A 72089-nucleotide genomic window follows, 5' to 3' on the forward strand; every position below is an offset into this window, starting at 1 on the left:
GAGCAGCCTCCTCCTCGTCGAGCCGAGCTTGCCACAAGTTCTTCCTCGAAAGAGCCTAAGAAGCTGGTATCGAGATCGGCATTACTGGCCCAGATCCTATACATGGCCAGGTTGACCGCCCGATCCTTCTTCTCCTTAAACTCTGCAAGGAGACGAGCCTTTTCGCCCTCCATAATCTCGAAAGTGGTCGCCTTCTCCTCCTCAAGCTTGGCATTAATCTTCTCAAGCTCCGCGAGCTGGGCATTCACCTTCTCGAGCTCGGCTGTCTTGGCCTTTAATTTTTCAGCTTCAGCCTCCATCTTTGCCTTTGTGGCCTTGAGCTCGTCACTAAGCTTGAGTTGGAGATCCTTCGCCTCCTGGGCATAAAACTTGCTCGAATGGACCTCATTATTCAACTTATAATTAAGTTGAGTAGAGACAGCAAGAGTCTAACACACAAAGAAATCAAATTAGAACATGAACTAAGTATAAGTACAACTAATAACAAGATGAGGGAAGTTACCACAGCAGTGAGTTCGATACTCTTCTCATAAAGTGTGTTGCAGTCTCGAGCATTGTTCAAAAACTACCAATGAGGGGCGTCAAAGCCAATAAAGCTCTGGCCCACTCGAGACAGAATGTCTGAGCCAAGTGTAGCCCCGTGGGGTCCGGCAGCATTGTCGATTACATACTCATCGACGTAAGTAGAAACCGACAACATGCGTGTTGTGGAAGCTGAGGGTTTTTTCGGAGGTGGGCTAAGAGTCGAATGAACCATGATCGGAGGAGATTGGAGCTCAACCGTAGTGGACGCTTTGACCTGAGGAGTCAGATCCACAACTGGGCTCATAACAGCTGGATCTGATGGAGGATGTGTCTTCTCAGTCCTCTTGAGGACCTTGGCGGGTGGGTCAGACTTCCACGAGCCCCTCGGGCATTTACTCCTCTGGGCTCCCTCGCCACTAGCGAGCACAGTGTCGAGGTCAGAATCCATATCACCTGCACAGTTACACCACATTATGAGATATTCCATGACAAAAAAAGTTAGCACGATGCAGACAGGCAAAGAATAAAAAGACAAGTAGAGAGAAACCTAACTGGAACTCTCCCCCAAGCTCGTGCTCGGCGACCATGTAATTCCCCCATCTTCAGAGGAGGTGGGGGGAGTACCTTCCCTGTAAGTTGAAGTCAACCTCGAAAGGTCTCTATAGTCATTTGTCCCATATTGAACGGCTATTCCGTTCCATACCTCGTTCAGACTATACATAGTGTCATACTTCCCGAGCCAACTATCAAACCTATGAACCCTCTCATCTACCCAAGACCATACATAAAAATGGTCCCTATCATCCTTACACAACACTAATCTATCGGGCTTATGCTTAAGTAGTGAGGGAGACCACAGATCCGAGCTAAGGATGACCGTACCTCTGTCACTCGAGCTCGAGCTCGAGGCTTCGTCATTGGCCTTGTTCCCCAATTGCGGGCTCCTACGACGTCGAGCTGGGGAAGGCGGCTTAGCATTTCGCCTCGGAGGAAGGCTGCCAGTTGGGAGAGGCACAAACTCCCACTTGGTATATTTTTTGTTGGACCAGTCAAATGTGGACTGATCCTTCTCTAGGAGGCCACAGACTCGGAGTTTGTCTTCATGAAGGAGATAGGAGAGGGACCTCCTGTCGTAGGGAAGCTGGAGTAAAGCCTCCTTGTGCTCTTTCATATCCTTGGTGGGAGTGGGGCGACGGTAGTTGGCTGGAAAAATTAACATATTATGACTAAGAGCGAGCTTAAACAAAACTCGAGCACAAAAAAGAAGAAATTTTTTAGGTACTTACGAATTCGCCTGAACAAATAGTGTTTGGAAGGAACTAAGCCATCCGTCCAAAACATAGCCTTCTTGAAGTCTGGAGGATGGTTGTGTAGATCCTCAAAGATTTTCTTCTCTTTGGGATAGCTCGAGAGGTAATAGAAGTCGTCTCCTCCCCGAGCTCGGGAGGGATTGCTTTTCAAACAAAAAAGATACAAGATCTCCTTTGGTGAAGGTCCTTCCCACTTTAGCTCGTGGTAAAGCGACCTCAGGGCGGACAAAACCCTGTATGAATTGGTGTTGAGCTGGAAAGGGGTGAGCCCAAAAAAGTCTGAGAAGTTCTTGAAAAAGGACTTTAAGGGCAGTAAAGCCCCTGCCCTCATATGTTCCTGGCTCTAGGCCGCATACTGCAGCTTGTTGTCAGGGTTCCCATCTCCCGGGGCTCGGCAACTTTGCTCATGGGATGACGGAGCTCAACACCTCAGCGAGCCTGACAATCTAATGTTGTGAAGGGCCAAGATGTTGGAGATCTGCCCTAATGAAGAGATCGAGCTCCAGTAGTGCTCAGCCTCAAAGAACTCTCTCTTCGAGGTGTGAATGGAGGATGGTTGCGAGGTAGAAGGGGGGTTTGATGGTTCTCCCATTAGTGAAAATTGTAGGTCCCCCGGCGTGAAGGTGATTGTCACTCTAAGAGTGGGATCGATGGGAATTGGCCTGGGCTCGGAGTCTGGATCCGGGTATACGGTGACCCTAAGTCTCTTCCTTTTTCCCTCCTCGACCTCGTCGATTTGGCGCCGAAAGTGATCTCGGGTGTCTTCTTGCTCGCGCCTTAGTTGGTGCTCCTGAATCAAGCGCTGGTTCTGGGTGAAAGGTGATTCCGGGCTCAGAGCCTTCCGCGAATAAGGAATTGCGAGCTTTGACCCCCACCGCTTTTTCGAGTTCTGCAACATCTAGCAAGAGAAAAAAGGGTGAGGGTCAGACGAACAAGCAGTTAAGAATTAAAATTAGAATGACCTAAGCTCAAATAATCGAGGCTACAAGGAAAACTCGGTCCAAAAGACGAGGCCAGTCTCAAAGTGTATATTCCACGAAAAGAAAGGAAGGTGGATTTATTTTTGAAGATCCCGATATTTCAGGGAAAAAAGTTGGCGGTTACTCAAAAAGTGACATTTTTGGGAAATGTTCAATTTATAAAACCCAATTATGTACCCAATATCTTGGTGTGCAAGATATGTCATCCGAAATTCAAAAAACTCAGTAAAGGCACCATTTTTAGGCCTTCTATGCATGATCTGGGTTTGGAACCCGTGATATCAAAACTTAAGACTAATATTTACTAAAACACTCTAATGTGCAAAACTAGTGAAGGGATCAACAGTACAACAATACAAACATGCATGCATGAAAAACATACAGGCATACGAAGCAATGAACAGAGACTTACACAATGCAATCGGCAAAAATAGGGAGATTGATGACCGAATAAGCGGTTGCAAAAACGATCTCACGGAGTTGAAGAGGCCAACGTTGCTCTGTTTTTTGGGCTTGGAGAACATGCAAGAACTAGGGAAAATTTTCTGGTTTCTTCTTCTATTCTCTCTGCGAAAGCTTGAACATGAAAGTAAAATGAGGAAGACGAGTGAAGAAGTATTTATGGACCCATGGGAATGTAAAAAGCCAAATTAATCTGGGCCATTGCCAGATTATTTATTAGATCCAACGGTCAAGGACCTGTGAAATGATAGTACCATAAAGAGTGGCAGGCGAATGAACGTGGGCAGGTTTCCAAGGTACTCAATTACTTTGATTGATCAATACCCAGTTGACGCGTGTCCACACTCGAGTGTTTTTTATGGTACAGTTTCCAAGAGGAGCAGTTCAAAACTTTCTTTCTCATAGGATTCGAACTGATACTTTTGAGGGGGCAAACTGTTACATCCAGATTTCGAGACCAGAGGTTATGACCTCAAAAACTAGACTTGTCAAGTGTGAGCTCAAAATTTATGAAAACATTGTATGGTCCAGCTGTAAAATCTCTGAAGTAAAATAACGACCTCGAAGATGTTTAACCTCAGGATGCTTTCTGGGTTCAAAATGGCACAACCTTGGGATACATCCATTATCGACTGTCTTAGGATTAGACAGTCTGAGCTTGGGAAGTGCAAGCTCGAGTGTGAAAGCCACAAGGTCGATTGCCAGCCGCGTGTCAATCTACTCCGAGCATGTCCTGAAGTAGGGTGGCAAGCTCATAGCAGTACCATAAGTCTTGAAAGCCACAAGGCCGATTGTTGATCTCGAAGACCCGATGAGTCGCCTGGGATAGCCCGTTACGTATGAACACATTTATTGTTGTATAATCCCAATATTTAAGGGATATCATTTAGTCCATTATCCGCTGCCGATTCTTATGGAATGTTTCCATGTATATAGGAGATATTACATTTAATGTCATTATTTAAATTGATATACAGAATATCTTCCCGAAATGTGTGAAAATGAACTCTATAACCTCCCCTATAAATAGAGGAGGAATGACCACTTGTAAGGGATCGATTTCTTTTGACCTGAGAGAAAGTTTTGGGTAATTCATCTCTGAAGAATTTCCAGAAATCTCTAAGTATTAATAACATAGACTCGTGGACTAGGCAGAGTTAAGTGATGAACCACGTAAAAACCCTCTTGTTTTTCTTCTTTATTCATTTGCTTCATAGTTCACGTTGTTTAATTGCTCTACGATTTAAGTTGACAAAAAATGGCGTCAATAATGAGCTTGTCTTTTAAAGTTTGAAAGCTTTTTTCACACTTCTCCATCCATGTGAACTTCTGCTGCTTCCTTGTTAAATTTGTTAAAGGTGTAGCTATTTTGGAGAACCCTTTAGCAAATCGTCTATAGTATCCTGCCTACCCCAGAAAACTTCTCACCTCCGTGGCACTTTTGGGCTTGGGCCAGTCCTTCACTACTTCTATCTTGGCTTGGTATACTTCTACGCCATTTTTAGATACAATGTGTCCTAGAAATGCCACCTTCTCTAGCCAAAATTTGCATTTCTTAAATTTAGCGTATAATTGATGACTTTTGAGTTGTCCCAACGTCAGTCGCAGGAGCTCTTCATGCTCGCCTTTCGTCCTTGAGTAGATCAATATGTCATATATAAACACCACAACGAACTTATCCAGGTAGTTCTTAAATACTCAGATCATAAGATCCATGAACGTGGTTGGTGCATCTGTTAAGCCAAAAGACATTACCAAGAACTAATAGTGTACATATCTGGTCCGAAAAGTCGTCTTTGAGATATCTTCTTCTCATACTCTAAGCTGATGATACCCTGACTGCAAATCTATCTTCGAGAACACCGTAGATCCTTGTAGTTGATCAAAAATATCGTCTATTCAAGGCAAATGGTACCTATTCTTAATCATCACTTTATTTAGTTCTCGATAGTCGATGCACATCCTCATACTTCCGTCCTTCTTTTTGACAAAAAGCACTGGTGCTCCCCAAGGCGAACGGCTTGGTCGAATGAAACCCCTGTCTAATAACTCTTGCAGTTGTACCTTTAACTCCTTTAACTCAGTAGGTGTCATTCTATAGGGATCTTTCGAGATTGGTGTCATCTTAGGTGCCAATTCTATTTCAAACTCGATTTTCCTACCCGGAGGTAATCCTGGTAGATCTTCTGGAAACACCTCAGGAAATTCGCATACAATATGTACGTCTTTTGGTTCAAACTGCGTCTCTTGTGACTTTTCCACCACGCTGGCTAAAAATTCTTTGCAATCGCTATTGATTAACCATTGAGCTTTGAGAGTTGATACTATCGATATGCGAGTTCGGGAAACTTCTCCTTTGAAGGTGAACTGTTCTCCGTCTTTTGTTTGAAAGTTGGTTGTCTTAACTTTACAATCTATCGTTTCCCCATGTTTCACTAACCAGTCCATGCCTAATATTACATCATAATCTTTAAGGTCTAACTCAATCAAATCTACTGGTAATTATCTTCCTCTGATTCTAACTACAACGCTATGCACCCCTCTACTAGATAGCATTCTTTCCCCCGAGGGTAACTCCGTGATAAACTTATCTCTAAAAGGTTTACATGGTTTATCTAAGCTATCAATCATATTCATAGAGACAAAAGAATGTGTAGCTCCTAAATCAAATAAAACATTGCATAGTTTACCACTAATATTGACTTGACCTATTACCACGATATTACTAGTTTCTGCTTCACATCTAGTAAGAGCAAGAACTCTGGCTGGCACAAGCTTGTCGTCTTTCTTTTGGTCCTTCAACTTTGGGCAATCCTTTTTAATGTGCCCTTCTTATCCACAATTGAAACAACCTTTCGTCTTATATCAGCATTCTCCTGAATACTTTCTCTTGTAGGTAAGGCACTGGGGATATTCCACGTAGGGCTTCTTATTCTCGTTACTTTCTGATGTAGTCTTATTCTTCTTGATGGCTTTGTGATTTTAACCACCGTCATGTTTTCATTTGTGGTCGTTCTATTCATTTTTATTCTTTTTGGCGTCCCTTCTGGCCACACTTTTCTTCCAGATCCTTTCTTCCAGCTACTCAGCTTCCAAGGTTACCTCTAATGTTTCTACATAAGTGGTTATTCCCCGAATCAACTTTACGTCATGGGCTATCATAGGTTTCAGTCCCTTCACAAATCTTTCACTTCTTTGCATCTCGGTGGGTACCATGTCCATCCCGAACTTAGCCAACCTATCAAACTTCCTGGCATACTTTGTCACAGTAGAATTCCCTTGAGTAAGCACGATGAATTCGTCCACCATTGTGGCTAGAATCGCAGGATTGTAATACTTCTTGTTGAACACTTGGATAAACTCGTCTCATGTCATAATGTTCACATCTCGAGTCTGCTTCACTATATCCCACTAGATGTGAGCGTATTTCTTTAGGAACCTTGAAGCGCATAGGAATCGATCTTCGTTTCCCAGCCGCAAGTATTCTAAAATGGACTCCACCGATCGAAGCCATTCTTTAGGTTCTATTGGGTCTAATTCACCATCGAAGTTCAGTGGTTGCTACTTTCTGAAGCGTTCATACACTGCCCCATAGCGAGGTTTTGCCAACTGTAGTAATTGTGCTAGAGGAATGACTTGTTGCACCACTTGTTGTTGTTATCCTGGATTTATTTGGAACTTTTCTTCCCTTCTCCTTAGCTCTGTCCTGAGACGAGCATTTTCTCTTTCCAATTTTTCTTGAGTAGCAGCAGCTACCGGTTCTTCTACTACATGGGGTGCTTCTGGAACTCTTGGGGCTGCTAGAAATTCTTCATATATGGGGGTGGCGGCAACTCCTCTCCCTCGCCCTCTTCCCCTTCCTCGGCCTCTGCCTCAGCCATTTATTCTTTAAGATCTTCTTGGTTCCTACTCCATGTGTCTTTTCTGTTCCCCAAAAGAGAAAAAAAATTATAAAAGCTAAGAAAACAAAACAAGTAGAGGTTAGCCTATCGTATAACTGTCTATTTGGTCCATCTATCTATTAAAAAATACCCTATTACAATTAAGTCCAACTCGAGTAAATGGGTCTTAACAATTTAATCTTCCATGGAGGAGGGCTGGGTTCAGTATATCATACCCACTACTAAGGCCCCCTAACTTCCACATGAACCCAAAAGATAAGAATTTTAACCCTTGCTTTATTAATTGTTATTCGTTTAATTTAAACCCAATCTAATAATGCAAAGCAAATGGGTCTTCACAAATGGGCTGACCCATAAGAGAGAAATTTAAACTTTACACTTTCAATTGAATCCAACATTCTTAACACTTACTAAACAATGAAACAAAATAAAAGCAAATAACATGTTTTTATCAAAATAAGAATTTATTACAAACTAATGAAAAAAATTAAAAAAAAATAATCTCGAGGGTCCATGGTTTCGTTCATGCAAAGTCGACTTGTTTTTCCGTAAAAGCATAGGCGATATATCAATATATCAGCTTACGCTAATATACTAAATCACGTTTTTGCACATTTTAAGCACACTTAAAACTACTTTGACTGAGTATTACGAGATCCTAGAATCTGAAGGAAGGTTCTAGACTTCCTAGACTTATCCATGATTATTTTTATTCATCTAAAACCTTAAATCTTTAATTAAAATACATGTGACAAATGTCACATTCTTAATTCTTCTATCTAAACCTTAGGTTATAATAAATAATATTCCTAGTTCTATCTTCATTAATCAAACCCTATGATAAAATTAATATTTCTAAACTATAGGCTATACTTATAAAATCCATATCTAGCTCTATGAGTTTCTAACTAAATCCTGGCTTTGAACCAATATCCACGAAAACTAAAATAATACAGCGTAAGATAGCACTATCTAACTAAGTAAAAATTTGAGGGGCTACAATGGTGTATTTGCCTCTTTGATTTTGAGATTACTAAACTTGTCAAGCACTTTCTCAACATTATGTTCTTGACTTAAGGCATAACCCTCACTATTTCTTCTCACTTTTATACCAAGTATGGTATCAACCTCTCCAAGGTCTTTCATCTTGAAAGTGGAAGATAGAAATCTCTTTGTTTCCATTATGCCTTTCATGTCATTACTCAAAATCAACATATCATCAACATATAGACACACCAAGATGGCATAGTCATCACAAGTCTTACAATATAAGCATTTGTCTGCATTATTGTGTCTAAACCCATCCAAAATTATGGCTTTATCAAATTTCTCATGCTATTTTTTCAGTGCTTGCTTTAAACCATATAATTATTTAACAAGTCTACACACTTTATGTTCATTTCACCTTAGAACGAAACTCTCTAGTTGTTCCATATAAATCTCCTCATCGAGATCTCTATTTAGGAATGTCATTTTGACATCCATTTGATGAACATAAAGGTTATATATTGATGATTAGACAAATAGTACTCTTATAATGGTTGTCCTAGCAACCAGTGCATACGTGTCAAAATAATTGACTCCTTCCTTTTGTTTAAACCCTTTGGCTACTAGTCTTGCCTTGAAGTTTTATAATGTGCCATTGGTGTGATATTTCCTCCGAAATACTCACTTGCACCCAATTGGTTTTGAACCTTGTGGAAGATCTACCAATTCCCATGTGTGGTTTTAAATAATTGAATTCATCTCATCATTTATTACCTCCTTCTAAAAGGCGGAGTCTCTTGAAGACATTGCTTCTTGGAATGTTTTGGGATCATCCTCAACTTGAAGAGCCATAGGAAATTTTCATGTGACTTCTTCAAGGTTTCCCTCTACTAGGTAGAGTGTCTCCACTTGAGAACATGTCTCATTTGATTCCAATTCTTTAAGCCTTAGGCTTCTCCGAGGCAATATAGGGTGCTCATCAACCTTTGGATCTCTCCCTTTAAGAGATTCTCCAACACTTGTGGGTTCTTGAGAATTTCTATCACAATATAGCATATTCTCAAAGAACTCCACTTCTCTTTATTCAATTATTACATTAGACTCCAAGTCTAATAGTCTATAGGTCTTGCTATTTGAGGCATAGCCAACAAATGCACATTTTACAGCCCTTGGACCCAACTTTGTCCTTTTAGGCTTCGTGCTCTTGCAATAAGCAAGGCACCCCCACACTTTAAGATTGCCTAAATTAGGCTTCTTTCCTCTCCATAACTCATATGGAGACACATTGTTCTTTTTCATAGGAATTCGATTCAATATATGGCACGCAACAAGCAAGGCTTCACCCCACAAATTATTACACAATTTAGAATGTAAAAGCATAGAGTTAATCATCTCAAGATAAGTTATATTCTTTCTTTTAGCTATTCCTTTTTTTTTTTTTTTTGTGGAGTGTATGGTGTAGTGCATTCGTGTATAATGACATGTTGTTCACAAAACACATTGAAATCATTTGAAAAATATTCACCACCTCTATCACTTCTAAGAGCCTTTATCTTCCTTTCCAATTGATTTTCTACTTCAGCTTTATAGATTTTAAATGCATTGAATGTCTCATCCTTACTCTTAAGTAAATACACATAAGTATACCTAGAGTAATCATCCATAAAAGTTATGAAGTATTTATTTCCTCCTCTAGTCAACATGCCATTTATTTCACATAAATCACTATGTATTAAATCTAGCAAGTTTGAACATCTATCAACACTTGAAAAAGGTTTCTTTACCATTTTATATTTAACACATAATTCACATTGATCATGCTCATTCACATCACAATTATTCAGGCCGCATTTAACAACTCTTTTAATTGTGCTATATCATATATGAGCAAGTCTATTATGCCACAAAGTAATAAAATTAGAATTAATCACATTGCAAGATTTAGATGTGATATTATTATTGTCACTATCAAGAGCACAAAGTTTGATCATTCCATCACATGTATAACTCTTTCCCACAAAAATGACCAATTTAGTCAAAGTGAGTTTACCGAATTCAAACTCCATTTTGATATCAGATTTACTCAATAGACTTCCACTCATAATGTTTCTAGTCATATCGGGAACATAGAAAACATTAATTAGGATCACTTTGTTTCCATTAGTGAAGAACACATCAATGCAACCCCTTCCAAGTACCTTGGATCTCTTTTCATTTCCCATTTGGACTTCAAGTCACTCCTATGTACGTTCAAAGATTTTGAAAAGAGTTTTCTCATAGGTTGCATGAATGGTGGTACAAGTATCATACCACCATCTTTCCACCTTTCCTTGAGTTGCATTAACTTCACTCCAGGTTGCAATGATCTCAACATCAAATGCATTGGCCTTGGTATCTTTACTTAGGTTTACAATGATCTCAACATCAAATGCATTGACCTTAGTATCTTCACTTTCTTTTGCAATGATCTCATCATCAATTGCATTGACATGTTCACCTTCTCTTAAGGTTGCATTAATCTCATCACTACATGCATGAATCATGTCAATTCTCTTTAGGGTTATCATACGTTTCTCATCGAATGTAATAAATTCAATTAAGGTCACAAAGATCTCATCATCAATTGTATTGACCACAATATCATTATAATTTTATAGTTACCATATCTCACAGTATGATCAATAACTTTACTAACAAAACAAGTACAACAATAACCCTTGAATTGTTTATTAACATTCACCATTGTACTCTTAATATAAACAATGATCTCAAACTCACAAAAATATGGCAGCAAACACATTTCATTAAAATTCTTGAAATCTACACATTTAGAAATAAGGAACTTGATGATACCAATCTCCTTAAGCATGTAATCCCATTGAGTGGTCTCATCCTTTGTTGATGACGACTTTGAATCCATATCCACATTTATGTAGAGCATTTCCAAATAGAACTTTCTTTGATCTTTCATGGTTATGTGTCCAACACAAACCAAATCTTGAAACAAATATTTGAAGGTTGTAGAAGATGAACCAATTTCCCTTAATGTTGATTATGCAAGACACAAAATGAAAGTAATTGGAATAGAGATTTTGATTGTTGGAAATATATGGCTTTACTCTTTGAAAATCAACAATGAATAATGATAATAATGCAAGATTCCAAACCCTAGATGTTGATCAAGAATCAAATTCAAAGTATGAATGCAATTCTTGATAATCAAATAAACATGTTCATGATATGAATGTTAATCTTGAATATAAGAAACTAGATGATTAAATGATGATAAGATGAAATTAGATACATTTAATCATCAATGCCAACAATGAAAAACATAATAGAATGAAACAAATATAAGATTAGGGTTAGAGATATACAACCTGTGTATTGAGCAACTTGAATCTTCAAACTTGGAGAACTTCTAAGGCTTATACACAATATGAATATTGTTGTCCAAAATCTCTATTCCAAGCCTTCCCAATTGCTTGAAGCTTCAACTAAGTAGAATGAGATTTGGGATTGACAAGTCTTAAAACTCATGCAAGTCAAACAAAGCTTGATGAGTTTCTTGGAGAAATCTTTGGTCTTAGAAAGCAAGAGAGAGAATGAGTTTAGAGAGAGAGTTGAAAAAGTGTGATCAATGCTTTTCAACTCTAATAACCCATATATATATATAGTGTCGGCATCATCATTAGTCTAACCAATTAGAACATTTAAAACACATCATTTTGAGCATTTTACGTAAAATGTACTACCATAAAAGATCGCCCAGACGATGTATCGCCTACATGTAGGCGATACGTTGCCTACTAGGGTTTTTGAAGCCCTTCGCATTTTGGCGATGCTACGCCACTTAGGGGAGACGCATTGCCACCCTCTCTGGCATTGGACTCTTCCAATGGTCCTAAAATTTCTCCAAATGCTACCGAACTTTTTGAGAATGTTTGGATACCTCGTTGTATCACTTTAGACCCACAAAATTCACTTTTAGATGCATTCTACACATTCTCATGTTTTCACTTCTCTTTAAGTGAAAGGTGTTAAGTGTTTTGCACCTCAATGTGTAAACATCTTAACCATTATATATAATCAATCTCAACAAGTTCCAAGCAAGAAAAATGGGAAAATGAATGGTCTAGTGGAGGTGCGTGTGGTGTTACTAGTTTTATCATTAAGGTGTACTTGGTTCAATCTTTAAGAAAACAATGACTTCGATAAGGCTTTGTAATACTTTTACTAAGATAAAGTTTAAATCAAAAGATACTTTATTTTATGCACCAAAACTATTAAGCTAAGACGAGAGGATTATATTTAACCAAGTGGGGTAATGTTGAGATTGGTTAATTATAATGGTTAAGATGTTTACACATTGAGGTGCAAAACACTTAACGGTTTTCACTTAAAGAGAAGTGAAAACATGAGATTGTGTAGAGGGCATCTAAAAGTGACTTTTATGGGTCTAAAATGATACAATGAGGTATCCAAACATTCCCAATAAGTTTGGTAGCTGATAAGTACTGAATTTTTCTATTTTTAATTCATTACTCTTCTATGTTTATGCACTTGATTATTTATTTATATATTTTTAATTAGTTTATTTTGTATTTTTAGGATTTTCAAGACATTTGGATGAAAATGAATGTATTTGGGATGTTTTACAAGCAATGGTTAAGCTCGGAATTACAAGTCTGAAACTTCACACTCGATTTTGATAATTTTCTAATACTATTTTGGAAATATACCTACAAATAAAAGTTTTAGATATTCTCCTTAGCTTTCCATGTATTTTTGAATCGCCCAATTCCGAGTTATATCAAGGAAGTTATGATTAATATACTTCCAGTCACTACAGTAGAAGAAAACCGAAAAATGGGAAAAAGTTCTATGGTCGCGGCCAGCCTTATTCCAGGCCACGGCCAGGGGGACAGAATGTAGTGGCCACGGCCGGAGCCTGATTTTTTGGAAAGTACATTTTATAGTGGCCGCAACCACCAAGAAACACTGGTCGCAGCCGGCGATCGATTTTTCCTTAATTTTTGAATTTTAAATGTATTTTTGAAAGGGCTATAAAAGGAGTTAGGGTTAACTTTTAATATAACTTTGGATTGCAAATTTTAGAGGCTAGAGCAGCAGAGGAGGAGAAAAGACATCATTGTAAACATTCTTCAATCTAGTGTTTCTTTCTTCTCAGAACTCTTTTATTTTCATTGAATATTTATGTTTATGAACATGAATATGATTATGGAGTAGTTTTCTTTATAGTTGGGGGTTATTTCAAAACCATAGACATGAGATCTTGAATGCATTATGAATTTTATTCCTTCTATTCCCTTATATTGAATTGCTTCTATTTTCTATTTGAATGTCATGGATTTTGTAAAATCTTGTTTAGATGGCCACTAATTAGGGTTTTACATTGTTTTACTATCATCTTAGGATTTCTATTCACCTAATAGTTTAGGATTCTAAGTAGAGTGATAAATTGCAATTAGAGTATTGTGACAGGTATTTTGATTGTGATGAAAAGTAGAACCTAGGTTAAATGAATTGCATGCTTAATGAATTTTTTGCCTAGATTAACCTGTTTTCATAAAGTATAATATTTTTACTAGGTTAAATAGATCACATGCTTAATGAGTTTATTGTTGGGTAAAAGGGGTTAATTAAGAGCGCTTAGCTTTGATTAAGTATAATAGGGAGACTAGGATAATTGACTGCTTAAGTGCTATCTGCGTGGTTAATAGTTTAATTGGGAATAGGGAATATTATTCGTCATTGTTGATAGATTGATTGTCGAAGGTGGAGAGTAATTCTTGACTATTTCTTTAACAACGTTATATCCTCAGTTATTCAATATTTGATATTTATTTCATTTTATGTTTTCAGCTGTTAAAACTAAAACCCCTTTCTAATTTCAATTAAGTTATTTTTTTGAATAATAATTTAATCATATTCCTCGTGGGTTCGACCCTTATTTACCGCTATACTGAAGTAGTTGGTGTAAGTGAATAAATTTGATACGGCATACGACACCCATCAGTAGCATTTGGAGCAATTTTAAGACAATTGGAGGGGTCCAAAATTAGAGAGGATGGCGATGTGTCGCCCCCCTAAGTGGCGTAGCATCGCCAAAATATGAAGGGCTTCAAAAGCCTTATCAGGCAATGCATCGCCTACCTGTAGGCAACGTATTGCCTGTCAAGTGATACATCGCCTGAGCAGTCTTTTAGGGTCGTACAGTTTACGTAAAATGCTCCAAATGATGTGTTTTAAATGCTCTAATCCTAATTTTTAGACTATTGATGATACCTACACTATATATATGGGTTATTAGAGTTGAAAAGTCTTGATCACACTTTCCAACTCTCTCTCTAACCTCATTCTCTCTCTAGCTTTCTAAGAATAATGTTTTCTCCAAGAAACTCATCAAGCTTTGCTTGACTTGCATGAGTTTTAAGGCTTGTTCAATCCCAAATCTCATTCTACTTAGTTGAAGCTTCAAGCAATTGGGAAGGCTTGGAATAGAGATTTTGGACAACAATATTATTATTGTGTATAGGCCTTAGAAGTTCCCCAAGGTTGAAGATTCAAGTTGCTCAATACAAAGATTGTATCTCTCTAACCCTAATCTTGTATTTTCTAATTCTATTATGTTTTCAGTGTTAGCATTGATGATTAAATGTACTAAATTCATCTTATCATCATTTAATCATTTTCTTTATATTCAGGATTAACATTCATAACATGAACATGTTTCTTCAATTATCAATAATTGCATTCATACTTTGAATTTGAATCTTGATCAACATCTAGGGTTTGGAATATTGCATTATTATCATTATTCATTGTTGATTTTCAAAGAGTAAAGTCATATATTCCCAACAGATAATACCTGAGTTGCCTGTAAAAGTAGTATGTTCAGATGTCCTTATACCAGACTTTTGTGTTGCCAAGATATTAAGAAGTTGTTGGTATTGAGTGGCATTAAGTTGAGGCAAGAAAGTTGTAACGTCCCAATTTCCCTAATAAGGCTTAGTGCCTAGATTAGGGGGCCATGAGGGTAATAATTGATTTAATTGCATTATTATGTGATAATATGCATGATTATATGAATTGTGCGAGTTATATTATAATATGACTGTATTTGCATGTTTAGGTGTATTAAGCATGCATGCGGACCTATTTCTTATTAGAAAGTCATTTTAATAATTTTGGCCCATTTAGGGCATATTTGTATACATATGTGTATATTGATTGAGACCACATTATTATGTGGATATATTTGGGTTATTCGGCACAAGGTGATCCTAGGGAGCAGGATAGCGGTTTAGTCATAACATGGTCAAATGCCCGGCTCAGGACGATCCTAAGGGTATTTTGGTAATTTAGTACATTACTAGGTTTTATCGGGTAATGGGAAATTATTTGGTAATTATTTGAGAATATTGGAAGTAACGGAAATTGTGAGACGTTAATTATGATTAATGAGAAAATGTGACAAAAGACAAATTTTCCCTTGGGGACATAAGGAGGCAAGGCTTAGGGCTTAGTCACTGATTTCTTCAGCTGAAGGAAACCCAAAAAAAAAGTAAATCAAACATTCTTAGCTCTCTCTCTCTCACTCGATTCTCTCTCTCTCTCTTTATCCTTGGGGAATTTTCTTGGATTTTGAGGGTTGAAACTCAGAAATTTGGAGGTTGAAGCTAGAGTTTGGCTAAGGGCCAGCTTAGGCTTGCAAACTTATAGTTTGAGATAAGAATTCTCTGAGTTTTGTTGTAAATTCTTCATGTCTTTATAGTGTTCTTGACCCTTAAAGCTCAAGTTTGATCTTGAGTTTTGGTGGGGTTTTGAGTGAGTTTAGCACTGGGTTTTGATGGTGTTATTGTGCTGATTATGTTTGGGGGATTGAATTATGGCTTTGGGTTGGTTTTGGTAAGAATTGGGTTGATGAAAAACCTAAAAAATATGGGTTCGTGGGGTCGTGCAGTGACCCTATTCTTGGGGCGTCGCGACCCGTTTGAACCTAGGGCACAGGAAGGAATCTGTTTGGTGTAGGTGTGCTGTGACCCTCAGGGTCAAATCGCAATGCATGTCCCTGGGTTTGAGGCAATGAAGTCTCTCAGGTTTGAGGCACGCCACGACCCAGCAGGGGGCGTCACGGCGCGCATAGGCAGTTTTGGCCAAATTGAGTTTTGAGTAATGAGAACTCAAACCTAAGGGCTCAAGAAGGATTCTACTACTCGGTTTAGTAGGATTCGAGGTCGCAAAGGCTAGGACTCGGTCCGGAAGCCTTTATTTACTCGATATTGATGAATATCATTTATTATGGTTGTGGCTAGGATACGTCTAGGGCTCAAGAACAAATTGTTCTCGAGGGTCGTTCAATTTTTAACCTATGCTTGGACCAACAGTAAGAAAACTGCACCCAATACGTGATGTATGTGATTAGGGCATGACCCGGTTGTTGAATACAAATTTTATTAGGGCTCGGGCTCCTGTAAATGCACATGATTATTATTATGCTTGTAATTGTTTGATTAAGCATGTTGAATGCTCTATATCTGGATAATTGTTATATAATGTATGTATGTTTGCATTATCTGATTGATAAAAGCTTGAATTATGATTTAAGAACGACAATTGCGCTGAGCGTTGGTCGAAAGCATTGAATTATAAGTCAAGGGCGGAAATAGCGCGATGAGCGCTGGTCGTTGTGGTTAAGCCTAATCAGGAGCGCATCATACGCTTGAACGACCCAATGGTTGTGGAATATTAAGTGCCAGGTACGCTGGGCCAGCTCCAAGGCTGGTTATACAGAGGATATGGAAATGGGCCCCAGGGTGACTTATTAGTCTCATATCCTAGGGCAGGGCCTCATTATGATTCATTAATCTTTTATTTAGGGCAACGGGCCCAGGTGTGACGCTGCAGTCACTTACTTGAATAAAATGCATGCATGTGTAGGGTTATTACTGCTAGGCATGCTTATTATGATTTTGTAAAATGTTATTAACTGCTTATCAGCACGTTTAAGTTTTCTTGCTGAGCCTTGGCTCACGAGTGCTATATGGTGCAGGTAAAGGGAAAGGGAAGCTGGACCATCCATGAGTTGGAGAGCTTCAGTGGTGATGTGTACATATGTGGTTGCTCAACCACCACGGTCGGGGGTTTCTCAAAGGGACTAGGGTTAAACCCTACTTTGTCGCTTAGGTCAGCTGGTTGTAACTTTTGAACTATATAGCCCCTTTTAAATGTTATGTTGCGATCCCATGTATGAACATAAATATTTTTAATGAAATGGTTATCCCTTTTTGACTAAAAATTTTAACCCTAAATTGTTAATCATGTTCAGTTACACATTTATGGCCAAATGACTCGTTTAGAAAGTCTAATACAACTTAAAACACACAGTGTAATGGTCTTGGCTATCCAGGGCGTTACAAAAGTGGTACTATCATAATTGTGAGAAGCAGGGTCCTCACTAGTATGGAGTTGGTTGGCAGCAACATTGGGAGCATTGGAGGATTTCTTAGGTTTGTTATAACCATGAGGATATCTGTGTATTTTATAACACTTCTTGATAGTGTGTCCAAGAACATTACAATGAGTGCAAAAGGGTCAATTCTTACGAGGGGGAAAAAACCAAGATGTGGCTTGATCAGTCTTTTGCGATGTCAATTTGTCACCTATAATGGAAAAATCCATTGAATTTGTGGAACCAGTTGTAGAAGTAAGAACCCCAATACCTCCCTGATTTTCTTCTTGAGTGACCAGATGAAAGACTCGGCTCAAAGATGTTAGAGGATCCATGATCAGTTTATTGCCTCTTACTTGAGAATAAGAATCCTTGAGCCCTATGAGGAAAGACATAATGTATTCCAAATGGTAGTGGTCTTAAAGCGCCTTGACTCCCCCACATGTACACTTCCTACAAGTGCACAAGGGCCTGTAGTTTGAAAGCTCTTCCCAAAGCGTCTTGAGACAAGTATAGTACATACTGAACGTTTGAACATCAAGTTTGAGATTCATCAAGTCACGCCTAAGATTGAAGATACGGGGTCCATTTTTTTGTTGAAACCGAACCTTGAGGTCTTTCCAAATTTCTACAGCTGACTCCTCATACAGAATGCTAGCAGAAATTTCTTTAGAAACAGAATTTAAGATCCAAGAAATGACAATATTATTGTTACGAATCCAAGCATTGTATAACACTGAATCAGAAGAGGAAGGTTTACAAATTGAACCATCAAGAAAACCCAATTTGTTCATTACGAAATTGAAAGCTTCATAGCTCGTGGATTGTTGGCAAGGTGCAAATAATACGGGTTTGATGGATCTTCAAGTACATTCTTGAATTTGTGGCTGGGGGAATTGGGTTTGTCGCCTTTGTAGCTTGAGATTCGGCTAATGATGAAGACGATGTGGTATCTCCATTATGCGAAGTGGAATACATGTTCGAACAACGAGATGAAGTCGAGCGAAGGAGGATTAGAAATTGATTTCGAAAGAGAACACTACTACAAATATAGGCTTTCTCTGCGATTTTTTTTCAACCTTAAATAAAAATCGTAGAGAAAAGGTTTGAATGACTCTCAAATATCATATTTAATACCCGCCTAAAAAAATATTATGCTATTGAGATTTTAAAAAAAAAAAAGCAGTGTAAAGTAGTAAGCCTGGGGAGGTAGAAACTTTTCTCCGCAGTTTTTATGAAAAAACCGTAGAAAAAATTCCCCTTCCCCATATACTTGACCCCGACCCTTCACTCTCCTCATTTCCCTTATTCCAGTCGCACACAGGAACGAAAAACTCATTGTCCCCAGCCACGGCAATCACCATCTTCACCCTTTTAATGTGTTTATGTTTTAATTTTCTTCCACATTAATGCTTTAAATCATGTATATATCATAAAAATGATTTATTTTGAAGTTTTAGGGAAAAAATGAAGAAATTTTGAGTGGGTTTAATGGGGTTTCAATGTATGTTTATAGGTTTTTTTTTTTGCAATTTTTTTTTTTGCAAATACTCGAGCAGGAGTCAAGCTATCTGGCTCCTTAGGTTCTTCTTTCTTCAGTCTTGGGCAGTCTTTCTTGAGATGCCCCACAAGTCCACATACAAACCAGGCCTTCGCCCGACATTCGCCTAGATGACGTCTCCTGCACCTGGCACATTCCGGATATGTCTTCCAGTTCTCATTGCCGCCTTGGCGGCCAACCTGTACACCCTGTGGTCTTCTATTAGGTCTAGGAACTGAACTAGTATCCGGAGTCTTTCTTTTCTGGTGGCTGGGGCCTCAGCCCCTACCTGATTCTGAGAAGGGAGGTCTCGTCCTCTTCATATCCCTCCTGGCCGCGTCATCACACTAGATCTTATTCTCAGCACCGTCTACAATAAGGGCTCTCTCCACTACCTGAGCATATGTCATCACTCCAGGTACAGTGGTAATTCTGACATCCCGGGCTATCATAGGTTGTAGCCCCTGAAGGAACCTTTCCTTCCTTGTCCCATCAGTGGGCACCAAGTCTGGAGTGAACTTGGCTAATCTGTCAAATTTCAGGGCATATTCGGTCACTGACATATTCCTTTGTAATAGTTTACTGAATTCCTCAACCTTTGCAGCTTTAACAACCTCATTGTAATACTTTTCATTGAAGAGGGTTTTGAACTCTTCCCAACCCATCGTGGTTACATTTCTAGTTTGGGACACCACTTCCCACCAGATTCGGGCATCCTCTCGAAACATGTACGTGGCATAGGCCACTCTTTCATTGCCCACAACTCTCATGAAGTCCAAAATGGATGTAATCATGGCCATCCACTGCTCTGCCTTAAGTGGATCTGTGCCACCCTCGAAAATTGGAGGGTGTTGCTTCCTGAACCGCTCATATACTAACTCCTAGTGGTTTTCCAACTCTGTCTGCTGCTGTACGGCCGGTACTGGAACAGCAGATGAGGCCCCTGACGCAGTGTTCCCAGTCGAAACCTGCTGTTGCCTCAACTGTTGAATTTCTTCATTTTGTCTCTACAGTTGAGCTTGCAAGTCTGCAAGCACCTGTTGCCAGTTCTCAGGGGCTGGCGGGGGGTTCTGACCCTGATCATTACTTTCGGCCTGATTCCTAGCGCTAGCTAGTTCATTAGATTGCCCTGGAAGCATACTTCCAAGTCTATCTGTAGTCAATGACTCGGCTTATCAGGCAATAATAACATTATCTTACATCAACCCACGGTTCAAAACCGATCGAATAAGCATCCACATGCATTGACAATGCTAATAAGCATCCCAATAATTCACATACAATAGTCATGCTAATAAGCAGAGAAATTCATGATATCACCTAAACAAGATGCTAATAAGCATATTCTTGGCATGCATAACCACTTAGCAATAATAATAAACATTTTCTTTTAGCATGTAACGACGCTAATAAGCATCCTCTATCCAGGTACACATACAGCAACGCTAATAAGTGTTTCTGACATTCATCAAGTTCAATGACGCTAATAAGCAATCCTATAGCATTTATAAATACCTATTGTGCTAATAAACATGTTCTCAACCTACATACAATAGTCAAGGGTCGGGCCCTATCAGAATATCTCATGCTTCTTATTTAGACTAGCAAGTAAAGCACACATAATTCATTTAAGCAAATATACACATAACCATATTAATAGTTACCCAACCCTGAGTCGAGCTTGTCTTTAGTAGTGAATGTACATGCCAAGCCCAACATCAAGAACCCTTAAACCTTGGCTGCTCTGATACCAAATTGTAACGCCATGCTAATTAGGATCCGTTACCAAGTGTGTTTAAAACCGTTACTAGGGTCCGTTACCAAGTCCGTTACCAGTGCTGGACTTGCTAAGCAAGCCATTTCGACTAAACATGTGATCAAGCCACTAAGGTTTAGGTATTAAATTTTTTTATTTAAGTCATAAGTATTTCCATTAAATCAAAAGCGAGTTCTTTACACGGGATCCCAAAAACACATCAATTTAAAAACTGGTTACAATACTCAAGTTACATATCAAGCCGGCCTAGGCGGCAAAAGTTGGGTTTAACCCTAAATTCCCTGAGTATCTCGGTCGTGGTGGTCGAGCGGACTGCATATGTACATATCACTGCTATCGCCCTCCGACTCATGGCTGGTTGAGCTTCTCTTTACCTTTACCTGCACCACAAAGCACCTGTGAGCCAAAAGACTCAGGAAGAAAACATATTAAGCAGTTCACAGAGTAATATAACTATCAAACAGTAATAACTGAAACTGGCGTATTCATTATAAAAGTTGGCAACCATGGGGTCACGCAAGCGCATGTCGCACTTCCTTTCAATATGTTGGCATCCAAGCCAATCAAGTGCATGTTTCACTCCCGGGGTGGCCCAGCCATGGTGGCTTGCACTCCACGTGCACAATGCCAATCTCAGCTTATAAACTGAGTCATTTAAGTCCTTGACTTATAAGTCAAGCCTCACATGCCTCCGACTTGTAAGTCGAAGCTTTAGGACCCTCGACCCATAAGACGAGTCTTTCGAGTCCATTATGCCCTCGACTAATAATTCGATTCCCATTTAACATCGTAGTAACCCTCTGGTTTATAAACTGAGCTTTCCAATCACAACAGACAACCACATATCTCATATAGTATGCATATCAACAATTGCAATGCATTATAATACATTCAAACAGCAGTCATAGATATAATCATATTTAGGCACACTCCAGTGTACCTAATTAGATATTCTCAAACATAATTATAATCATGTTCATTAACAGGGCCAAAGCCTTAATCATATCTATATTTAGCATTGACTAAGATCTAATCACACATTCACATAATGGGTACAGTTTTCTTACCTTCAATCCGAATGCAAGTTACTAGCGACGCCCCTTTGAGTACGATCCTCGATTTGAGCCCTTAGCGTAGCCCTAGTCACAACCATAATAAAGAATTCCATCAACAATTGGAGAATAAAAGCTTCCAGACCAAATCCTAGCCTTCGGGACGTCGAATTCTACTCAACAGGGAAGTAGAATCGACCCCGAGCCCAAATGATTAAGTTCTCGATCTAAAAACCTTATTAGGGCCAAAAATCCCCTTAAGGGTTGTGGCCCCATGGACCCATGCCGCGGCCCGCCTTTAATTCCAAAGGCTCGGCCTCCCTGGTCACCAGACACGCACCATGGCCCTGCCCATGTGGCGCCGCGGCGCTCCCTTGCCACCGAGCCCTCCTGGCTCCATTTTTTCTTAGAGGGTCGCGGCTCACCAAGAACAGAGCTGCAGCCTAGCCCCTCGAACCCAAAATTTATGGGTTTTTCTTTAGCCGAACCCAACCAGAAACCACCCAATTATATCCCAATCTTCCAATTAAATCCCCAAAATCAATATACTCCTTCTCACCAACCAAACACAGCTAAATACTAGATTAAAACTCATCAAAAATCTCAAAACTCAACTTCCCAACCATCAAACATGCAAAACACCATAGCTCTTAAAAAAATATCAGAACTAACATAATAACTTCAATTGAAACCCTTACCTCAATAATATGACCCAAGGTTTAATCTGCTCCCAACAAATCCCTGGTTTCAAGCCTCCCTTTCAAGCTAATTCTCTTCCAATTTGACTCAACCCACCAAAGCTCCAAGGGTGAAGAACAGAACGTGAGAGAGAGAATAAGAGTTGCTGAGAATTTCCTTTTTTTCTTTAGGTTCCCAAATCATCTAAGGATTTCCCAGCCAATTGAGTCCAAAAACTTGGACATAAATGACTAAATTAACCTTTGCCCTTAGCCTATTCATCAAATGCTCTCAAGGGCAATTTTGTCCTTCGTTGCTTACCCCGCTATTCACAATTTACGTCCTATAATTCTCATTACTTCCAATATTCTTACATGATTACAAAATAATTTCCCTTTACTCACTAACTCCCGGTAATGTACTAAATTACTAAAATACCCCCAAGCTCACCCCGAGTCAGGTATAAAGCCCCGTTGTGACTTTTCCGCTAACTTGCTCATCGGGATCGCCTCGCGTTGAGTAACCCAAATATATCGACATAGTAATGTGGTCTCAATCACACAAACACATATCTGCATTTATATCCTGAACGGGTCAAATTACTAAATACCCTTCTTATAAGAAACAGGCCCACATACACATATTTAATATTTCTAACATGCTAGCATAATTATATTATAATATAATTCACATAATAACTCAATTATGGCCTCCCGGCCCCCTAATCGAGGCACTAAGCCACATTAGGAAATTTGGGATGTTACAATATTTATTTTTTAATAATGTTAATATTAATTATGTTAATTATTTACAATATATTATTTTTTATATAATTTTTTATATTGTAATATTTTTTTTACATAACTTTTTATATTATTTACATAATGAAATTTTTTTAAGTTAATTTTTGTTAATTATTTTAGGAATCCAAATTTATTATTAATTTATCACTAATTTTGTAATTATGGTTAAGTAAATTTAATTTTAGAGGTTTAACTAATTTATTAGAAAGTTACTAGTTAAAATTTGAGTTTACTTGTTTTAAACTAATAAGTAATTTTGAATACTTTAAATCATACCAATTACAATATTTATTAATCATTGTTTAAACTTTTATTGTAGGAAACACTTGTGTTGAATTTGAAGTGTGTTGAAATCGTTGAAGATTAATTTTGAAGGTGAGTAATAATTACTACTTGGAGTTTGAATATATTAGATATTCATCCATAGTAAAGTAGGTTCTAAGATAAAATTGTGTGCTGCGGAGATAACAAAAGGTTGAGAACATGTGTGTCTTAGTGAAGTAGGTTATGCGAATTATGTGTGCTGCGGTGGTTTATGGATGAAAGTATGCATGTTTATTGTTGTGTTTGTTTGAATTGAATTTATAAGTAGTAATAATTTGAGATATGTTATAGAAACATAGGAAACTCTACCCAATTTTTTTTTAAGATTAAAATATTGATTGAAATTGTGTGCTGTGGAGATAACAAAAGGTGTTGCGGAGATAACAAAAGGTTGAGAACATGTGTGTCTTAGTGAAGTAGGTTATGCGAATTATGTGTGCTACGGTGGTTTATGGATGAAATTATGCATGTTTATTGTTGTGTTTGTTTGAATTGAATTTATAAGTAGTAATAATTTGAGATATGTTATAGAAACATAGGAAACTCTACCCAATTTTTTTTTAAGATTAATATATTGATTGAAATTATGCATGACGGTTTTAAGAAAGACGTCTTTATCTTAAAAGTTGTGTTGTTGTGGACTGTTAATGATTTCTCAGCATATTGTAATCTATTAGGGTTAAGCGCAAAAGGTTACCAGTGATGTTCAATATGTTGCACTAACACATGGGCTCGTCGTCTACCGAATGGGCACAAAATGTGTTATATGGGTCATAGACGATAATTGCTCCTAGATCATCGTTATAGGAAAAAAAAAAAAAAAGGTCATGAATGTAGTTTTTATGTATTAAGATACATCTATGATCTTGTAAATGCATCAAATCCATCAGAAGTTATCAAGAAGAAAGTATGTTATATTTTATATTTTTTTTTAAGAAAAACTATATATAGTATTTAATTATCTAATTTATATTTACTTGTCAATTTTGTATAGTGGTTTGACAAACACGTATTCAGTGTCAAGGACGACCTACTCCCACTACAAACTGACTAATTAGCAAGATTGATGCGATTTATTTATGAAGTCTATTTTTTCTTATGTGTAACTTACTAACTTGATTCATATATTCTTATTATTTTTTCTTATATATATAAATAATATATTTTAATTAGTAATGATATGTGAATTTTTTTCTTAATTTTAATTTATACATTTTTTTATTTAGATAATAATTTATAAAATTAGGTATATAAGAATATGTTATATGTTATATTATTATATAAAATATATGGCATTTTATATTAAATAATTTAAATATAATTTGGTATTGAATATAGTATTATTAATATAATTTTATTGGTATTAAAAAAAATTAATATGAAATCAAATTATATCAGAAAATAAAACAAAAATAATTATAGGTTTTATCGTAAATTTTTCTCTACAGTCGAATACACTGCGATTCTCATTACTCCAAAAAACTACAGTGTATTAAGGAAAAAAACTGCGAAAAAGTCTTATTTTGTAGTAGTGGAAACAGAAATCGATTCCAAGAAAAGATCAAAAAATTGATTTAGGGCAGTGAAATCCAAATTGAATGAAGAAAGAAGAAGAAATCATTAAGAAATAGGGAGAGCACTACTCATCAGAGATGGAGAACGCGACAGAGCAGAGAGGTGGATTGGAGGAGGATCGAAGGGAAATACTTATCGTTCCCCCTCTGATACCATATTACAGAAAAAATTGAAGGAAAACAGAGAACAAAAATATCAAATTGGTTAATGAAAAATACAAAAGGAGCTATCTTAAATAGGCCAAGTCAGTAACCAAAAATTAATAACAACTAACTAACTAAACTTATAAGTTACACATATATATGAATGCTAACTTACAGAAAAATATTCCTAATATATGTAAAATAATTTCATTGTAAAATAATTTCATCATGCTAGAGCAACACATTATCATCATTATAAATATGGGATCATGATAACGACATTATAATTGTCAAATTAGTAACTTTTTAGTAGTAATTTATAAGCTCATATATATATATATATATATATATATATAAAAGGCTAAGTATTGATCAGTTTGACATATGTGGTGAGCGTGAGAATGTACTATCTTAAAATCTTTGCTTGCCAACTTTCTTGACAAAATTCAACTCAAAAACTAGCTATACACATAATAGTGTCTAACACTACAAGAAGATGATATAATGTTATTGGTGCAATCTAATATCAGGTCCTACACATTTGAATTTAATAAGTAGTATGAGGTATCGCTAACAAATTAAGATGTCACATCATATTGTTGGCACCTTAAGGTGTCAAATAGCAATTTTCAATTTACACATGTATTAGTGACAAAAGAGCAGCTCTAATGGAATGCCAAAAAGGTGGTGCATTGTTGTATTTAGCACATTTTAGTAAAATTATGTGTACAAGATATAACATGAGTCAAATTTGGCACAATAATTAATGTTACTTTTTTATTATACAAATTGTCATTAATTTGTTAATTAACAATTAATGGCTATCTTTTTACAATAAAAATGAAAAAAAAATTATTATTTTTTATTTATTATCAATAAATATTATATGAATTGTTATTTTTTTTTTAGTTAGTTTGCCTTGCACCGGAGCACAAATGCTAATATTGAGTAAATTATATCATTAATTGGAAATGGTGTAAAGAGTATAAAAATGGATCTTTCCACGAAATTCTTTCCTCTTAAACAGTACTTTGGAGGGCATATACTGGAACCTCTCGTGCACGAATATATATATATATAAAAGAAAATATTAAATCTAGAGAATCGAACAGCAACCGTTAAAAAAATAAACTAAAAAAAAGGCAGAATTAATTTCTCATGCAAAGCACAGCATATTAATTTAAAAAAATTAATTAATTAGAGAGCGATTGACGTACGGTATTAATAATTAATAACCCCACCAACCTATTACACAGAATATATATCATCACGGAAGATTACAATGTACACATTATGAAGTTTTACATAAGAAAATAAAAGCAATTATCTAAGCTCTATTTCTGTCCCTGGCCCTAGGATGTGTCAAAAATCTAAAAGAGAGACATGTTAAACAACAAAAGAAGAAAATAAAGCAAAGAAGAGACTAGATCGATCGAAGAAGCATTTTATAGAACATGAAAGGGAATTGAATTAATTATTGTTTTTATTTTCTTCATAATTCTTGAAGCTTGAAAATAATCCGTCTATCGACAGATTCAAGAAGACCGATGTCATCAATAGAAGGCTGATCCTCGCCTTCATCATTATCATCAAAGGAAATGTTCAAATCCAGAGACACACAAGGACTAATCATAGTCTCCTCAAGTACCTGGCTATCATTATTGTCAGCATGATCATCTTGGTCTTGGTGATCTTGATCATGGTGATGATCTGATGATGATGATTCCATGTGCATTTTTTGCTTGATTGTAGGAGAACAAGCTCTTGATCTGGAGCTAAAACTTTCACAGCTCAAAATGACGATAGCGTCCCTAAAATCAACCTCTTCGCCACTCGAGTTGGCAACTTTACCTCTTGCAATGGCTCTCTTAAAACCCATTTGAGAACAAAAGTCCGCTTGCTCAACATCTTCTACCAAAAACACCCTATGGGGATTAAACGACACCGCTTCACCGAACCTCTCGATGTAACTGCAGCTTTGTTCGTCTCTTGATCTCTTGTTAACGTTCCGGCCACAATCCTCACTCGAATCGGCTCTCGTCGACGATGAAAAACTGCTCAGAGCGATCGAAACGAAGTCGTTTTGAGAACCAAAGACAAGCCTAGCCAACTCTTTAGCTATCTTCTCTTTGGCGTCCATGTCAACCCCTTGAAAGAACAACCACGTTTCTTCTTTTACGTCCGGAATATTGATACCTGTATTTTTGTTATTACCCTTTCTTCTTACCATGCCTGATCTGCATTTCAAGATGGTGGAGGCTATTTCGGGTATTATGTCTTTCTGCCATGGCACTTTTTTTTCCAAAGCGTTGCATAGGGTTTTGAGGTTCTCGGCGTTAAGTTCTTTGAACCTTTGGGAATATTCCGTCTCCATAACGACGTCGCTTGAAGAAGCCGAGGTAGGAGTAGAGTTGGGATTAGAAGAAAATGGAGGCTTTTGGTTTGGGCCTTCTGGGATAAACATTCTCAAACTCGGCTGTTGATCATTATCAATATTAATAGCCTTGTTACTGCGTTCGGAGTCCCAGACATAATTTTGATGCCTCCATGGATGTTTTGCCACCTCTGATACTGCTGGCCATGAGTCGACATTAGGGTTTTGGTTCTGTTGTTGATGATGATGATAATGATGATCATATGAAAATCCAGAATAAGCAGAGGAAGAAGAAGAGAATGTGATAAGGGTTTTGTCTGAAATGTTAGAGTTTGGTTGCTGATGAGTTGAATAGCAAAATGAGTTCCACTTTCGGCAAAGGTCTGCCACTTGAGCACAGTTCTAGCAAGAAGAAAAAGATACATAAGTTAATATTTTTTAAAAAAAAAAGAAAAGGTGGTTTTCAACTTGTTGGGCCATACATATAAGTAATGCATGTAAGTATATAATTATTATGGAAGAAGGGTTGAGAGATATTAAATAATTAAAACCTGATCTTTAGATTTGAGAAGTCCTTTGGTATCGTTTTTGCAGTGTTGCAGCCATGCTGGTAGGTTGGAAGAAGTAGTGGACTGATGGTCGGTGGTGCTGCGCAAGCTTCGAGCTTCGGCCTCAAACTTGGCTGAGCACTCGGCGCAGCAACTGAGTTGTTTTTCTCCACTTTCAACTATGCTCAAGCTTTTAGACGTCCCGTTTTTTATGCTGGACTCGTCACTTTTTAGTTCACTGGTGAAGAACAAAGAAGTAAAGTTGATCATAAGAATTATACATATATATATATTGATGATGATTTAAGAGTAAAGGCAAAGTACAGATGGAAAAATAAAAAGCTTGAATGCTTCAATTTTTAGAAATATTCCCTCTTTATTAACAAATTACAATTGAAGAAAACAAACTAAAAGAAAAAGAAAAAGAAGAGTGGAAGGCACTGATATTCATGCAGTTCACTTCTACATGAAAAAAACTTAATTAAGTGCATCTATATTTGAAAGTTCAAATACCTTTTGTTTTGCAAATTGTAATAATTTCTATACTTTGATCTCGAAAACAAAAAAGAAGAAAAGATCACTGGCATGGTCTTCGTCACTAAGTTAACTTTTAAATTAATAACAATACATTTTAAGAATTTGCAAAACAAAAAGCATTCGATTTTATTTTAAAACCTTAAGCATTTTACCTGTCAGTAGTGACGAGACTCAAGCGCAAACTGCCTGCTGGAACTGTAAGAGGATGAATACCCCAAATAGTCTCCAACGATGGATGACCTGATTTACATCTCATGTACGTCTGAAAAGTGGCGATCCCCATAAGCCAAAATCTCCCAATATGTTCTCCAATCCCACATACCAATTTCCCGAGCTCCATAATAATATGCTCCACGGGACAATAATACCCCCTCCCTTGGCTATAATCACTGGTATTATTATTAGAACTAGTACTAGCCCTATACTCAGTTGCCCACTTGAGATCCCCCAAGTACAAAATCACCCCTTTGGCCATACAACTCCTCAAAAGGCTCTTGAGCTCTACGAACTTTTGCTCAACTTCAACTCTTGAATAATTCCCAAAAGAGGAGAGAGAAAAGGGTATGAATTTAACATCTCTTAAACCCTCAGGGACATCATCCTTCTCAACTTTCTCCATCACTCCTCTAACCACGCCCTCTATGCTACTAAGGCACTCCCCAACGACTACAATACTTCTTCTCTTATTGCTCACCAAGCTCTCTACAACACTCGCCACGTCCTCGCCCCTGATCGGATCCGATAGGGCCGCGGGTTTGCCCGGCTTCGACCCGTTGATGTGGTTGACCATAGAAGGAGAAGACTGCTGTTGATGAGAGAGGACTAAAAGATTACTCTCCTTAGACGACGATGATGACTTGTTAATATTAGTAGTAGTCGCGGAATTATTATTATTAGGAGTCGTTTGGGAACATATCTCTAAAGAAACAGCTTGTTCAACATTGCTTTTCACTAGGGTACTTGAGAAACCGGCTTCTCTCATGACTCTACTCACACTTGGGTCATCTAAGATGGAGATAATGAGCTGTTCCAACTCAATCTTAACGGCTAAGAGTGGCTGCTGTTGATTCTCAATAGAACCGCGCCTTTGGTGGGCCTGAGCCCGCTTAAAGGCAGCGATCAAAGCGTTGGAGATGGAAGGGTTTTGAGAGTGATGATGATGATGATGGTGATGATGGCCCCCCAACATGGGACTGGAGTTGGACGCTGGGAGACGATTGAGGGCCACATTGAAGCAAAGCTCTAAGGCTTTGCACTGAAGAGGGTGACACTGAGCTTGAGATTGAAGACAAGCTTGCCTCAATAAGCCAGTTGAGGCAGCCAACATGGTATGAGCCACGTGAAGGGGTGTCACTTGCGCGTGGCCGCGGCGGCGAGCCAAGGCTACGGCTTGTTTCACTACCCCAGCAGCCTCGGTGGTGAGACCTTGCTGCAGCGAGCAACCTCCAGCTCTCATAGTTATATAATTTTTCTTTGTTGTTTTCTTTCCTTTTCTTCCAAACAGTTTTGCCTATCTGGTGGAAAAGAACAAGATTTGAAATCCTAAATATGGTGGAGTGGGGGAGATTTAAGTATCATATTGGTGGTTTTTTTGACTGAAAGGAGATTAAGAGGTTGCTAGGAGAGGATAAAGAAATAAAATTGGATAAGATTGAGAGGAGAAGTTATTTTTTGGGGTGGAAGAGAAAGAGAGTGGTGGAACTAGTACTACTAATAGTACTGTTTGGTAATGATAAGTGGTTTCTGTAGGTTTATTTTCAAGGCTTATGGTATATGTATAATCTGTTAGTTTTTGTGTCAAGCCTGTTTGTTATCTAGTCTAGATCTTGGTGATCTAACTGTAGTTGTATAGAGAGAGAAAAAAAATATGGGAGTGGGTCTGAAATTTATGTGAAGGTGGGCTATGCTTTTCTTGTAGGTGAGGTAAAAATTGGGGTCCAAAGTCGATTTTGTAGTGGAAAGTGGACTGCATGTGCTGACAAGCAGGACGAGTTCACCAGTATCAAAGGCAACTCAGCTTTGCTCTCTCTCTCACTCTCTCTTTTCATATTATCAAATTTTCAATTTTTATTTTTATAAAAAAGATAAAAAAATAAAAATAAAAAAAAGATAGGGCGTTTCTAAGTGGGTCTCTCTCTCTCTCTCTCTCTCTCTCTCTCTCTCTCTCTCTCTCTCTCTCTCTCTCTCTCTCTCTCTCTCTTTATGCAAAGTTTTAAACAAATACTTAATACAGTACTAATAACCTAGAAGTAAACATCCCCCACTAACTATACAAACAATATTTGGTATATGCCTTTTTTTGCTTTTGATTTTCACTAATGTAGATATACTATATATCAGTCTCCCAAAACTCCAAAAACACCAAGAGAATCAATTTGTCAATACAATTCAAGCCTAGTTTGATTTGATATCCTCAAGCTAGCTAGCAAAATTGATGATCACTTCACTAACAATGAATCCAATCCCAATTAAGCAATCCAAACTAGTGGACCAGTGTCTATCCTCAAAAAAATTTATTTGGCCATGCCACGTAAGAGAGAGAGGGGTGTTATATCTATATGTGTAAGGATATAGTGTACTACTACTAGGACCTCATTCATGGCCCTGATGGGCTCATCCGCCAAAACCGAGGACCTGAAAAGAGAAAGGGGGACTATATGTCTGTGAAAGGAATCGGGAACTGTGTACGATTTTCTTCCGGACTCAAAGCGACATGGAATAAAGGGTCCCCATTTTGGTTATTATTACAGTTATTGCAAAAGCTTGACACTTTCAATATATATATTTTTTTTTGCATACTTCTATTATTATTGGGAATTATTCTACTACTCCTACTACTTCTACTATCATCATCTACAACAACAACAACAACTGCATGGGAATTTAGAAACCCACAAAACATTCCCTCATCACTCTATTCTGTCCATTATTACATAAAGTTGGAGCTTTTCGGACCCTCCTTGATTGGTTCAAAAATGAACAAACACATCCACCAATTCAATAAATACATTAATATATTATATTATATTCAATCAATTGAACTACAACGACTTTCGGAACTCACTCAGAATTGATGGGTCTTTCTTTTTTTCTTTTCTTTTTTTTTTCTTTTCTATTTATTAATAAAAATTAAATAAATAGAAATTGGGTCCCCTAACTCACCCACTGTGCATATGCCAAGTCATAAAAAGGTCTCTGTGCTTAATCGCGTCATAAAAAATTGTACTGATTATGTTCCAACAATTTTCACATCATTAATAAGTTCCTTTTTTATATATATTAATATATCTATCTATCAAAAACGCGTTTTCTCTCCTTGATGTGCTTTTTTGTTAGATTTTGATAGAAGACGATTCTTGCTACTTGTATGGTAAAAGTTTTTAGAGTGGTTGAAGCGGAAAGTTACTAAAACTTGGTTAATACGTAACCTCACTAATTGGGTTCATATTTTCATGATACCAAAACCAAAAACATAAAGTAATTTTGCTGAGCATATAATTTATTACACAATATGTGAGGTGTCACATTTGTGTGCTTATAGTTTAAATTAAGCTTATCAATAATAATATAGCTTTTTTTTTAATTTAAATCTATTTCTTTTAAATCGTCAATTGATTAAACAATATATCTATCTTTGACTGATATCTATATCTCCAATCAGAAGGAAGGACCACCACTTGAGAATACACAACTCATGCACAATATCTCCTTATTAAGGAAAGGTCATTTTCATACATGATATTGGTGAAATATATATATATATAACTAGCTATATATATAGTTCCAAAATACGACCTCTGATCACTATATGTATATATATATATATTTATAGATGCCATGCGACAAGATCTCTTGTTCAGCTCCAGGCTGAATAATATCTAACAGGGGAGGCTAATCATTAAAATAATTAACAGCTTCAAAAGGATCGTCTTGATCAAACTTTGAAGATAATGGTCATATAATTAAATAATTAATAATAGTTGTTTATCTAAGAGACAGAGTAATAAGATATCAACTAAAATAAGATAATTATTATTATTTTTATTATTGCAGATGTTTATTTAAACAAAATTTTAACCCATATGGCCTCTTAGCTTCATTTTCTTAAGCCAAAAAGATGCGATTGATCAAACCAAGTTAATTAAAATTAATTCTTTTTAACGCTTCTGCCTAATTAGCTTTTTATATTATTTTCTTCCCATATTATTATTTAGCCTCTGACCTTATTCAGGCGTGACTGCATGTACCTAGAAAGCAGAGCTAGCTAAGCCTCTGATCACTACTCACCAGTCACCACCTTAATCTATATAGTGCTTCTCTATATATAAACTCACAAACTAAGCATAATGTTCCCACAAAAAACGAGAGATCTTCCTTTTATTCCTCAATCATCTTCGACTTTCACCTAGTTAATTTAATTTAATGAGAGAAGAAGAATCAATATTTGCTCCCTTTTTTTATAATGTATTATAAGTTGTTCAAAGAGTCTTGACGTGGCCTTTAATGATCGAAGAATATAAAGTAGCTATAGTTTCAAAGGAAAATAAAAAAGGCAGATTTTTTAATATCATCAACACATACAGAAAGTTAATTATAGCGCTTTGAAATTGATGGTGATTAAGAATGGCCAACATGACAATTATTGCATGATTAACATTAAGAATTAATGCTTCTAATCCCATCACTTTTATGGATATGCCCTCCTTATTAGTGTACTCTCCTTATTATTGCAGCTCCTTGATCTATGCATATATGTTTTAAATCATTATAGCTTCTATATAATGATCAGTATATCATTTTTTTTTAAAAAAAAAACTTCTCCATTACAAATGACCTACGAAATACTTTGGATCGATCGTAAAGATATATATATATGTGTGTGTATATATGTATACGCTTATGTGTGTGTATGTACATAAACATGTGTATTATATATGTATGGATATTATTATACGTACTGTTCTAAAGCAAACGGTGCCTGCATAACAACAAAAGCAAAATATATAATCCCAAACTCATCCTTAACTGTTTATTCTTTCTCGGAGAGCATTCTGGGGCCAGTCCCCAGTCAAAAAGCTTCTTCTATCTTTGTTGGCCTAAAAAGACATACAAAGGCACAAAATAATTTGAATGGAAAGCATTTCTGCAATGCTAGAAAAGGAGTGCTTGAATATGGAGGAATATGTACAATTGCTTAGAATACACCCTAGCCCACTATGACTATATTTTCTTGTTCTCTCTCTCTCTATTGTCTCTGACCACCAACATTAACGGTTAACTTTGTCATTAATAAATGAAATCTCTATGAAAAGCCAATCCTTAGACTACTGGTGTTAATGTTTGTGCTTGGTAATTGAAAATCTCTGTGTTTGGACACTACGAGATTTGTGTAGTCAAAGTGAAAGTTATAGAGGGATATTAAATATATAAGTATATATATATATATATATCTTTTCTCTTCTCTCACTGTCGTACTCTTTCATTTTTCATGGAAACACATTGCATTGGACGTCTCTAATTATTTAATTGGTTTATTTTTCTCTTCTTTTGCTTAAAGTAAAGCACTCTCTCATAAAGCAATATTAAAAGTAAAATATGGCATTATCTACTCAAAAGGGCCGCTCATTTTATGCTTTTGAGCTTCAAATAAGCATCTTTGGCTTCTACGTGGCCATGTGGGTGAAAGCAATATCCAAGAGAGGGAACAAAAATACAGAGAGAGAAAGAGAGAAAAAAAAAAAAAGAGTTTAAGTAGTTAATAACCCTTGGCTGGCCGGCCAGACTTAAAGGTTAGAATGGAGAAAAAGTTGCTCTAATTTTGACATGACAGCCTTGTTAATGTAAAGGTGATGGGGAATTACGTACCACACACTCCTTTTCCAAAAAGTTCTCAATATTTTATGCCTTAATATCTAAAACGCTCCAAAACAAACTAGTGAAATTACTTAAAAGTTTATAAAGGCAAGAATCACTATAATAGAAATAGTACTTAGTTTAGCTCGTGTGTAGCTCTGGTCTTCAAAATGAAGCTCCTCATGTCCAGATTCTTAATCATAACATTTGAAAATTAATTTCAGAATATGCTTCCATACCGCCTTCCTATAACAAAGATGTCGTGCATATAGCCTAGAAAAATTTATATGCATGTATAGTTAGGCCCAGCTGGTACAATTAATTCCAACCATTCTGTTTTAAAAACACCAATCCATCAGAGCAAGATTCATTGTATGTTATGTAGCTCCTCCATAAGATCAAGATAGTAATTTGAATCATAAAAGGTTTGTGATTCACATTTCACCTGCATATTAATCAAGGTTTTCTAAAAAATCAATGCAGTGTTTCCCACAATTAATTCATGTTTGGACTTAAAGGTTTCTTGTCTTTCTTTGTTCCCCAATTTTTCTTTCCAAGCATCAAGACCTCACCAATGGGGAGGTTAAAAAAACAGTTGGATGACATGCCAAAATTGTGCATTATGCATAGAAAATTGACAACTATGGTAGCAAAATTCAATAGTACACACACAATTGAAAAGCTACTATCTTATAAGTTAAATTGGAAACCGTAAACAATGAGAAAAATAATGGAAAATGATTTAGAAAACAAAGAGAGTTGGTATCCTACAAGAACTCAATAGCGTAAACTCTTAACAAAGCAAATACAAATTTATGCCTTCCTTATGAGTCAGCCAATGCAAATTCTACCTTCCAAACATTACATGAAAGAATAACACATCAACTTACACCTCTTAAAAACAATCATTACAAGGTAGTACTCGGCTAGTAGCTTACTAGCTTAGCATGTTAGCTTTATGATAAACCAAAATTTAGTATACAAAAAAGAATTAGAAGAGAACAAACTTCTAGTTGCTATAAGTTATATATCTTTACTTATCATGACCATTCCATTCATCTTTAGGCCAGTCATTATGAAGTAATGGAGAAAGTAAGCTCTCAACTTTTGATCTCTGCTTCCTAGTTTCCTTAAGTATCAAGAATCTTGCAGCCTCACAAGCATCTGCATTTTGAAACCCAAGCGTCCATTTTCCATCTGTCCCATGACTGGACATGCTTGAGTGAGAACCTTTGATTATATTAGTAAAAAAAATTGGGTCAAACTCCCTAATCCGAAGATGCAACCATGTAGGATGGATGTCATCAATCTTTGGCTGTTTCATGTTGGAAGAAAACATAACAAAAATAATCATTGTTTATGCAAAAAAAAATATATATATATATATTTAAGTAATCATACCTACATTAAGAAATTTCAATAGTTGACCTTCTTATCACATGGCAACACTTGACTAGCACAAGGTAAATTCACCAATAAAAAGAACTTACACTAAGCCCAGCCAATGGTGCTATTGCAAGTACGACTCCTCGTTGACTACGGAAAGGATGTTTCTCTGTAAGGAGTAATCTGCCAAAAGTTCCTGTGGTCACAGGTATTATATAGATATCTCTAATTCCGGCTTTGGAAAATGCAATTCTGCAAGGGACTCCGGATGCTGAAAGAAAAACAAAACAAAAAAAAAAGAAAAGGAGTTGGCAGGCAATCAAATTGGATAGTCTAAAGTTGTACTCAAACTACGGTACTGACCTAAGGAAACCTCTGAACCAAAAGTCGCAGATGAAACATCTGATGAATGAATTTGACCAGAGCTAGAAGCTGGACTTTCTGTCTGGCACAGCAATGGATTTTCAAGCGAATTTCCTCTGAGCATATATGACTTAAGCTGAAGATGGAGAACAAAAACCTATAGAACAAGATAGCATGAGACATCCTACAAACCCAATGGATTTTAATAAAAATTAACATGAAAAAAAAAGAAGAAAATTCATGTGATAAACAAGATCAATATAAAGAATTACAAATTAAAAAAACAAATATAGTGATATGGATGAACGTTTGGTGTATAACACAACCAATAATTAATTTAAATGATAACTTTCAGTAAATTGCAGCCAAGGGAGGGTGCCATTTACATAAAATAGCACTATGAAAATATTCAGAAGGGACTATAGTAAAAATATACAATTATATGCAAACGTGTACTAAAGCGAATGTGTAAACATGAATGAATTTCTAAACTATTATACATATTTAGCCATGTTGGGCCAACATTTGCATGTGTAGTATATAATTCTCTAACACAACCTTTAATATATCAACAAGAGAACATCTCTACAACAAAGACAGAACACAAACAAAGAAGGAAAATGAGACCTTCACAGAGTCAACCATCCTTTGCCAAGCACTCAATGTAGTTGCATCATCTGCAATATGAACATACTGTTTAATCACTTTAAAAAAAAAAGAATCATATATGCCAGTAAAATTTATTTTATCTCATTTTAATTTGGGAAGGGGAGGACGGCCTTTATTCCTTCAAGAAAAAATCATTAATCAAAATGTATGGTACCATCAGTGGTTATTTGGGAAACAGCAAGCTCCAGAATGTAAAAAGCATCTTTAGAATGAAATGACTCCTCCAGAACTGCATGCAACACCAAAATAGATGAACCAAAATCACAAAACAGTGAAAGAAATAATGTCCTTTCTTCTACTTTATTGTTCTTATTTTGCTATACGAGCAGCTATAAAAACAATATTTGAAATAAAATGGAAAAAGAAAAATATACAACATAATATATATATATATATATACAATATAAATTTTACCTGTTGTACAACTTTTCCATTCATTTCTTAAAGTATCCAGGATGTGATCGAACCAGCACCCATCAAGTTCTTTTTCTAGTTGTTGGCGGGACTGCTCAAATGAAGTCTGTCAAGAGAAACGCATAAACAACAATACTTCTGCTATGCAAACAACAGGACCAACCACATATATTTAAGAGACTCAACTATATCGTTTCTTTTCTATCTTGTTCTACTTTTTTCTTTCTTTCTATTATTTTTTTTACTCAAGCTGAATGGAATTAGTTGAATCATACATTAAATAGGTGTAAGTTGTGATCATGGAAGCACTCCTCTCGACCAATCAGTAGCTTCCGCAAGAACCACCCTGTATGCCATTTTATTACTGCAGAGAATGGTGTCTGGCTGGCTAAAACCTTCAATAATGCATTTAAAATCTGTAAAATGAGAATTTACTTCATCATGATTCTTAAATTCATTTGAAACCAGAAAAAAAATACACAGTATCAGTAAATAGTTTAATAAACATATTAGCGAGCGAAGTTCAAAGAAAAAATTGAAATGAATAGCCCATTTAAAAAAACAAATTAGTAATAATGGTGAGAGAAGTCACTATTACCCATCATGCAGAATCTCTATACCTGATCCAAAAATCTTGAAAATGAATTTTTATCTGCTCCATGCATTCCATTTAATCCAATTTTTGGGAAGAGCGAACAATCAAGATCTACCAAATGCATTAAAAAAATAATAATAAGTGAGAAAAATTGCACAAAAATATACTACATATATTATCACTTCGGGAATCAATACCTTTGATTTCAGCTACAATAAGCAATAAAAACAATGATGCTAATTGCAGAGTCTGATTCTCAGAAAAAAGAAATGCACTTAATCCACTCCTGCACCAAGGAAAATTCGTTCTTAGTGAAATGTACAAAAATGTAATTCTATACTTCCATGTAACAAAAGAAAACACCAACTGCCTAAAAGGTACTCCATGCCAATGTAAAATTCAAGTGTATCCATAAATATTAGAAACATAAGAGCTCAGATCCTGTCACATGACCTCAAAAACTCAATGAAGACTACCATGATAGGTGACATTTTCTTAAAAATGATTTCATTATAGATACTTGTTTGTATAGATACTTGTTTGTACCAACACAACTAAAAGTAAACAAATATCACATTAGAAAAATCAACAACCTTTTATCACAGAAACTATCCTGACAGGGAGGGCAGCTGATGCTTTCTTCTTCACACTCAGAAACAGAATATGTCATTTCTTCCATTTTATTCAGACGCTTAGAAAATGAATCAGTAAAATGATTGGCAGTTGCAGTGTCCTTGATGGCATCTTGAACACTAGAATCAAAGTACAGATATAAAATAGCACCAGCCACAGGATCCATCATGCCTTTTCCATCAATAACTTGAAGAAGACGAGAAACAAGATATAATGAAGTTACTCCAGATAAATTTGAGACCTGAGGTGTAAATGGAATTGATAAATGAATAAAGGTGACAGAAAGAGATAAAGTACAAACAAAACAAATAGAAGAGACAACGTCTTACATTTCTTTTGCTTGAGTGCAGCAATGGTTGCAATATTGGAAGGACTAGTGAGCTGAGAAGATTTTCAGCAACTAATCTACTCAAACGAGACTCTCCAATATTAAGAATGTCCTTGAGATAATACAGATCGTCTGCAATTTTATCAGCCTGCAAAAACATTTGTTTTCTTTTATGCTCAATGCAGACATCCCTGGACAAAGTTGAAAGTTTCAGCTTACAAATTGTGTAATACTATCACAATTAGATTGAAAAAAGAAAAGGAAAGATAAATATTGCATAAAAAATTAACAATAAACAAAGCATACTCTGAGGCTTGGACAAGGAAATCCAGGTGAGAGCATTGCTCTCTTAATCTTATAACCAAGTCCGAGAAGTATTTTGAGACTGGAGGAGTTGTTATGTACTGATATACCATATCATCACAAACTGCATAACCAAAAGGATACTGTTGCAAAAATACATCAAAAATTTAATGCATCTAATAAATATGGAAATAGGAAAGAAAAAAAAAACAAGAAACAAAAGCTAGTCAACACATACCATAGTATATACTGAGGGCTAATGAACGAATGGCTGTTTGAATCATCTTCTCCTCATGGAAAGCAAATTTAAGAGCCTCATCATACAATGGGAATGAAACTACAGAATTCTGCAAAATGATGTAGATATAACCACATAGTTAAAATTCCTAATTCAAAAATTGTTAGGTAGAAAAATCTTCTTTTTTCCCATAGAAGTCACATTTTCTCAAAAGAAAGCAGCCTAATCCAGTGTTGGAAAGAAGAAAAACATGTCTGAGAACACATGTCATTAGTCATGTTTTGGAAAGACAAAATGGCTAAAATACAGCATAGAAATAAAGTAGAGGCATTTAAAGTTCATCAAATGGTTCTATGTCATATTATAGTAAGCTATATTCAGAGCTTTTGCGCTATTACAAACTCTCACATGCTACGGCTATACCAAAGTTCCATTCAAAGTCTTTACACATTGAAAGCCCATTGTAATTATTTATCAAGATTAAACTTACCCCCTGAACCTTAACAAGTAGGCAAAGTGTGGCTCTGTTTACTTTACCGCTTATGGCTCTGAGAGAGAGAGAGAGAGAGACATGAAGACTAGTTAGAAGTGATATTATTTGTCACTTAATAAATAAATTCAGACAAACAAAAAAAAGACCCAAGTTTCCAAGCAGAAATTATTTAAAAAGGCACACGAATAACCTTAGAAAGGATACATAATACTGAGCCAGATCTCCTCGATTGAATTCGTACTGATGTTCTATGATGTTGTTGATATAGTCATTGCTAAAACAATAGTCTGCAAAACAAATTCAATGCCAACATTAAAGAAGTTACCAACAAATCTGCAATTGACTAAGACAAAATTTAAAAAATCCGTGCTCAGCGGATCAAGCACTACATAACATAACTTACAAATTGCATGCTCACTATCCATATTTTGGATCATTATGCTCAGATACTGAAGCAACGGTATATCAATTCTCGAATTCCTGCTAATCTTAAGTACGCGAAGAAACTCGGCTAAAACTTGACATTCCATAAAATATCTGCATAAACCACCAATCCATAATGTGATACCGACTCAACATACACATCCTTAGAAGCCAAAAAAGAAAAGGAAAGTTTCATACTCGAAAATCATCGGGTCTTGTTTGTTCCCATAGGTAACTATCTCCACTACAGACTGCAACAGATCTACCACTAATTCCTGTATTAACAAATGAATATATATAAATATATATATATATATATATTCAATGCGAGAAGAATTAAAAAAAAATCAGATTCATATAAAATTGAGCAGCCATACCTTGTTATGCTTATTCACAACTTTAATTTCCCGGAGTTCCTTCACTACATATCTACAATTATCCCCAAAAAGGACAAATTAGCTCAAACTTTATACGACACCACAATTCCAACCTTCACCAAAGCCATAAATCACCATTAAACCGTAAAAGCACTGAGTTCTAACACTAACAGCAATAAAAACACTGAACAAAGAAAAAAAAATGCATTATTGCAACGGCTGATTAAAGATTTGGAGAAAACTAACTTGAAATTTAGGAGGGAAAATCGGTCGACTGAGCGAAAGAGAGAGAGCCACATGGTGATCGAAGTAGAGGTCTGTAGGAGGAGGAAGAAGAAGAAGAAGAAGATCTGGTTTTGGAGTGAAGAAAATTAGTGGTAAAACTTATCTGCATTTCTGAATAAAAGTTGGAGTCTGTGATGGGACACACTCTCTTACTCTCTTTCTATGCTATGGTTTGGCCGTTGGGTGGTTTACGTGTGTATGATTTACGCAACAACCTTTCAACGTTGAGCAAATTCTTTCACACAAATTTTATTAGAAGAGAAATGTCCGTCCGGAGACGACTGACGATAACGGGATTTTGACGCAACCTATTTTGGGCTTCACTCCCTCAAGCCCGTAATAAGAATTTTGACGGATTGATAGAGTTTTCGGTAGGAAGATTTATACAAACACACTTTATAATATAAATAATTATAAATATAAAACTGATTTTTTTTTTTTTTTGACAAAGAAGAGAAATATCATTAAACTGAAATATCATCCTGAATTACATTCATAAACTCAGTAGGAGCATTATCAGCTCTAAATACACGGCCAGAAACGATGCTATGTGACTTTGCAAGAAAGTGTGCCACGGCATTTGCGGACCGTTTGACAAAAGTTAAGGAAATTTTCCTATACTTGAGGTCTTCCAACAGCTGCTTACATTGTTGAACAACTCGGCCAAAATAAGAGTGCATAGTAGTAGGACAACGAATTGCTTGGACAGCAACTAGGCAATCCGACTCTAGCATGACCTATTGCCAAGTATTGTCTTTGATCCAGGAAAGGGCCTCACGAATGCTGATTGCTTCAGCACATCTGGGGAAATTTGACCACGCTTGCAGGCTACTTTACATTCAAGCAAGGATCCAGTATGGTCTCGGGCAACACAGGAGTAACTAAAGCAATGTAAGGAATCAAAAAGTGCTGCATCGGTATTTACCTTTATCATATTAACAGGTGGAGGTAGCCAACGCTCAAAGCCATCAGTTGGATTAATAAGGCCAAGAGATAAATCAAAGGATTTATCTTGAGCATATTGCCATTGACAAAGAACCGAAGAAGCCAATGCCGCAACTTTAGAGATTTCCAAACATTTTTGATTCCATAACAGATTGTTTCTGCATGTCCAGAGAGCCCAGCAGCCCATAGCAATCAAGCATCTCTTTTCCTTCTGCCGCAAATGGAACATTTGTGCCAGCCAATCACTAAAAGATCCTCCAAACTCTTCGAGGTGCTCAAACCCAAGATGATTCCAGCAAGCTCTAGAGAAAGAGCACTGAACCAGAATATGACCTGTAGTTTCGCTTTCTGTGTTGCAAAAAAGACAGAGACTGTCAACAGGCACTCCTTTCGATCGCAGGCTGCTCTTCGTGGGGATGCATTCTCTACAAGCTTGCCACAAGAAGGTTTTCACCTTGGGAGGGATTTTCAAATTCCAAAGGGATCTCCAGAAGCCTGAGTTCGCACTAAGGGAAGTGATAGAGTGGGCGGTCTGTAACTGGGCATAGGCAGAGCGCACAATGTAATTCCCCAGTCGGTCTGGCCGCCAGTACCATTTATCAGGCTCATTAGCATCGATGGGAATGTTAATGATCAAGTCGGCATCCCTTTCAATGAACATATCCTGGATAAGGTCTATATCCCACTGACCATGATCAAATGTCATAAGCTGAGCAACAGTTTTATTAGCCAAAGCAATAGAGGATGTGTGGACAAAAGGGTCTTCGCTAGGCAGCCAGGGGTCATCAAGAATACTCACCTGAGCACCACATCCCACTCGAATAGATGCCCCTGTTTTAATCAAGGTTTGAGCCGCCATTATGCTTCACCAAACGAAGCTAGGGTTGCTTCCAATTGCAGCTGAAATAAACGATCCATGAGGATAATAACGAGCCTTGTAGATGCGGCTAACCAAAGTAATGGTCTTGTTAAAAGTCGCCAGCCTTGTTTACCTAGTAAGGCCACATTGAAGTCATGTAAGGAGCGGAAGCCTAGTCCACCCGATGCCTTGGGTGTGCACATACGGTCCCAACTAAGCCAATGAATTCCTTTACCTCTAGAAGAAGAAGACGTCCACCAATACTTAGTCATAAGGCGCTCTATATCCTTTGTGAGCTCGATAGGGAGAAGGAACACGCTCATTGCATAATTAAGGAGGGATTGTGCCACCGTCTTCAAAAGAATCTCCTTCCCTGCTCTAGATAGAAATTTGGTCTCCCAACCTTGTATTCTCGTTAAAATCCGCTCCTTAAGATACCCCAAAATTACTGTCTTTTTACGACCCATAATATTTGGGAGGCCAAGGTAAGTACTTTGGTCGTCTGCTTCATGAATACCCATCTCGCCACAAATAGTATCTCTATCTGCCACTAAAGTATTCCTGCTGAAGAAAACAGAAGATTTATCATAATTAATCTTCTGTCCCGATGCAAGCTCAAAAGTATGTAGAAGAGAAAGCACATGATTGGCTTCCTCGGAATTAGCTTTACAAAAAATGTAGCTGTCGTCAGCGAAGAACATATAAGATATTCTAGGAGCCCCTCGAGCCACCTGGATGCCGCTAATGAACTGCTTTCTTTCATATTCTTGTAATAGAGCAGAAAACCCCTCTGTGCAGATGATAAACAAATAAGAAGATAAGGGGTCGCCTTGGCGAAGACCCCTTTCCGGTATGATAAGACCAAATTCTTTACCACCATGTGCAATCTGGTACCTAGCAGATGAAACACACACCATAAAGAGAGAGACCAGTTTTTCATGAAAGCCCATCATGCAAGAACAGATCTTAAATAGCCCCACTCAACTCGATCATACGCTTTGCTCATATCAAGTTTAACTGCCATATCAAGCAGATTATTGATGTTGTCATCTCTGACTCCCAGTGTTTATTCCAGGTCGATTAATCACTGATAAAACTGATATTTTAATATATCAATATTATAATATTAATTAACATAAACAACATACAATCATATTTTATTTACCTATTTATTATACCAACTTTTTTTTTAATTATATTTTCATATATTACGCTCTTTCATTTTTTTTATTTTTACTATTATGATTTTTTTTGAGATATTAAAAAGCTATTATTTATTTCCTTATTTACATAGCTATAATTTATTTCCTTATTTACAAAGCTAAATCATTTCTAATCTTTATAATTAAATGTATCCTCCCAAATATCATTGTAGTACACAACTATCATTACCATGTCCATGTTCCTACAAATTCAATATAAATACAACATATGTTAGACTATAATTATACTTGAAAACATAGTATCAATATGATTAGTGTTCTAGCTTGAAATATACTATTTGGTATCCATAACCTAATTCTAAACAATAATTTCAAATGTTATTTAACATTATATAGTTAGTAGTATATAATACACCAATATACCTCTTGGTATTCAAATTCCAACCTAATGATATGCTAATACTTGATAATACTTGATACTAGCTATGTCATTAATCGAACACTATTAAAATACTACTTTCAAGTATCCAACAAAAAAACGGTAGAATCATTCCCTTAACAAAACTTGATAGAAAATCAGTTGCATGTCATAAACAACAAAACAAATAAAAGCCTTTAATAAACATAATTATTATCAATATTAAATCATATAAATAACTACTCTTATTTCTATAAAGATAAACCCTTAATCATCATCATTTTACACACTTAAAATCACATCAATTTATCTATATAATAAATGGTATATTTTAAATAAATTATATACTTACTAGTATCAAATGACATAACCATTAAATTATGCCATGGTAGAAATGGTGTATATAACTTTATATTTTTACAATTATATACTTACTAGTATCAAACGATATTACTAATTTAAAAAAAACATATCATTATAATTATTCAACTATCGAATAAAAGATTCACACACTGACCATCAAAGCATATGATCTATCATTTTAGCACTTGTAGAAAATAATATTAATCGAACAGTATTAAAATACTACTTTCAAAAATACGGTGGAATCATTCCCTTAACAAAACTTTATACAAAATCAATTGCATGGCATACACAACAAAACAAATAAGAGACTTGAATAAACATAATTTTTAACAATACAAAATCTTATAAATAACTACTCTTATTTCTAAAAAACTAAACCCTTAATCATCATCATTTTATACACTAAAAATCACATCAATTTATTTATATACTAAATTGGAAAACTTTTAATAAATTAAATACTTACTAGTATCAAATGACTACTTCATGGCACCTTATGATCTTCAGTCCCCCTTTATATTACTATTCAAGTTGGTTACTAGTAGAACAATTGAGTTGTGTTGCTAATAGCCAAACTATATACAATAGTGATTTCTGTATTGTTTATATTTGATTCAAATGTTATATAATATGTGAATTAAAACAAAAATATAGGGAAGATAAATGTGTAATAAAGCAATGATATTATGCAATGATTTGGTTAATACATTTTTTTTTTTTTTATATACGAAATTAATATATTTGATTAAGGAAAGATTTTAGCATGGGAGTAATATATGGATTCATTTTGTTTTATTAAATCAGAAATTGTTAAATACGTATACATTTATTTAAGGAAATTTTATATCAATGTGAGTAATATATGAGATTCTTATTGTTTTAATACATCATATGAAAATGTTAGAAATGTTAATAATTAGTAGGATTTCGGTAGATAATTTTTTCATTAACAGATTTGATATTATTTAATGTTATTAGTATAGAAATGTAAACTCCCCTTTTTGGTAAGTGAAAATTACATTTTATATGGATTTTTAATAAAGTTTTAAAAAATATAGTTTTTTTTAGAAGTATTATTGTATGGTTTTTTAAAACTTTTATTCCTTTTTATAGATTTTATTCCCATATTTTTGTAAAAAATTATTATTATGTCATACTTTTTTCTCATAATCTGGTTTTTTTTAATTAAATTTGTCATACAAACTAAAAAAAGTTTAATTACCATATGTTTTTGCATATTAATAGCTAAAAAGCTATATTTATGAAAAATCTCTTTCTTAAAAATATCTAATTTTAAACTAATATTCTTTTATTTACAAAAATACCTGACTATTTCACACCAAATTTTCAAGCTTTTATAGCAAAATTACTGGATTTTTTTCCACACTTTTTCTCTATATCATCAACTGTCGAACCCAAATTTCAACCACCACTAACCAAGATAGTGCACACACCAACCACCATGGATGCCCATCCTCCAACGACCTCACTGCCCATATTTCTCCACAAAAAGTTGTTGGACAACGACGCACTCGCCGATCAAAGTTGTCGGAGGCATGACTTTGATTGCATTTTCCTGCCAACTCAGGCCACTCCAAGCCCGGGGGTTGTACCATTGGAATGATCACTTCAAGAGAAACAAAACTCAACCACTCAACCCCCTATATCGTCGTTGTTTTTCAACAAGTTTGTAGGTATAATTGCCTGTAAAAGTAACATTTTAGTTACTATTCTTTAAGTTTTTTGTCATTACCAAAGAATATGATTTGAAAGGATCGGTTTTGTATTATGATTCAAAAGTAACTTTTTAATTTCTATACTATTTGGTTAAATAAAATTAACTATAATTCAAACATAAATTTAATGAGTCATCAAAACATGTATTGTTGCAATGACTCAAAAGTAGCCTTTAAGTTACTTTTGTTGTTGGTTAACCAAAAGTTAACTATAATTAAAACGTAAACCACCTTAAAAGTTATTTTAGAAACATATCAAAGTAACTTTTTTAAAGAGATTCTTTAGGATACTATTTGGTAACTTAAATAGAACATAACAATATATTTTTTGGTAAATCATTAGGTTAGTTGGTTACTTTTAAAATTGTGTTATACCTAAAAATGAAGTCATATGTCAAAAGGTAACCAATTGGAATCTTAAATTTTTAAAAATAACAAAAATGTAGCTTTTAAAAGTCTAGAGTAACAGGAAAAAAAATCCCCCTCTTTGAACTTCTTACCTCGTTTTGTATGCTGACCTACCAAATTCCACTTTTGTGGGAAGAGAAACTTAACTTAAAATAGTTAGGTTTTTCAAAACAAAAAAAAAAATTGGTGTAGGCAAGAGGGAATTTTTTTAAAGTAGGCATAAAAATACCACTTTTTATAATTATTTTTTGGTTAGGTATTTTTGTAAATAAAACTTATTTTAGGTGTTATTGATGAAAATTTTCATTTTTATAATTCAATAGAGATTTATTATTTTAATTCAAAAACTCCACTTCCCCAACTCAATAAACACATCTTATTTTTTAAGTTTCAATTTCCACAGTTGGGTACTCTATCGTGTTTCTTTTTACTTTTGTTCATTTGTTATTTTTCAATAATTTTGATGATGGTGATTATTTAAAAAAATAGAGTAAATAATCATTTGGTATCCTGTTTTTTTATCGAATACAAAGTCGGTACCCTCTGTTTCTGAAAATTATCAATCAATACACTCTGTCTGCAACAACTATAGAGTTTGGTACCCTCCGTACGTTTACATTTTTAATATTCCCATAATACCCCTCATTTAATGATTTATTTGATTTTCAATTATTTTTAAATGATTTAAATATATTTTCAGAATTCATAAAATAAAACAAATGTTTAATTAAAACTTTAAAATAATTTTAATAAACAAAATTATTTTAAAAATAATTTTAATTTATTAAAAAAAATAGAATTGAAAAATTAAAAAACTAATTAAAATCATATTAATGAACTTTAAATAAACCTAAATTTTAATTTAATTAACAAATCAATGAAACTTTGAAACAAAAAAATATGGGTGAGATTGGGAGGGTAGGGAATTGAGATGATGAGGGTGAAATTGGGTGAATTATGAGTTTTTTTCATTAATTAAATTAAAATTTAGGTTTATTTAAAGTTTATTAATAAGATTTTAATTAGTTTTTTAATATTTTAATTCCAATTTTTGTTTATTTTTAGTTAATTAAATTTATTTTAAATTATTTTTTTAAAATTACTTTAAAGTTTTAATTGAACATTTATTTTATTTTATGAATTCTGAAAATATATTTAAAAATAATAAAACAATTGAAAATCAAATAAATCACTAAAATGAGGGGTAATATGGGAATAATAAAAATTTAAACACACGGAGGGTACCAAACTATGTAGTTTTTACAACTAGAGGGTATCGATTGATAATTATCAAAAACGGATGGTACCAATTTTATATTTCGATAAAACACAGGGTACCAAATAAGTATTTAAATATTGAATGTTTACTTTCTAATGTTTTCAATGCATTAATATATAATCTCTTTTTATTTCATTTTGACTATTTATTATTAGGTATCTTTTAAAATATATGAAATTTTTTGACATTCTTTACATTCGTATGGCGTTAGATTTTCAAAGAAAATATGGTAATTTGTAACAAACTTACTAATTATATAGGATTTTATGTGGTGAATTTTCATTTTTATGGTTTTTATACCAAAACTTTGCAAAAATATGAACACTTAATTTTTTTCACATTTTTATAACTTTTTTTACTTAAAAGTTGATGTTTAAGGGATTTCCCTTCCCATAAATTCACAAAAAAAAAAAAAAAAAAAATTGTCATATTTATAATGATTGCTATATTTTTTTTAATTTTGAGAGTAATTTTATTTATTTTTTTCTTTCCATTTCTTCATTGTTTTCTTGTCATCTCTTTTCTCTCATTTTTTTTCCTTCCAGTTTTTCCTTTCTTTCCTTCTTTTTTTCCCCTTTATCCTTTGTTTTTTTTTCTTCCATTTTTTCCTTCCTTTATTTCTTTTTTCTTTCTTTTATTTCGTTTTTTCTCCAACCATTTCTTATTCTATTTTTCTACTTATTCTAATCTCCTTCCATTTTTCTTTTTTTTTCCCAACATTTTTTCTTTTTTCTTTTTCACATACATAATATATATTTTAATATTACATAATTATATTATTATTTATTATCTTTTATTTATTTTTTTTGTACTTTTTTTACCGTTTTTTCTACTATATGTGAAAAAACATTCAAATAAATTTTTTTAGCTTTTTACTTTTTTCAAATCATGCTTTTTTATTTTTTATGTTAGGTATAATAATAGTTACTTGATAGATTATCTTTCAAATATTTATATCTTTTTTATAAGTAATCGGCTACCATCAAGATAACTTGTTATTATCTTAAGGGTAATTGATTACTTATATTAGAAGTAACTAGTTACCAAAATCGGGATAACTTGTTAGCATTTTACTAGTAACCAATTATCTATATTATAAGTAATCAGTTATAATCAGGATAATTTGGTACTGTCTCAGGAGTAACAAGTTACTTATATTATAGTAACCAATTACCACATACTTAAAGTTAGCCTTATACATCCTAGCTACATAGCTAGATAACATTTCAGAGACTCGTGCATGATATTAGCTAAGACTTCATCAAAAAATATCTCAACTTGAAGGACATTGTACATATGCTAATAAAATACAAAATATAACTTCTTAGTAGAACATTTAAAAGAGTTCACTACAGAATGCATGAATCGATTTACCAACGAGCGACCTCTATATAATATTTTAATCAATGTATGTGTGTGTTTTGGTGTATAACCATGCTTCGTGATATTAACATTGATGATATTTAACTATTTTGCTCTTGCAAAAAAATTCAATGTCATTGATTAAGGATCCAAGCAAGGCCCTTGAGGAGCAAACTTGTAAAGCCCGTACAAATTCATCTTCACATATATTGACTCGGATTTCGGCTACTAATATATAATAATAAGAGAAAGTTTTTTAGTGCATTAATCTCAAATGGTATATTTGGTGTTGAAATTCACATTTTTAAGGTATTACCAAGTAATTAATCCAACAACTTTTCACTTAAAGCGGAAACATATTATGTTGACTAATTAATTTACAATTTGATTAGTCAGAAATCAAATATGATTGATCAAATTGTTTACAGAGTGCTAAATGTTAAAAACGTAAAGTGTTGGAAAATTAAATGACATATGGCATTTTTGCATAGTTCGGTTTCCTTAATCCATGGGGCCACACCCATATAATAAACATGATTAGTAAGAGATCCAAGATACACATTACAATTGACTTAAACACAAGTAGACTCCCTCTACTATGATGCTGCAAGGTTGAGTATCGTCTTCAAATCACTATTTCTTCTTTGCACCTTCACACTTGAAATCACTTCAATGCTTATATGTTGCCACTTCTCATGGAGTTCTTTGCTTGCTTCCTCCTGAAGTAAGTCTTCAAGTTCTTTTCCCAAATAATGCTTGGAAATTAGTACACATAGTGCAATGTAACCTAAGATAAATACTACACTAAGATGTGATTACACCCAAACTTGTCTTCACAAAGTGATCAACTGTAGTGTAGAATGGGTGGTCGTATCCACGAGAAGATGTCTAAAATAAGCTCTAAACGTAGTAAACAATTCATTTTAAAATAGGTGAAATAAACACAAGAGAATGGAAAACAACATTTGTGAGAAATTGTAGAGACAAAGTGAATATGAGATGAGAAATTCAATAATAAAAAATGATAGGTTCCGAGAATACCATATATGCTTCGTTCACTTATTTGGGTTTGATTCAATTAAAGCAAATAATATTACAAATTATCTAAGATCGACAATATATCCTCAAGCGATAATGCAGTAAAAGACTAATTTGCAATAACAATCTTATTGATACGACATTGCATGATTAAATCACATAAGAAAAACATGAGTGAACTTATATGAAAATTTAGCACCAGTATTTTGTAAATAAGATATATTTTAAAATGTATTAAAGAAAAACCAATTTCTTACCGTTAACACTTGCAAAAGATTATGTTATAATCTAGTTTTATCAATATAATTATATCATGTAAAATTCACATAAAAATTGCATGACTATATTTATATGTAAAATAACAACACAATTATATTAATAAATAATTGCTCAAAAGAAGATAGAAGAAAAATAGTTTGCTCAAATCTATAACCCAAATAAATTCACTCTACGTACAAAATATCTCTAACCTTACCAAAGAACTTAGCTAGCATACAAAAATTTTAGAGAGAAAAGTTACAATGAAAATTGACGTGTGTCTTTCTTCATAACACCTAGTCTATTTATAATGCTCTTAGTTACCCAAAATTGTCCAGGGACATAAAGGTAATTCTAATTAGAATTAATCTGCTTTTAGTTGGAATAAATAAAATTGAAACAGCATTTAGTCTTCTTTTATAAGAAATTTGATATTTAATTACTAAAGAATCAGGTACTAGGTGTGACGTGCTGCGTCATGGCACATCTCCAGGGGGGCCATTTTGTATGTATGAGCATGCCTTGGTGCTTGATCATTAGTCACGTCTTGCACCAAGTAACCTCAGGGGTAGGGAATGACACTTTTGTAATTATGCATATGTCTCCCAGACAAAAATCATATATGTTCCTGGGAAGACTTCATTTGCTTAGAATGCTCCTTAGGGGGGGGTGACCTGGTGACTTAAGGAAGCACCATGGCCACCAGCAGATAGGGGCTTAAGCTGTGTACTCCCTTGCCCTACCAAGGCCTTATATGAATAAAATGATGCTTTGCCATGTCCCTTTGTGTACGCATTCTTTACAGTCTATGTATTGCTTGTTTGTTACCTTCGTTGGGCCATTGCGTGCCACTTGACTGTGTTGTTGGCTCTGATTGTTGTGTGGGATGTTGCCTCTGGATAGCTTGCCTCGTGCTTGCTCCCGCTTCATAATTGCCCTTACTTGTGTGAGACTTGTAATGTGGCTAACCATTGAGTTTGCTTGCCGCAAGTGTGAATTCTAGGCTGACTTGCTAGTTAAAAGTGCTAACAAGTGCCGCACGTTCCGTCCATTCGAGTATCGAAGTTGGCAGCCCATGACAGTTGGTATCAGAGCTAAGTTGAGAAAGCTTCGGGACCCTGCAGAATGGTGAGCAACACTCAAAGGATTGAAGCGCTGGAGAGGCGCGTCGGAGAACTATATGGCCTGGACGAGAGAGTCAGGGATCTTAGCTCTATCAGGCTAGAACCGAAGACGATTAACGCACTAAACCATTTGGCTGTGTTGGAGCGGGATACGACCAATCTGCTTGCCCGCATAACAGCAATCGAGAGGAGAGAAAACCTTTCAAGCACATCCCATAGTCCTCCGAGGGAGGAACGTATGGAGGCAATGGAACGAGCGGTGAAGGACCTACAAGAATCATTAAATGACCTTGTAGAGAATTGCAGGGTGTCGGTTGAGGCAATGAAAGATGAAATGTTGGAGATGAACACCAAGCTGAACCTCACCATGAGGGCAGTCGGGAGCCAGCCTGCAACTGGACCCATTGGCATGGAATATGGCAGAGTAAAAGTCCCGGAGCCGAGGCCCTACGGTGGGGCTAGAGACGCAAAGGACTTAGAGAACTTCCTTTTTGACATGGAGAATTACTTCCGAGTCGTAAGAGCTGAATCGGAAGATGGCAAGGTTGCCATGGCGACGATGTACTTGTCTGCGGATGCCAAAGTGTGGTGGAGGACAAAGTATGACGATATGCAGAACGGCAGATGCACCATCGCAACCTGGGAAGATCTCAAGAGAGAGTTGAAGACACAGTTCCCCCCCGAAAATGTCGCCTACATAGCTCGACGCCAGTTGAGAGAGCTGAAGCACACTGGCACAATCCGAGAATACGTTAAGAAATTCTCTGGATTGATGCTAGATATAAAAGACATGTCTGAAGTGGACAAACTCTTTGTGTTTTTAGAAGGTCTGAGGCCTTGGGCAAAGCAAGAGCTCGAGAGACAGAGAGTGGCTGACCTAGCCACTGCTCAGGCTGCTGTCGAACGATTAACTGATTACTCATCAGGGAACATTCAATCCAAGAAGACCAATCCGTCGACTAGTGGAAGTAATGTTGGGAGTAAAAAGTTTGGGAAGTCTTGGCAGAGGAAGAGTGGGGGAGGAGAGAAAAGGATTGTGGAGTCTAACTCTCCTAGCAAAGGTGGCAACCCCCAGTTCAAGAAGCCTCTTACATGTTGGATCTGTACCGGGCCTCATAAGTCAATAGAGTGTCCTCACAAAGGCAAGATGAGTGCCCTCCAGGCGACATTTGCCCAAGCAGAACAAAACAACGAAGAGGAGGAGGAGGAGTTTACGCACATGGGTGCCCTTCGGATGCTGAATGCTCTCAAGAAACACGGTGCGAAAGTGAAGAAGACCCCCGGAAACGGACTAATGTATGTGGACGCCGCTATAAACGGTAAAATGGCCGGAAGTGTGATGATCGACACGGGCGCCACTCATAACTTCATTTCGGAGATCGAAGCTAAACGTTTGGGATTGAAATGGGAGAAGGACCATGGCCGCATGAAAGCGATTAACTCAGAAGCCTTGGCCACAACCGGCGTGGCTAAAAAGGTGAACATGAAGATTGGCTCGTGGGAGGGGCAGACAGACTTGGTGGTCGTACGAATGGACGACTTTGATGTGATACTGGGTATGGACTTCCTTACGGAAAAGGGAGCCATTCCCATCCCAGCGACGGGAAGCTTACTCATAATGGGGGAGACACCTGCAGTGGTGCCTGCTAAAGTAGAGCAGCCCCCAGAAACCAAGCTGCTGTCAGCCTTGCAGTTGAAGAAGGGCGTGAGAAGGAAAGAGCCCACGTATATTATCCTGCCCACAATATACGAGGATACGGTGGATGAAGTCATCCCACAAGAAATTCGAATGGTCTTGAAGAAGTATGGGGATGTGATGCCGGACCAACTCCTCAAAGCCTTACCACCTAGAAGAGGGATTGATCACCAGATTGAGCTGGTGCCGGGAGCCAAACCACCTGCAAAGGCGGCCTATAGAATGGCGCCCCCCGAACTAGCAGAACTGAGGAAGCAGTTGAAGGATTTACTAGAGGCAGGCTTCATCAGGCCATCGAAGGCACCATATGGTGCACCCGTGCTATTCCAGAAAAAGCACGACGGGAGCTTGAGACTATGTATTGATTACCGGGCTCTCAATAAAGTGACAGTGCGTAATACGTACCCCATCCCCTTGATCGCCAACTTATTCGACCAGTTGAGTGGAGCTAAATTCTTTACAAAACTGGACTTGAGATCAGGCTACTATTAAGTGCGGATAGCCGAAGGGGATGAGCCGAAGACAACGTGTGTGACTTGATATGGAGCATACGAGTTCCGAGTCATGCCGTTTGGGTTGACGAACGCACCAGCCACATTCTGTACGTTGATGAACCAAGTTTTCCAAGAATATCTAGACAAGTTCGTGGTAGTCTACTTGGATGACATTGTGGTCTACAGCTCCACAATAGAAGAACATCAACGACACTTATCCCAAGTGTTTCAGAAATTGAGAGAGAACCAACTCTATGTGAAGCGAGAAAAGTGCTCCTTCGCACAAGAGAGGATCAAGTTCCTAGGCCACATAGTAGAGCGTGGTCGGATCCGCATGGATCTAGAGAAGGTGCGGGCCATTCAAGACTGGAAGGCCCCCACAAATTTGAAGGAATTACGTTCTTTCCTTGGTTTAGCCAACTATTATCGAAGATTCGTGGAGGGCTATTCAAGAAGGGAGACACCCTTGACAGAGTTGTTGAAGAAGGGTGTAACTTGGACGTGGACCGATAGGTGTGTCGAAGCATTTCAGAGTCTGAAAGAAGCCATGATGCGAGATCCTGTCCTAGCCTTAGCAGATGTTGGTAGGCCCTTTGAAGTGCAGACAGACACGTCTGATTTTGCCTTGGGAGGGGTGCTTGTACAAGAGGGCCACCCCGTAGCTTATGAAAGCCGCAAACTCACGGAGGTAGAGAGGCGGTACACTTCCCAAGAGAAGGAGCTTCTCGCAGTAATTCATTGTCTACGAGTGTGGAGGCACTACTTGTTGGGGTCGAAGTTTGTGGTGAAGACAGATAATGCCGCGGTGAGTCATTTCCTCACCCAGCCAAAGCTTACCCCTAAACAAGCACGATGGCAGGAGTTCATAGCAGAATTCGACTTTCATTTCGAACACAAGGCGGGCCGTCTAAACCAGGCAGCTGATGCCCTGAGTCGCAAAGCTGAGTTAGCGGCTCTAAAATTGCTGGCTAATATGTCGGCTAGCATGGTGACCACTCCACTCCGAGAGCGCATTAAGGAGAACCTGGTGAAAGACCCGGTGGTGAAGACCATCATGAATCTCGCAAAAGAGGGAAAGACTCGCCAATTTTGGGTAGAAGACGATCTTTTGTGGGCCAAGGGTGGCCGCTTATATGTTCCCAAGACAGGAGATTTGCGGAGGACACTAATGAGTGAGTGTCATGACACCTTGTGGGCGGGTCATCCAGGGTGGCAGAGAACCCATGCCTTGTTGAAGCAGGGGTACTACTGGCCACAAATGCGCGACGATATCGTGGAGTATACCAAAACCTATCTCACCTGCCAGCAAGACAAAGTGGAGAGACACAAGACGCCAGGGTTGTTAGAACCTTTGTTAGTCCCAAGCCGACCATGGGAGAGTGTGTCGCTTGACTTCATTACTAGTTTACCGAAGACGGGAGACTTGAGTGCGATCTTAGTGATCGTGGATAGATTTTCAAAGTATGCAACCTTCATACCGGTGTCAAAATATTGCTCGGCAGAAGAGACAACGAGACTTTTCTTCAAGTATGTAGTTAAGTATTGGGGAGTACCCCAAAATATAGTTAGTGACCGTGATGGAAGATTCACAGGGACCTTTTGGTTGGAGTTATTCAACCTTTTGGGGTCACAACTAAATATTTCCTCGAGCTACCATCCTCAAACAGATGGACAAACTGAAAGATTCAATGGGATACTAGAAGAGTATTTGCGGCATTTCGTCAGTGCTAACCAAAAGAATTGGCCGCAACTACTAGACGTAGCTCAATTTTGTTTCAACTCTCAGAAGAGTTCTTCATCAAACAAGAGCACTTTTGAAGTTGTTAACGGTCAGCAACCGCTGTTACCCCACACAGTGGATGAGTATCGCGGAAGAAATCCGAGAGCCTTCAATTTCACGAAAGACTGGAAGAAAACCACCGAGATTGCCCGAGCCTACCTAGAGAAGGCATCAAAGAGAATGAAAAAATGGGCAGATCAGAAGAGACGACCGCTGGAATTCAAAGCAGGCGACTTAGTGATGATCAAGCTGAGGCCCGAACAACTGAGATTCCGAGGGAATAAGGACATCAAACTCGTCCGCAAATACGAGGGTCCTGTTCCAGTCATCTCGAAAGTGGGCCTGACCTCCTACAAAGTTAGCTTACCAGAATGGATGAAGATACACCCGGTCTTGCACGTCAGCAACCTCAAACTGTATCACGAAGATCCAGAAGAGCCAGCACGCAACCAGTCTACCAGAGAAGGAGTCAGCGTCAAGCCATGAAGCAGCAGATAACCTGAAGAAATCCTAGCAGAGAGGACGGTGGTCGTGGACAGAAAGAAGAAGAAAGAGTTCCTGGTGAAGTGGAAAGGGCTCGGAGATGAAGAAATTTGCTGGGAAAGGGCGGAGGACTTGCACAAGCATACGCAGAAGATTGAAGATCAGCAAGGGGCAAGTTCGTCGAGGACGCCGAAGATTTAAGTGGGGGAGAGTGTGACGTGCTGCGTCATGGCGCATCTCCAGGGGGGCCATTTTGTATGTATGAGCATGCCTTGGTGCTTGATCATTAGTCAAGTCTTGCACCAAGTAACCTCAGGGGTAGGGAATGATACTTTTGTAATTATGCATATGTCTCCCAGACAAAAATCATATATGTTCCTGGGAAGACTTCATTTGCTTAGAATGCTCCTTAGGGGGGGGTGACCTGGTGACTTAAGGAAGCACCATGGCCACCAGCAGATAGGGGCTTAAGCTGTGTACTCCCTTGCCCTACCAAGGCCTTATATGAATAAAATGATGCTTTGCCATGTCCCTTTGTGTATGCATTCTTTACAGTCTATGTATTGCTTGTTTGTTACCTTCGTTGGGCCATTGCGTGCCACTTGACTGTGTTGTTGGCTCTGATTGTTGTGTGGGATGTTGCCTCTGGATAGCTTGCCTTGTGCTTGCTCCCGCTTCATAATTGCCCTTACTTGTGTGAGACTTGTAATGTGGCTAACCATTGAGTTTGCTTGCCGCAGGTGTGAATTCTAGGCTGACTTGCTAGTTAAAAGTGCTAACAAGTGCCGCACGTTCCGTCCATTCGAGTATCGAAGTTGGCGGCCCGTGACACTAGGCCACACACTTGAATTGAAGATAAGAGAGAGGTTGTTGCATGGGCTTGAATTCTATTTTGGGATTTTTTGCCTTTGCCATTAATTCCTTTTCTTTTGAAAAATACCACATTTTCCTACAAAGCAAAAAAAAAAAAAAAATTAAAACTAAATATTTTTAAATTCACAATATATAAAATTAATTTCATCAAAAAATATTAATTAAAACTCAATTTATTTTGACATTCTTAAACAATAAATGTGTACTTTTTCATGCACTTATCAAGAAGCTACAAGTTAGTTTCATATACAAAACAAACTCTCAACTAAGAAAACACTCTTTTGATTACAAGTCTTATAATCAAATATTCCAAAAGAGATATAAAAATAATGCTTGAGAGTCCTCTCTTTATAGTTGAAGAGTAGCGACCATCTAAGGGTGGAGATCCCGAACATTTGATAAGATCAAAAGAAAATACATTCACTTAATTCGGAAAGGATTTGGTCAGCTGTAAAAATAAATCTGATAGATCAGATTGACAAGGAACCTAGCTCTAAAAAATGACTAGGTTCATTCCACTCTATTATTCCTGTAAATAAAAGGTTATGAATGCACAAAATTATAGATAGAATAAAATCCACAATATTCTATTATTTCTCAATGAGAGAAAAAAGATATAAAATAAGAAACAAAATAAAAATCAATTTTATAAATGAAATCAAATTATTGATATTTAATTGCTTGATCTCCAAGCTGACTATGGTAACCTAAAATTGCTTGAATTTCAAGCCTTTGACCTGAATCACAAAGAACCAATTAAGAAAACAAAGTTTCCTATTATGTGCACTTGACCTAAAATTGTTTCCAAGAAAGGGAAACCTCAAGATTTAATTAACAAATGAGTATAAAACTCTTTTATCAATTCAATATAAATGATAAAAATATTCCTACATTTTAGTAGACACACAACTCTTTTTGTTGTTGACTCGGCTTAGGAAGACTTGTCCTTGTTTCTATGACTGGTTCAGGTTGATTATTTGGAGTAAGATTAAATATAATTAGGTTGGGAACAGAAACGACAACAGGAACACCTGGAACAACTAGTAAGTGAAGAGGTTATGATAGGAAGATTCAGTGGTAGCTCTTCCTCTAAGGTGCCCGACAACCACTAAGCTTCTTGCTCTTGATTAGTGTACTCCCCCTGAAGCGAGGTGGGAGAGTAATAAGGAGTGTCCTAAAAAAAGCTAACATCATTCGAGACATATATATTTTTGGTGAGAAGGCAGCAACACCTATAGCCTTTTTGAGTTTAAGAATAACCAATGAAAATTGTCTTAATGGTTCTAAGTTCAAGTTTACTACGATCACGAGCATGAATGTGAACAAATGCTACACACCCAAAGGTTTATACAGGAAGAGAATTGGTGGAAATGTGAGGATAAGAAGTGTTAATTACCGAGTAGGGTGTCTTAAATTGAAGAGGGCGGCTAGGTAGACAATTGATTATATAGGTAGTTGTTAGGAGGGAATCTCCCCAAAGGTATTTTGGAATATTCATGATAAACATAAGGGCCCAGGCTACTTCCAACATCTAACAATGTTTTCTTTATGCAATAACGTTCCATTGGGGGGTATCGACACATGAACTTTGATGGATAATTCCATTCTATGATAAATATTCACCCAATGTTGAACTATAATATTATGTGCCATTATTTATGCATAGTACATGGATGTTTGTTTGAAATTGGGTTTGAATCACATGGTGAAAAGTTTGAAATACACGTTATGTCTCATATTTGTGTTGAATGAGATAAACCCAAGTGATGTGTGTGTGATCATTCATGAATGTTATGAAACACTGTTTACCTTGAGAAGTGGTAATTTTTGAAGATCCCCATATGTCACTATGGATTAAGGAGAAATGATTAGTAGGAGTATAAGATCTTGGGGGAAAGGAGGATCGTGTATGTTTAGCAAGTTGGAAAATATCACATTAAAAATAAAAATAATTTTTAATAATCAATAATGACAGAAATAAATGTTTTAAATAAGAAAAAATTGGATGACCAAGTCTATAATGCCACAACATTATTTTGCTAGAACTAGAAATAGAAACAAAAATAGAACTAGAGACAAAAGGATGGTGTCTTATAGAATGTTAAGTCTGAAAGAAAAAGTCCATCATGAATCCTAGCATTTCCAATCGTTCTCCACAATGATAGTTCCTGAAATTGATATGAATTGGACACAAATTTAGCAACAAAGTGATTATCAAAAGTCAGTTTTCTAACAATAATCAAATTACATGTCAATGACTGAACATGAAGAATTGATTTAAGGAGAAGACTAGTAGATAATCTAATGGAGTCTATGCCTGCAATAGAAGATAATGTACCATCGGAAATACAAGCATTAAATTTAATATAACAAGGAGAATCAAATAAAGGACGAAGACCTATCATATGGTCAGATGCATCTGAATCAATTATCCATGGTACTTGAGAACCTACTGAAGGGATTAAGGTAGAATAGAAATTACTAGAGTGTGCAATAGAATATGAACCTATATTGGACCCAAAGGGTGAAGGAGAATCCATAGAGGATTGATTGAAAAGTTTGCATAAATGCTCAACTTGCTATTTACTGAATGAAGAAGGAGCTATGTTTGTTGGGAGATCAATATTATTGTTTGATTGAGTCTAAAATGCTATTACCATGTTGGCACTAAGGAGTCCAATTTGTAGGTTTTCCATGGAGTTGCCAACAAATAGATAAAGTAGGGCCATGACATTGACAATGATAACACAACTGTTCTCCTTTTCAGTTTGGTAAAGGATCAGAATTAGACCGATTGTTGAAAGGAGGACCAATCTTATAAACAAGACCAGAGCCTTCCAATGGTGGTGGAATTTGTTTCTCAAGATCAGCCATCATGACTCTGTGCCTTGTTTCTTCACGATGAACCTCAGAGAAGACTTCTTTAGTGTTAGGAAATGGAGAGTGACTGACCAGACATCCTCGTACTTCATCAAGGTTTCTTATCAACCCAGTGAGGAAGTTTAAGACATGTTCCTATTGAAATTGCTAGTGCTGCTTCACACTACAGTCGTCACAAACAGCAGTGGTTTCGAGATATAGATAGAGCTCTTGCCACAAATCTTGTAAGTTCGAAAAATACTGGGTAACAATTTGAGTACCTTTTTTGATGTCTTTGAGTTTTGTGCAGGTTTCAAAGATCTTGGAAGCATTGTTGAAATCAGAATACATACGTCGAGCAACATCCCACACTTCTTTAGCAATTTTAAAAAAAAAGTATCACCGAGTAATCTTAGGGTCCATGGAATTAATGAGCCAAGCAAGGATGATAGAATTCTTAGCCTTCCACACTTTGTATGATGGGTCCGTCGATGGAGGGGTTGGAAGGTCACCTGTGATGTTTCCAAGCTTGCCATGGCCACAAATAACAATCTTTGCTGATTGAGCCTATTGGGGATAGTTGCAATCTTCGAGCTTATGTGCAGTGATGCGGAGAGAGTTGTTGTATTCACTGTGGACAGAGACAATAATGTCGCTGGAGTTTGCAAAAGCTTGGGTTTGGTTGGAGTTTACAGAGGCAACATTGCCACTAGAAGAAGCTACAGGAATGGCAATGTCACCAGAAGAAACTACAGGAATGGCATCGTCGGCCATGAGAAAGAACAAGCAACAACAAGTAATAAAAAAATCTGGGTAGCAACGATTTTTAGAAGTGTTAAAGACAATCTGTTTTGAAGGAAAAAAAAAAAAAAGAGGTCCAACTAAAGGAAGACAAGGAAAAAAAATCACAGTATTGGAAACTGTAAAAAAAAATCTCAAATCTTCACGCTGGCTGTGATACCGTATAAAAATACTATAGAGAATAATAAGTCTGGTATATTTCTCAATATTGGTAGGTTATAAAATATATAGGCACCATATAGAATCAAAACATAAAAGCTAAATCAAATATAATCCTATAAATAAGGAAAGAATATACACATATTTTACAGTTTTAATCAAACATTTTTTATTTTATTTTGATATTATTCTGATTTGATTTCATAAATGTCAATAGGATGCTCCCCTGCCCCCATCCCCACTAACCATTTTAGTCTCCGCCCTTAGCCCTGCATATTCACTATCGATGGCGGGGCGAGGAATCCTCATGGGTACTCATTTATTTAAAAATAAAGTAAAAAAAAGGTAGATTACACAAAATTAATATATATTACACTATATTAATAGTTCAAAGTATTAAATATTTTCCAAAATAAAATTATTTTATAAAAAAGTTACCAATATGCTACAAAATTACATAAAGAAACATATAAAATAAATAAAAAATTAAACTAGACCCTGTTGGGGTAGGGAGTGTTATCCCCATCCCCACCCTGTTTAACATTCGGGGATAGAAAATGGTCCCCGTCCCTGCACCGTTCCCCGTTTAGGTCTCATTGAAAGAGCTTGCATGAGAGCTTGTTGAAGGAGCTTATACGAAAAATTGTTGAGGGGGCTTGTACAAGAGCTCATTAAGGTAGCTAGCTAAGGTTTCATTTGATGAGATATGAAAATCAACCTCGTTTAATGTGGGATGTGAGAACTTTCTATGGATGCTCTTGCAAAGCATACAATTGGTGCTTTTCTTTTCTTTCGAACCACCTTTTATACAAGTTTCCAGATGCTTGGGTACTTTTGTTGGGCTTTCAAAGAATTTGTAAAACACCCCTCTTTTAGCACCAATTGTTGACAAAGATTTTTGGTCAACTAATAAAATTATGGTGGTATGGTAACCTTGGTAAAATAAATATAAGAAATAAATGTAGGAGCTGACACAGGTCTTTATAATGTGGTCTGGTCCAAATTTATGGCCTACTCCACGGTTATCTTATTGATAGAGAATTTTTTAGAGTCAAAATACATCTACAAGAATCCTTCCTTACAAATGGTGTCTTCTTACACTTATAGGGGAGTGAAAGTTAGATATCTGTAATGCCCCAAAATCCCTAATGAGATTTAATGGTTGGATCAGAAGGCCGGGAGTGCCATAATTGATTTATTATGTAATTAAATAGTTATATGCATGATTATGTGAATTATATTATTATATGATGATAAATGCATGCATGTGGGTCCACTTTTCATTATAAGAGTATTTTGATAATTTGGCCCGTTGATGGCATATTTGTATATTTTCATGCATGTTGGTGAATTATGAATGAGGCCACGTTATTATGTGGATATGTTCGAGCTATTCGGCATGAGACGATCTTAGAATGCAAGTTAGCAGTTTGGTCATAATGGGATTAAGTACCGGGCTCGGGGTGAGTCTCGGGGTAATTAGATGCTTAGTACATTACCAGGAATTATAGAGTAATGGGATATGACTTAATTACTCTTTGAGAATATTGGGAATAATGGGAATTGGAGGGCGTTAATTATAATTAACAAGATAGATGGGAAAGGTCGGTTTTGCCCGTGGGGGCTGTTAAGGGAATAATTAGGCATGGGGAGCATTTTGTGTTAGGAATATATATTTTTATACTCAATGGAAATATGGAAAAACCAAAATACAACTATATGCAAAAAATACAATAGACAAGGTAATTGATTAAATAAATATTACAACTCAATTGCTCAAAATACAAGTAACTAGAAAGATGTAGAAGAAGAATATTACAAACTGAAAACAATAATAATACAAGTAAATAAGACCAACAAGATCAAAAGAATGAAAATAAAACCAATAAAAAGGGACAAACTCTCACACAACCAAAGTGTAGAGTAGTGGGGATCACCAACTTGAACAAGGTTCAAAACCTTTGTCCAAAAGCTTATTTCTCCCTATTCTCTAAGCATTAAGGGATCTCTCAAGGAAATAACTCTCTGGAATTCCCTATTCTCTAGCCAAGTGCTTTGTGGATGGAAAATTGTGTGTCTTACAAGTGAGCATTAGGCTCCTATTTATAGAGTTTGAGATACCCCCTTTAATTTCAAATTCCACCAACCCCCATGGTTGTTACCAATGTTTAATTGGATGTTTATGGAATTAAAATGGAGATTTGGGAGTTATTGGGGATGTTAGAACCGTTCAATTTGGAAAAAACTGAAAAACCAAATAGGCTGTCAGCCTCACTGGCCGCGGCCAGGACTTTTCAGTGGCCGTGGCCACTGGCTTCTGTCCCCCAGACTGAGGCCATTGAAAGTTAGTGGCCGCGGCCACAGGCCATTTTCAGCACAAAAAAGTCATTTTTCCAAAACGTCCCAAATCCAATCCAACATGATTTTGTAACCTCCAAACACCTATTGTGAGTTAAAAACATGTCTCCAATAGCCATATTTCATCATGGCTTTGTGAAATCCAATCTCAAATGTGTAACATATAATATACACATTATTGGGTAATATTTGGGAGTTACAAATTTGTAATTGATTTTGTAACTCCAAAATATGTCACATTTAGGCACACACGTGTGTCTAATTTTGTGACTCTCAATAATATGTTACAAGGTGTGAAAAATCACATTTTGTCACATTATTTAATCTAACATTATATTATATGAAATAATATAACATTTTCTTCATTTGACCAAAGGATATATTGAAATTAGGCTGGTTGTAGAAGCTTTAGGCAGCTGAAAATATAGTACTCTTCCTCTTCCTCACGATCATCATTCTCCTCTTTTCTTCCTTTGGATTTTTGAAGCTGAATTTGAGGATTCAAGCTAGGAGATCAAGTTTTGGAGCTTAGGACCTTAGTTCAACCACTGAAGAGGATTCAATTCATGTCTGAGGTAAGGTTTTAGCTTGAGATTTTCTAGTTTGCTCTGTTTTTTAGTTAGTTTATAAGCTTTGGATTTTGATTATAGAAGTGGCTATTTGAGGTGGTTTTAAATGGTTCAAAACTTGGGTTTTTATGAGGTTGAGGTAGTGATGAGGTTTTTGGATTAAAATATAAGTTTGGAGATGTTTGAGTAGGTTTTTGGAAGGATTTAAAAGAGAAAAAGTGAAGGTTTTGGCTGGGTTCCAGGTGGGGTCGCGGCCCTGTTCTTGGGCGCCGTGGCCCGAGCTTAGTGAAGACGAGAGGTGGAGTTGATGGGCCTTGGGGCCGCGACACTCGGGAGGCAGGCCACAACGCGTGGTGCAGGTGCTTGTGGCTAGCGACTCTGTCTGGGAGGCGGGCCGCGACTTAGTAGGGTGGGGCCGCGGCACTTAAGGGCATTTGTGGCCAAAATGAAGTTTTAATCGTGGGAACTCAAACCTTAGGCCTCGGGATCATTCCTACTACCCGGTTTAGTAGGATTCGACGTCCCGGAGGCTAGGTCTTGGTCCGAGAACCTTTTATTACTCATTTTATTGATGGGAGTTTATATTTGGTTATGACTAGGTGACCGCTAAGGGATCAAAGGACCGATCATTCTCAATGGTCGTTCTTTTATTATTCCACGCTCGAATCAGAGGTAAGAAAACTGCACCCAGTATGTGACATGCATGGTTATTAATGAGGCATGTTGAGTGCTCTATATGTGGGCATTGATTGCATATTAAATGCTTAGCAATCTTGCTTACTTGTGAGTGGTACTGACTTATTAGTCAGAATTGGCAATGGTGTTTGTATTGACTGCGAAGCTGTGACTTATTAGTCAAATTCGACAGTAGTATTGAGCACTGGTCGTACGAGATTGACCTATGAGTCAAGAACGGTATTAGCGTGTTTAACGCAAGCTGAAAAGATTAGATCTAATTGACATAAGCATTATCTTCATAAGCATGAAATGCTTGACCGACCTTAAGTTCGATGAAAACAAAAGCGCATGTTTAGTCTAAAGGCTAGTTACTTAGAGCCAGGGCCAAAAGGCCCAGGTGACTGCATCGTCACATGGCTAAGGCTGTGGAGCCCAAGTTCGTGACTCACTCATTAGTCACTTATCTGATTCAAGTTCGCGACTCCATAGTCACTTATCTAGTTTAAGTTCGTGACTTACTCATCAGTCACTTATCTGATTAGGGCTATAAGCCCCAGCATGATTACCAGAATCTCGATATTATCTGTTTAGGGCTACAAGCCCCACTATGATTATCATAATCATCAATTGATATTGTATACATACAGTAATAAATTTTCTTGCTAAGCTTTGGCTCACGGGTGCTATGTGGTGCAGGTAAAGGAAAAAAAAGCTCACCCAGCCTTGAGTGGAGAGCTTAGGTTGTGATGTGTACATATGCGGCTGCTTGACCACCACGGCCAAGGTGTTTCTTAGGGGAACTAGGGATTAACCCTATATTTTGCCGCTTTGGTCGACGGGTTGTAATTTTTACACTGTAATGACAATTTTGGATTGTGAATAACTTGTGAACGTTTTTATGGGCCCATGTACAGTTTTATGTTTTAAATAAAATATATCCATTCTTTTTTATCGAAAATTTTCACCTTAGCCTATTAATTACACCTAGATGCACGTTTATAACCAAATGACTCGTTTAGCGAGTTTAGCACTCATAATAGTCCATAGTAACGGTCTTGGAGTAACCAGGGCGTTACAATATCTGTCTAACATGAGATAAATATCTTTGTTTATCCCTAAAATTAGCATATGATGTGGCATTTATAATAGATACGTGGCAACCAAAAAGTTCAAACGATATAATCACTGGTTAAGTAGAACGACCAAGGAGGGCAACGACGTTGGTAAAAAATAGTCACCAAATTAGAATCTCATTGGTCGATATGTATTTGATCGAGACTCAGGAATCAAAATCTCATTGGTTGATACGTAGTTAGTCAAGCATAAGATTCAAGATGCGGTACTCGAGTAACTTATTCTAAATATAATAGTTTTAAATGTATTTTTAACCATTTATTTGTATATTTCGTGATAAAAAGACCTAAGATACTTTTTAGGAAAAATTACATTTTGGATAACAAAATATGATAAGATATATGTTAATAATACTATTTATTCTAATTACATATTTAAACATATTTCATAACGAAATTACATAAATATTAGAGTACATAGTTTTTTTTTTTTGTTTTTTTTTAAATTATAGTAGGTTAATGATGATTTTGTTTTTTTTTTTCAAATTAAAGTTTAAAAAAAAAAAAAAAAAATAGTGATTGAAAAGGTAAGTTTTGACAATATATTCGGTGTACACATTAAAGTTATACAACCCATTTCAAAAAAAAAAAAACTTTCACACTTGTCTCATTTCAAACATCTCTCTATCTGAAGCCCATTTCTCTTTCAAACCCCTCCCAAACAGAAACCTCATTTTCCAAATACATTATAAATAAAACTAATTAGTTTATTTAAGTGATCATCTCGAACCAAATACATTAAAACTAATTAGCTTATTTTAGTGATTATTTAATTCTAATGATTTGAAATTTTCATGATAATTTTACTTCTTATGCATAATTTAATAAAATAAACCAAATATTTTACTTTCTCATTTTGTTTAAATTTTGTTATGTATACTGTTTTGATTAAATTATCATCTTTATTTTAATTGTAAATAAAATAAAATATACAAACAAGTATAATATATGCTTCAAATTTAACCAATTAGTTTATTGTATTGTTATATGCGCATTAAACTAATTGGTTATAAATTAAAGGAAACCAATTAGTTTATTATATGATTTTAATGATCAAAACAAGTAAATAAACAATATTATTTAATGTAAGTTGAATTGTCACTAAAATAAACTTTTATGTTTACCTAAGATGTGTTCATGTTTTATTTTGTTTTTTTAACAACCAAAATAGTCATTTTATTCATCATGTATAACATAACCAAATCGTTTATTTCATTATGTTAATTTTTTAATAATCGTTCATAACTTTTATTAACGGGTTTGGTTTTTATGTTGCATTCCAAAAAAACGAATAGGTTTAAAATCATACTAGTGTTTATTATTAAACACTTTTGTTTAATTTTTAATTACATTATGTTCAATGTTGTTGTTTATGAACATTAAAATCCAGATTTCTATTTGAGAAGATTCGTACATGCTTACAATCATTACAATAATATACAAATTTCAATAAAATTAAAAAACATGATGAATATAGACATTAAGAAATAGACAAACAACAAAAACTAAACAAAAAATGGACATTGGTATTAAAGGAACACATACATTGTCGGGAAAAATGGTGAAATCTAGTTTATTTATCAATATGCACAACCATTTACACAAATATTATGATTTTGAATAGATTAAAAATAATTTTTGAAGCAGATTTTACATTTTTGTTTAGTTGTGTCTAATCGGAAAACTTGAACTAGTAACTTTGGTTGTCTTGGTATAGTCAGGTTTTCATGTAAACATTTTCTGCTAAAATATTCAAATTTTGAATTTGGTCAGATTCTTTTGGTTGATATTAGTTTTAGTTGTTTATTTCCTTTTTTGTTTTATTATTGTTGCATAATATATGAATATATATGGTAAGTTATTGATAAGTGCCAAATTTGTCTATTTTTAATTCATTATTCTTTTATAATTTTGCACTTAATTATTTATTTATATATGCTGAATTAGTTTATTTTGTATTTTTATGGTTTTCAAGACATTTGGATGAAAAAGAATGAATTTGGGATGTTTTTACAAGCAATGGTTAAACTCAGAATTATAAGTCTGAAACTTCACACTTGATTTGGATAATTTTTCAATACTCTTTTGGAAATCTTTCAAGAAATACAATTGTCAAAATATCTAAGTTATATATTTTTTTCTCAGATTTCCATATCTTTATGAATCGTCCAATTCTAAGTTATATCGAGGAAGTTATGGTCAAAATATCGTCAGTGGATGCAATTGAAGAAAATAGAAAAAACAGAAAAATTGCTACAGCTGCGACCAGCCTTATTCCAGGCCGCGACTTGGGGACAGAACGTAGTGGCCGCGGCCAGCAATGTCCTAAGTCGCGGCCGGAGCCTGATTTTCTGGAAAATACATTTTCTAGTGGTCGCGGCTGCCAAGAAACACTGGTCGCGACCGACGATCGATTTTTCCTTAATTTTTTAATTTTAAATGTATTTTTGAAAGGGCTATAAAAATGGTTAGGGCTAACTTTTATAATAACTTTGGATTGTGAATTTTAGAAGCTAGAGCAGCAGAGGAGGAGAAAAGACATCACCATAAACATTCTTCAATCTATTTTTTATTTTTTCTCAAAACTCTTTTATTTTCATTGAATATTTATGTTTATGAATATGAATGTGATTATGGAGTAGTTTTCTTTATAGTTGAGGGTTATTTCAAAACCCTACTCATGAGATCTTGAATGCATTGATGAATGTTATTCCTTCTATTCCCTTATATTAAATTGCTTCTATTTTTCTATTTGAATGTTATGAATCTTGTAAAATCTTGTTTACATGGCCACTGATTAGGGTTTTGCATTATTCTACTATCATCTTAGGATTTCTATTCACCTAATAGTTTAGGATTCTAAGTAGAGTGATAAATTACAATTAGGGTATTGTGACAAATATTTTAATTGTGATGAAGAATAAAATCTAGGTTAAATGAATTGCATGCTTATGAATTTGTTGCCTAGATTAACTTGTTTCCATTGAATTTAATGTTTTTCCTGGGTTAAATAGATCACATGCTTAATGAGTTTATTGCTTGGTAAAAAGGATTAATTAAGAGCGCTTAGCTTTAATTAATTATATTAGGGAAACTGGGATAATTGACTGCTTAAGTGTTATCCGCGGGGTTAATAGTTTAATTGGGAGTAGGTAATATTAATCGTCATTGTTGATAGATTGATTGTCAAAGGTGGAGAATAATTCTTAACCGTTTCTTTAAAATCGTATTATCCATTATTATTTGTTTATTACTTTATTTTGTGTTATTAAATCTGGAAACAAAATTCCCTATTTAATTCTTGATTTTATTTTGAATGATAAATTGAATAATAGTCCTCGTGGGTTCGACCCTTACTACCACTTTACTAATAAGTTAGTGAGTAATAAGGAATAAATATATTTAAATTTGATACGGCATACGACACCCATCAAATTTTTGGCGTTGTTGCCGGGGACTATTTTATTTAATTTGTTATTCATTTTTTTTCTTTTTATTAACTTGGTCTATTAGTTGTGGTTGATGTTTTCAGGGCTTGCATAGAACTTGATTTGAGACATGGCAATGTACTATCAACACTGTTATGATCCTCAAATGAATAGATATGACCCTTATTCTAACAATTACAATTCACAATAGGAGGAATATTCTAATACTTTCGATGGCGGAAATCAATATGTTGGTCCACAATTTTTAGATCCATCAATTGGAGATCTCATCAATGCACTGAATGCTAGCAATCTCCAACTTCAATAGATGTCAGAGCATGCTTATGGGCCTTTTCCTCAACAACCTCCTACAAGAATGTCACAAGATCGGGAACCATCAATTTCAGATATGCTAAAAACCTTGGTGGCTTCTACTATACAGACCTAAGTTATTCTTCAGAGTACAGAAGCGTCCCTCAAGAATTTGGAGAGTACTATGGGAAAAATTGCTACATCATTGAATAATCTTAAGGTTGAGAATATTGGAGAATTACCCGTAGAATTAGAGAGTACTCTAATAGAGAATGATAGTGCCCCAATTCTCCAAAGTGCTACATAAATTGACATGCCACCTTATCCAAGCATAATATTTGATCTAATTCCAACTCAAGAAGTCAACAATTTAACCCCAGAAGCATCTTCTCCGCTAGAGATTGAAACTTTCACGTCAGTTGGTCCATTATCATAGAACATGCTACACAAACCAACTGTCAGATCGTATGTCCTTATTCCTCCTTTTCCGAGTAGATTGACAAAATTTAAGAATGAGGAGGAAAATAAGGTGATCCTTAAAATAAATATTTCGCTCCTTAAAACCATTAAAAAAGTACCACCATATGCTAAGCTTCCTAAGGAGTTGTCCACAAATAAAAGGAAACATAAGGGTGATAAAAAGATAAGTGTGGGGGAGAATGTCTCTGTTGTTCTTCAAAGGAAGTTGCCACCCAAGTGTAAGGATCCTGACATGTTTACAAATCCAAACACTATCAGTAAAACCAGGTTTGATCATTGTATGATAGATTTAGGAGCATCTATTAATGCTATGTCTTATTCTATTTGTGCTTCTTTAAATCTCTGGTCATTAAAAGAAACTATTGTTATTATTCGATTAGCTGATCGCACTAATGCTTATCCCCTAAGGGTAGTTGAAGATGTTTTGGTGCAGGTTCAATTTGGGAGGTCATTCCTACTGATTACAAGTACAAAGTTGGATATCAAAGCACGAGTACTTACAATAGAATTTGATGGTGAAGTTATACAGTTTGATATGTTGAATTCTATTGACAAGTATAGGAAGAAGAAAGTTCTGTTAAATGACCCACCATAACAATTATGACCACATCATTCAGTCGAGCTAATGACATTGAAAAAAGCAAACTTGCAAGAGTTTTTCTTACCTTTATATTTTTATTTTGCATTGATTTTTTATTTAGTATATGCCTTGAGGACAATGCTAAAGTTAAGTGTGGGGGAAGGGAAAATTGCTTGTTTTATTTTTATTTGTTATTTATTTAGTTGTTATTTGTATTTGTATTTGTGTTGTTTAGTTGTTTTTTGTTGTTATTTGTGTTTATGTTGTTTAGTCGTTTTTAGTTTTTTTTAGTTTTTTTGTTGCTGTCAAAAGCATAGTTATATTGAAAGTTGTCTATCAATGATAAAACTTCTAATTAAGATAAGAATATGTCTAGGAACTTGATGAATTGTGTGTTTAACTCTTGTGTGGTTGTTGCTGAAGCTTGATCTTAAAATTTTAAACACAATGTGTGTACAATTAGATTTACTTTTTCACTATTATTTGGAGATATTTATGCATGCTATTACTTATATATAGTATCGATCACTCTAGAAATCATTGATTAATTGTTTGAGGAGAAATCCTAAGTACACATGATTAGGAAGATGATTAAGGCAAGTTCTTTGGATCGTTTGAGCCTTTGAAGCTTACCTATGAAATTGAATACCCTAGTTTCCAATTTTTGAGCCATAATGACTAATCTTTTTCTTTTATAAGCCAATATCTAAACCTTTTGCAGCTTAAATTTTTTTTTATCCTTTTTGTGACCCATTACACCATAGTTTTATATATGATTGTTTGATTTGGTGGGTTAGGTTATGGATTGTAAGAAGGGGAAGTTGTATTGGTTTGTTAGATTATAATGTGAAAGTATATGATCTACTATTTCTTCCAATGAGTTGAATTGAAAAGAAAAACACTGAAAAAGATCTACACTAAGAAATATGAAAAAAAAAAAAAAGTATTGCAAAAGTATAAGTGTGGAGGAAATAGCAAGGTCATTGTGGAAAGAAAAAAATGGAAATATTATGTATTTTCTTGAATTGTATGGGGAATTTATGGCAAGATATAGAGAATAGAAAAAAAATATAGGCTATGGTGTGATTTAAGCTTAAA

General features: G+C 35.9%; 3 protein-coding genes across 4 annotated transcripts; 1 reads left to right on the top strand and 2 right to left on the bottom strand.

Moving 5' to 3' along the window:
- Positions 1–26730: 26730 nt before the first annotated feature.
- Positions 26731–30906, bottom strand: LOC133823702 (protein SMAX1-LIKE 3). The gene is made up of 3 exons (XM_062256546.1): positions 29145–30906; positions 28459–28693; positions 26731–28309 (listed from the first exon to the last, which is right to left on the bottom strand). The coding sequence occupies exons 1-3, from the start codon at positions 30446–30448 to the stop codon at positions 27026–27028; spliced, it is 2823 nt and encodes a 940-aa protein (XP_062112530.1). The 5' UTR covers positions 30449–30906; the 3' UTR covers positions 26731–27025.
- A 4666-nt stretch (positions 30907–35572) lies between these two features.
- Positions 35573–42406, bottom strand: LOC133823703 (protein TRANSPARENT TESTA 9-like). Of its 2 annotated transcripts, none has more exons than XM_062256548.1 (19): positions 42278–42406; positions 41068–41119; positions 40889–40965; positions 40671–40804; positions 40458–40554; positions 40265–40322; positions 39775–39883; positions 39540–39660; positions 39235–39424; positions 38866–39146; positions 38470–38558; positions 38298–38383; positions 37953–38093; positions 37678–37783; positions 37418–37492; positions 37222–37271; positions 36595–36751; positions 36336–36502; positions 35573–36160 (listed from the first exon to the last, which is right to left on the bottom strand). In XM_062256548.1, the coding sequence occupies exons 3-19, from the start codon at positions 40897–40899 to the stop codon at positions 35879–35881; spliced, it is 2154 nt and encodes a 717-aa protein (XP_062112532.1). In that variant the 5' UTR covers positions 40900–40965; positions 41068–41119; positions 42278–42406; the 3' UTR covers positions 35573–35878. The 2 variants fall into 2 exon arrangements, with proteins under 2 accessions (XP_062112532.1, XP_062112531.1); XM_062256547.1 differs by lacking the exon at positions 42278–42406 and adding an exon at positions 41314–41510.
- Positions 42407–61142: 18736 nt separating this feature from the next.
- On the top strand, positions 61143–71006 carry LOC133825578 (uncharacterized). Its single transcript, XM_062258501.1, has 2 exons — positions 61143–61289; positions 70368–71006. The coding sequence occupies exons 1-2, from the start codon at positions 61143–61145 to the stop codon at positions 71004–71006; spliced, it is 786 nt and encodes a 261-aa protein (XP_062114485.1).
- Positions 71007–72089: the final 1083 nt, after the last annotated feature.

This window comes from Humulus lupulus, chromosome 3, assembly GCF_963169125.1.
Source record: "Humulus lupulus chromosome 3, drHumLupu1.1, whole genome shotgun sequence".
Classification (NCBI taxonomy): domain Eukaryota; kingdom Viridiplantae; phylum Streptophyta; class Magnoliopsida; order Rosales; family Cannabaceae; genus Humulus; species Humulus lupulus.

Excerpts from the sequence above, each read along its gene's own strand:
- LOC133823702 (XM_062256546.1), bottom strand. The coding sequence starts at position 30,448 with ATGAGAGCTGGAGGTTGCTCGCTGCAGCAAGGTCTCACCACCGAGGCT. Across the intron at positions 28,694-29,144 it reads AGTCTCGTCACTACTGACAG|TGAACTAAAAAGTGACGAGT; the intron begins GTAAAATGCTTA and ends GTTCTTCACCAG. Across the intron at positions 28,310-28,458 it reads TTCTCAAATCTAAAGATCAG|AACTGTGCTCAAGTGGCAGA; the intron begins GTTTTAATTATT and ends TCTTCTTGCTAG.
- LOC133823703 (XM_062256547.1), bottom strand. The coding sequence starts at position 41,366 with ATGTGGCTCTCTCTCTTTCGCTCAGTCGACCGATTTTCCCTCCTAAAT. Across the intron at positions 38,559-38,865 it reads GATAGTTTCTGTGATAAAAG|GAGTGGATTAAGTGCATTTC; the intron begins GTTGTTGATTTT and ends TCCTTGGTGCAG. Across the intron at positions 36,161-36,335 it reads CACCATTGGCTGGGCTTAGT|CCAAAGATTGATGACATCCA; the intron begins GTAAGTTCTTTT and ends AACATGAAACAG.
- LOC133825578 (XM_062258501.1), top strand. The coding sequence starts at position 61,143 with ATGTCGCTGGAGTTTGCAAAAGCTTGGGTTTGGTTGGAGTTTACAGAG. Across the intron at positions 61,290-70,367 it reads GAAAGAACAAGCAACAACAA|AACATGCTACACAAACCAAC; the intron begins GTAATAAAAAAA and ends CCATTATCATAG.